At 52.6% G+C, this 70,680-nt stretch overlaps 1 protein-coding gene across 1 annotated transcript; it reads left to right on the top strand.

Annotated features, from left to right (window-relative positions):
- The first annotated feature begins 21,815 nt into the window (after nt 1-21,815).
- On the top strand, nt 21,816-42,539 carry Foxo6 (forkhead box O6). The gene is made up of 2 exons (XM_036178165.1): nt 21,816-22,879; nt 40,393-42,539. The coding sequence occupies exons 1-2, from the start codon at nt 22,466-22,468 to the stop codon at nt 41,656-41,658; spliced, it is 1,680 nt and encodes a 559-aa protein (XP_036034058.1). The 5' UTR covers nt 21,816-22,465; the 3' UTR covers nt 41,659-42,539.
- The last annotated feature ends 28,141 nt before the right edge of the window (nt 42,540-70,680 follow it).

Genomic DNA, 70,680 nt, shown 5'->3' with positions numbered 1-70,680 from the left:
GCTCATTAACACTTTTTTAGAAATATTTTTCTCCTTCTATTTAATTTCGGATAGTTTACATTGCTACGCCCCTCTTTGGGGGTGGGGTGTTTCTAGAGAGGGTTTCTCTGCATAGGCCTGGCTGACCTGGAACTTGCTCTGTAGACCAGGTTTGCCTTGCACATAGAAATATGTCTGCTTCTGCTTCCTGAGTGTTGGGATTAAAGGTGTGCACCACCATTGCCTGGTGTGACACCTTTATTTATTTTGAACTTGTTTATTATCAGCGGGAACTGTATGCAGAGGTCAGAGGACAGCTTTGTGGAGTCAATTCTCTTCTTCTAACTTTATGTGGGTTCTGGGGACCATACTCAAGTGGCCAGGCTTACATGGCAAGCACCTTTTTCCCTGCTGAGCATCTCTCTTCACTGGCTTGTCTATTGGGACATTGAAATATACTAATCCTTTCTTCCATGTTGCCGGTCTCATCCTGCATACTCTTTCTATTCCAAACACTGGCTCCCCACCCCCATCCAGAGGTTCAATTGGTTTTGTGTTGTTGTTGTTTGTTTTTCCTTTCTTACTATTTAGCATGATCGATCGTTGCCCTAGCTTTCAGAATCTGTGGGCCATAGTTAGTAAAATTGTTTAATGTCTTCTACGCTATTTGGGGGTTCATGTTTGGCAGGTCGTTGCATCTGCACTGAGGTTGTGTCTTTGCAGGCCTGGTGGTTGCTGGTTGGGTGGGGGACATTGTGAATTTCACCTTGGTATGAGCTGATCGGTTGTTGTTGTTTTTTTTTTTTTTAGTATTCTGATAAATATTCTTGAGCTTTGTTCCGGGATGCACCTAAGTCACTTGAAAAGAGCATTCTTCTGAAGCCTGCTTTGCCCCCTTCTCAGGCAGAGCTACCCTCTCCTCTCCAGTACAGAAGCAATACCCTTCTAAGAAAACTACTTAATGTGCTGGGAGTTGAGAGGGTTTGCACTCGGGCTGCTGGGCACGGAAAAGGTACCAGGCCTGTGTGAACTCTGGAAATGATTTCCTTGGCTCCTTTGGGATGGTTCTTCCTTGCACTTGGGCATTCTCCTCACGTACTAGTGTTGCCAATGTTGAGGCCTGCGGGGAGCCCTGTGGGTCTTTGAAGCGCCCCCTCCTCTCCAGGCTCTCTTCTCTCCAGGTCTCTGCTCTGTAACTCCAGCTGTGTTGGCTGTCAGGCTCCAGGGTCTGTCTCCTGAACTCGGAGAGGAAGCTGTGATCCCCTTGCCTTGAGCAGGGTCTGAAACTCTCCCTGGTGGAAGCTGGCGATCCTAGGACTCACCTCATTAGTTCCTTCTCTCTCAGGGACTGCTGTTTTGTGCTGCCTGGTGTTCAATGTCTGGAAACTTTTCAGTGGTTGTAGGACAGAGAGTAAATTGGCATCCTAGTTTATATTCCCAGAAGCCCTGTAACTACATATTCACAATGAATTATCCCAATAATCCCGTATGTTAGGTAGGGCAGTTTATTTTACAGGTAAGGAAAACTGCAATTTAGAGAATCAATCGTAGTAAAGTAGAATTGAGACTGTACTAGATAAGAAGATGGACTGTGGGTTCAACAGTCTAGATTTGACTCTCAGATTCCCCATTTACCAGCTGTAATCTTAACCTCTTTCTCCTTGGTTTTCTCACCTGTAACAGTTGGGATGGTGGTAACCAGAAATGAGCTAAAAGGAATGGTGGAGGAAACGGCAGAGGTACCACATCAGTGGCACAAAAGAGCTATGTACTAACTGCTCTTATCAGAGCAGACTAGCTCAACATCTAGGCTTAGTGATGGGCAGCCCACTTGAATCCTTGCTCCATCATTAACTCCGTGTGGAGCTGTGGCCCTGTGTCAGTCAAGGTCGGATTAGAGAAGCAGAGATTCCCACCTGAGACATACAGGAAAGGGACTCTGGGAAATGTGGTTCAGCCAGCCTTAGCTAACAGATCCTGGAGTCCTCCTGGGCTACCTGACTGTCCTGAGTCCATGTCCTTTTCTCTGGGGCTGGATAGAAATGCTTCTCCTTGCATCCACTGGGTGAATGGTGGTCATGCAAAGTGCATTAAACATTGAGACACAGCCTGGCCCAGGATAGGGTTCATCACTGGCTTTTTACCATAGATGCTCAAGATCCCAGAGATGAAAGTTGCTAAGGGGTGATCTGAATCCTTGGCTACTGTCCCCAGAGTCTGTCTCCTCCCACTGCACCGTCTGCCTCCCTGTGCTGGACTGAAGTGACAAGGTATGGTGGTTTGGATGAAAATGCCCCCATAGGCCCATAGGGAGTGGCACTGTTAGGAGGTGTGGCCTTGTTGTACAGTAGTAGGTGTGGCCTTGTTGTACAGTAGTAGGTGTGGCCTTGTTGTACAGTAGTAGTAGTAGTAGTAGTAGTAGTTGGAGGAAGTGTGTCCCTGGGGGTGGACTTTGAGGTTTCAAATGCTTAAGCCACACTCAGTGTCACACTCTCTTCCTGCTGCCTTCAGCTCCAGACATAGAACTCTCAGCTCCTTCTCCAGCACCATGTCTGCTTACATGCCACCATGCTTCCTGCCATGATGAAAATGAACTAAACCTCTGAACTTTCAGCCAGCCCCCAGTTATATGTCTTCCTTTATCAGAGTTGCCATGGTCATGGTGTCTCTTCACAGCAATAGAAACCCTAACAAAGACATAAAGTAAGGTCATCCCTGACCCCAAGCCCTCAGTGTAGTGTTGGGTGAGCCAGGGGCACAAGTGTGATATGGTCCCCCTCACTGTACAGGGAAAAGCGGGGAGGTAATTTGCTGTAGGCAGGTTCTGTGCAGGGCCCCCTGTGGTGGCAGCTCACATGGTTGGTGACCTCAGTTAGTCCAGGACAGTATTGTCATCTGCGCAACTAAATAAGGGACTCTGAGATCAGAGAGATAAAGCCACATGCACTAGTTCACAGAGTCACCAGATGACAGGTGGGTCCTAGGACATGGCTAGAAGAGCAGTAGAAATCGCAGGTTGGGGACTTGTCCTGGGGTTGCTTTTGAAGATGGGGACACCCCTGAGCTCAGAGATGAGTTAGGAGCCCTCCCAGGTCTGCCCTTTCATCTGCACCTGCACACAGGCACCAGGCAGAGTGTTGGTAGCTGCAGTGGCTCAGTGACGGTGGTGGTGGTGGTGGTAATGGAGGTACCGTCAGTGGTGGTAATCTTGGTGGTGGCAGAGGGGTGAGTGCTGGTGGTTAGGGTAGTGACAAGGGTGGCACAGTGTTGCTGTCATTGTCAGTGACACGGTAAGAGAAGCAGGGAGGGTGGCCTGGGTTGTATTGATAGTGGTGGTGGTGGCGGTGGTGGTAATGGTGAGGGCGTGGGTGGTGGTGGTGGTGGTGTTAATGTGGGTGGTGGTGATGGTGGTGGTGGTGGTGATGGTGGTGGTGATAGTGGTGGTGGTAGTGGTGGTGGTGGTGGTAATGGTGGTGGTGGTGGTGGTGATGTGGGTGGTGGTGGTGGTGGTGGTGGTGGTGGTGGTGGTGGTGGTGTTGATGTGGGTGGTGGTGATGGTGGTGGTGGTGGTGGTGATAGTGGTGGTGGTAGTGGTGGTGGTGGTGGTGATGGTGGTGGTGGGTGGTAGTGGTGGTGGTGGTGGTAATGGTGAGGGTGATGGGGTAGTGGTGGTGGCGTTGGTGGTGGCAGCAGCAGTGGCAGCAGGGAACAGTCACACCTCGCTGTTTTGTAAACTGTTTCTCACAGCTTGTTTGTTCCGGGTTAGGGCTGGAGCGGCACCGTATGGAAGTGTGACTCATTGTTTAATGTGGCAGCTCATTAGCAGAGCTTGTTGCTGCCTCTGATTTCTCTGCTCTTGCTAATTGGAGAGCCCAGTGGGGCCCTGGCTTCCCGGGAAGAACCAGTCTAGATCCCCCAGGACTCCAGCTGGCCCTTACCCTTCTGACTCCCATAGGAGAACCCACACACACACCAGCGGGCACTGGTGTCTGCTAGAGAGAGTTCAAATCCCGGTTTGTCTAGACTGTGTAGCTTTGAACAGGGCACCCCTCTGGGCCTCAGTTTCCTTATCTATCTCCCCAGGGTGGGTGAGGCTCATTGTTAGCATGTTAGTCCTGGCTTGTAGTATATACTCAATAAGTGGCTTTGCAGTATTGCTATCATTAGGCAGACACCTCAGAGTCCCTCTGTCCTGAACTCCCAGGCCAGCCACCCAGCCCATGGGTGGCCCATGTGGTTAAAGAATGAAGTCTGTTCCACTGAGGTAACTGGACATTTCCGTTCCTCAAGTCCAGGCCAATCCACCCAGAAATCCCAGGCTTTGCTTGTTTCTGCAACCTGACTAGGCAGCTGGGCCTGTCTGCAGACAGCCCCAGCCTTCCGGAGAGTGGAAGCCTGCTCCCTCTGAGCCCCAGCTCCCCTCTCTCAGCCTCTCAGAGTGCCTGATGCCACTGTCCTGTGACAGCTCTTTGCTATTTTAAGGTACTTTCTCTCCAAGTGGGTCATGTCCAGTTTCTTCAACTGTCCCTTATATGACATGGTGCCTGAGGTCACCCAGTCACACATCCTTGCTCTGAGGGCCTGCAGTTGGACTTGCCCTCTCTGGACAGGTGACTCTGCCAGGATGCCTCCTGACATGTGCAGTCCTGTATCCCACCGAGTCTCCTGTACAGCCCACCCTACAAAGGCCGGCACTATTCAGTAGTGATATCAGGGGAGTCACTCAAGTCATTTCTAGTAGCCAACTTAGTAAAAGTGAAAGCCAATAGGGAACAGCCACTTAAAAAGATCTTTATTGGGGCTGGAGAGATGGCTCAGAGGTTAAGAGCACTGGCTGCTCTTCCAGAGGTCCTGAGTTCGATTCCCAGCAACCACATGGTGACTCACAACCATCTGTAATGAGATCTGGCTCCCTCTTCTGGCCTGCAGGGATACATGCAAACAGAATACTGTATACATAATAAATAAATAACTCTTTTAAAAATATATATATTTATTGGGGCTGGAGAGATGGCTTAGAGGTTAAAAGCACCGACTGCTCTTCCGGTGGTCCTGAGCTCGATTCCCAGCACCCACATGGTGGCTCACAACCATCTGTAATGAAAACTGGTGCCCTCTTCTGTATATATAATAAATAAATAAATAAATCTTTTAAAAATATCTTTATTTAACCTAATTTATTTGAAAGAGTGCCATTTTGGCATGGGTCAACATCAGAACTCCTTACTGAGATCTCGAAAGCATTTTTATTCATGTAAAAATTCCAAATCTTGGAGCTGGAAAGATCGCTCAGGGTCAAATGCCTGCTTGCTATGCAAGACTGAGGACTGGAGTTCAAATCCCTGTAGCCCATCTAAATGCCATATGAATGTGGCAACCCACTCGTAATCCAAGCACTCTGGAGACAGAGACAGGAGATCCTGGAACAAGCTAGCCAGCTACACTAGCTAAATTAATGAGTTCTGGGTTCAAGTGAGAGACCCTGCCTCAATATATATAAGGAAGACACCCGATGTCAATCTTTGGCCTTCACATGCACACATGCATGCATGCATATGCACTATCCATTATGCATGCACACACATGTATGAATACACATACATGTGTACCCCAAAATTCAAATAATGTCTTACATACACACTTACAATACACCCCACTGTGGACCAGCCATGCTTCCTGCCCTCACAGCCACTCACTATAGCAGCCATGGGGATGGGTGCCCAGCTCTCCATGGTACCTCTGAAAGTGGCTTGAGCTGGCTAATACAGGACAGACATAGGAGAGATGAACTGTCATGGCTCTGAGGGATATGGCCCTGGCTGTGAGACGTTCCGGGTCTCAGCCTGGCTTCTGTTATTAGTTCACCACACACGTTAGTTGGTTTTCTTGTCACTGTGACCAAACACTAGACAGAAAAAAAAAAAAAAAAAAACCTGATTTATTTGGGCTTGTGGCTTCAGAGTGGTCAACCCTTTGAGGCAAGGAGGGCACAGTTGGAGCATTATGGAAGCCGTGGAAGAGAAAGAAAGTGAGGGCCAGGGACAAAATATCCCACGGATTTACCCCAGTGACTTACTTTTATCTGCTGGATCCCAACTAATGATGCTCCCAGCTCCCCTCCCCCAACCAGCACTGCCAGCTGTGGACCAAGGCTCCAGCCCCGGAGCCTTTTGGGAAGGATGTGTCTTACACAAATGGAAATACTACATAGGTGGAAATTCCCTTCCTCCTTCTGGGCCCATTTCCACATGTGGCAGATGAGGTGGCAGAGTCCCCTCTGTGCTGGGGACCCATTGCTGTCATGTGTGTTCTTGCATGTTTCTCAGGAAAGCCCATCTTACATGTCTTCTTACCTTGTTTCAGCCTTGACATTAACACACACTCCAGGGATGTAGATTCACACAGCTGGTGAGTTGGTAGCTTCTACCTCTTTGGCCACTGTGGATACTAACATGTAATCCAGTTCCATCCCTTCCTTCCCATGGCTTCTTCCATGATGAATGAGCAAGGCACAGGTGGTGGCATGTCCTGAGGTGACTTTGCAGGTGGTCCCTCCGGAGCTGGCCCACCAGCTGGCCCACCAGCTGGCTAGCTTTGAGACCAGGTCTTGGTTCCTGCCTCTACCTGTTCCTGCTCAAATGGGACACAGACACAGCACTTCCCTTGGCTTCCTGCCCTCTCCTGTGTCCTCCCCATTTCCTCAAACCCAGCTGACTTCCTGTTTGTGATCACAGACTTCCTTCTAATCCTAGATAGAGCCACCTGTGAACAGCACATGATCCTTGACACAATCTGTTTCCACATGAAACACAGGGAACAATTCTACCTCCTCTGATGCTGGCACAGTGGCCATCGACAGGGTAGGGTAGATGGCTGTACCTTACTCCATGCTCTGAGTATGTGATCATGAGATGTGGCTGCATCTTCAGAAGTCTCTCTTAGGACAAACTTGGCCTTGCTTGGCTGCACTCAGCCCTTGCTGGGCTTTTAGTACGTCGCAAATACCAAATCTCTAGACAGAGAACTCAGCTGCAGGTAGCCACTTGGCTCCAGGAATAGCCAGGGAACAGAGCCAGAGGAGAGGTTGGTAGCCTTGCCTTGGTGTACCCATGACCAAGGCTAGTGGTCTTTTAAAACGACAGACATGATTTTTTACTGGGAATATTTTGCCCTCCTGGGAGTTTCCAAAATGAGAATAGTTGACCTGATGATGCTTCTGGAAGATTCGGGGCCACTGTTGAGTATACATTTCCACGCTATGATGAAGAGTGGGGAGCACTGGTGTTTGCTCAGGGCCCTCTCTGTCCTGGGTGACTTGTCAGATGAGGTCACCCAGGTCTCAGACAACCCTGACCAAAGTCTGAATGATATTTTCACAAATGAGGAAACTGAGGCTTGGAGATGTTTACAGACCTACCACAGTCTTATGAAGAAGAGCTCCCTCTCCTGTAGTAGTATTTGCTCTGCCCTTGACCTTGGGCTATGTGATCCAAAGTGGGCGGTGATCATGTCGTTGTACATGACGTCTTATAAGGAATTGGAGAAGGGTCATATGCCACTTCTCCCTGCTCCTGCCTGCGAGGTGGATTCGCTCCCGTCAGAGGACGACTTCTGCTATCTATTCCATTCTGTAATTGTGAGTGTATTTCCTCAATCTATATCTTACTAAATCCCTCTTACCAATTAAATAGACTCATGTGGATTGATCTTAATACTCTCCCCTTCTCCTCGTAGCTTCTTGGGAGTATACAAAAGCCCCTGGTTGACAGGAGTCTTTATGTGTATCCCTAGAATGTTCTGGTTTCTTGCAGGGTCTCCCCTCAGCCCTGCTCTGTTTCCATCTTGCTCCACAATCACCCTCAGGGATTAGCTGCCCTACAGTTTTGCCATTTTGTACCAAGGACCCATAATCCACATCTCCCATCTAGACTTCTTCCCTGAACTCCATAACATAAGTCAACAGCCTGCCCAACTGGATGCCTCCCTTGGCTATCCCAACACCCCACCTCACCATGCCACTGCCTTAGGCCAAACCTAGCATCTTTCTTTAGTGTTTTGCCAGTTCTGGGACTGGAGTCTCCCCATATATCTCTCCCTGACGCCCCATGGCTCAGCAGTGAAGTCTCCACACTCAGTGATCCATGACCCTCACTTGGTCCCTAAGCAACCTTAGGCCTTGCTGTCATCCCTGCTTCACAGATGAAGGCATGCTGGAGGTTCCTGGTGCACAGTAGACAACTGACTAGGACTGGTCCTTTCTGTGCCTGTGGGTATCTCTGTTGTCTAAAGTCACAAATTAGATCTGCTCTAATCAATCCAAGCCTGGGTACACAGCTAGCTCTTCCCAACAGGGACAACTCTAGGTGTCCAGCTGACTTTGAGACTCCACTTGGCAAACTGATCTCTCAGGCTGGTTCCTTGGTTTTGTGGAAGCCTGACCATGACATAAGCCCTGGGCCTGCCTCCTCCCTCACTGTACTTCTTCAAGTAACAGCCTAGGGACAGGCAAGGGCAGAACTGGAGGTGTGAGAACAGGTGGTAGTGAGCTAGCGAGAATATTCCCATCTGCCAGGTGTGTGTGGCCTGTCACCGCAGCGCTGTTACATCACAGCGGTTGGAGGAATGCCAGGTCTGGACCCCTTGTGAAGTAAGTATCCCAAGTGCTACCTTGCAGCTAAAAATGAATAAAGAAATAAAAAAATCGTGTCTCTGAGCGACCAAGCAATCCACCCAAGGCTGTAGCTCAAGCCTGGCTAAAGGAGGGCTGCTAGCCTCATCAGTTGACGTGCTACTTCCAAATGAAATGTGAAGATGGCTGGTTTAGGAGAAGTAAACAATTTCTAAAATGGCCAGTCGAGGGCCAGAGAGGTGGGCCAGTCAGTAAAGCACTCGCTGCACAAGCATGGAGACCTGAGTTCGAATCTCCAACACCCATGTAAAAAGCAAGTGTGCACCTGTCATCCAAGTGCTGGAGAGGTAGAGATTGGAGGACCCCTGGGGCTTGCTGGACAGCTAGTCTAGCCAATGGGTGAGTTCTAAATTCAGTGAAAGACCCAGTCTTTAAAATTTAAAATAAACTGGACAAGTGATTGAGGAAGACATGACATCAGCCTTACACACACACACACACACACACACACACACACACACATGAGCATACAAAAATGACTTGTAAAATGTAGGTATCAACAAAAAATAATAATAATAAGATTCAGAAAACACCAGCCACAGCCAATGTCACTCACAGCTCCACATTCCGCAGACACCTGGCAAGACTCGCTCACAGGTCTTCTCTCAGTTGCTTCCTCAAAGGGGATTTTCCCAGATCCCAGACATGGAAAGGAAGAGGCAGCCAGAAGCAGCAATGTGCTCAGAGTCCCACAGGTGACAGGTGGTGCCTGAGGATGGACAGTCAAGTCTTTGAGACTCCAAGCCTAGTCCTCCATGGGACTGAACAGAAAGGGTGACGAGGAGGCAGATTAGGTTGTGGACTAAAATAGACTGCAGCCCTTGCCATAGCACGCTGAGTCGGGACCCAGGCCTTGAAGAAGAGCACTTTATGTAAGGCACTGCTCCAAGCCACAGGATGCCCTTCATTTTCACAGCTACTATAAAATAGTTACTATCTTAATTATTTCACGGCAAGTATGTTGTTAGTAACAGCAAAAGGCCAAATAACTTGCCTACAATCACACTACTAGTAGGCGTGTGGACTGAAGGGGAACTAGGAAATCACAATGTCAGGTGTCTGAGAGGGTGTTCTAAGTGGCTTTTCTGTCGCTGGAAGAAACATCTCATCCTTAAGCAACTTGGAGGATGAAAGGGTTTGTTCGGCTGGCACTGGCAGGGCTTGCCCAGCCCACCACGGAGGGAAATCAGAGCAAGGACTTGACTAGAACCTTCAATCAGAAACCATGGAGGAATGCTGCTTACAGGCTTGTTCCTGCTCACACTTAACTAAATTTCTTATACAAGCCAGGGAGGGAATGGTGCTGCCCATAGTGGGCTTGGTCCTCCTACATCAATGAACAACCAAGACAATCCCCTACAGACACACCCACAGCCTAATTTGATATAGGCAGTCTTTCGACTGAGACTCCCTTCTCAGTAACTCTAGGTTGTATTGGGTTGACAACTAATGTACTAGGACAGGGACCTCTAAGATCAGGGCCTGAACGGTGGTCACAGGGCACAAATGAATGGAGATGGCCCTGGGTGCTGTGATGTCTGAAGTTTACTATTTTCTGAAAGACATATCCTTTTAGTGGTGGCAGCGGTAGTGGGTACTGAGGCTTAGAGAACCCGTAAGGTACTTGAAGTCACAAAGCCAGAGAGGAGTAATGTAGTGTTCACCTAGAATCTGCCTGCCTAAGATCTCTGCCCTCTGCACCATTCCACACTGTGGCTGCTAAAGGCACTGTCTTAGTTAGGCTTTCTATTGCTGTGAAGAGACACCATGACCATAGCAACTTTTTTTTTAAAGATTTATTATGTATACAGTGTTCTGCCTACATGCCAGAAGAGGGCACCAGATCAAATTATGGATGGTTGTGAGCCACTATGTGGTTGCTGAGAATTGAACTCAGGACCTCTGGAAGGGCAGCCAGTACTCTTAACCTCTGAGCCATCTCTCCAGCCCATAAACTGACTGCAAATAGAAATTCTTTTTTTTTCCCCAAAGAATTTTCTATGTCTAGTAAATCCTATCCATTCTAATACTGTGAACTGTCCCAGGCATACTGATACCAGAGTCTTTCTGCTTCTTTGTTTTGTATTTCAGCTGTGCTGAGTGAGGATCAGACCACCAGGGCTCTGTGCATGCTAGGCAAGTGCTCTACCACTGAGCCACACCCCAAGCCTGACCACGGCAACTCTTACAAAGGGAAACATTAATTGGGGCTAGCTTACACTTTCAAAGGTTTAGGTCATTATTTTCATGGCAGTGTGCAGGCAGACACAGTGCTGGAGAAGGAGTGGGGAGTTCTACATCTTGATCTAAAGGCAACAAGAAGTAAACTGCCACACTCGGTGAGCATGGCTTGTGTATATATGAGATCTAAAAGTCTGCCCTCACAGTGACATACTTCCTCCAACAAGGCCACACCCCCTAATAGTGTCATTTCCTATGGGGCAGACATTCACACACATGAGCCTCTGGGGCCATACCTATTCAAATCACCACAGGTCACACTCCTTCTGCTTAGTCTTTTCTATAAACTGTAGCTTGAGTCCGTTGGGATACCCACGTCTCCCTCTCTTCATCTACATCTTCTCTGTTCTCATTGGTCTTGTGCTGGCTTGAAAGAGAAATGAGGAAGACAATGTCCCTGTTCAGCAGGAGGCCACAGATGAGTAGGTGGGTGTGGGAGTAGAGATTTACAGCAGAAAACCTGGAAACAACAACAAAAATGTGCCCAATGAACAAAGGAAGAGTTGCTGATGTGTTGTAGTGCTTAACTTTGTGTGGACTTGACTAGGCCCAGGAGTGCACAGATTAAAATATTGTTTCTGGTATCTGGGAAGATGTCTCCAGAAGGGATCAGCCTTTGAATTAGTGAACTTGAGGAAGGAGAGTGGACTCTGTAATGTGTGGGGGCACTATCCAAGCTGAACTGACTGCCTGCTGGAAATGGGCCATTGACCATCTTCCTGCCATTGGACTAGGGTTTTCATTCCTGGCCCTCCTGGTTCTTAGGTCTCCAGGCTTTAGCTAGAACTACACCACTGGTACTCTCTATCTCCAGCTTGAAAAGGGCAGATTGTGAGGTTTCTTAATCTCCATAGTTGTACGAGGCAATTGTTCATTATGTGCTATCTGTCTGTCTGTTTGTCTAGCTATCCTCTATCTACTATCTATCTATTTATCTACTATCTATCTATCTACTAACTATCAGTTTATCATCTATCTATCTATCTATCTATCTATCTATCTATCAATCATCTATCTATCTATCTATTTACCTACCTAGTCTGTAGCTTGAAAAGGGGGCTTATAGGACTTCTTAGCCTCCATAATTATGAGTAAATTTCTATGTGTTATCTATCTATCTATCTATCTATCTATCTATCTATCATCCATCTATCATCTATCTGTCCATCCATCTATGTCTATCTGTCTTCTATCATAACTGTTTACCTTATAATCTTTAATCTATATCCATCTATCTTCTTTCTACATATATTTATCTTCTATTTATATCTATTTTGGGGGGATTTAGCCAGAAATAATGCTAGAGATTGGACCTAGGGTTTCACACATGCTAGTCAAGTGCTCTACCACTGAACTACATACCCAGGTTTTCAATATATATCTTTAATTTATGCCTACCTATCTTTCATCTATTTCTATCAATCATCTGTTGTCTGTCTCTTATCTATCCTCTCTCCAGATCTTTATCTTTTGTCTGTCTCTATCATCTGGTGTCTGTTTCTTATTGCTTCTGTTTTGCTGATGAACTCTCATGAATGAAATGTCCAAAGGGACCAGTCCCAGGCAAGCTTCCTAGAGGAGGTGATGGGAAGCACTTGCCAGGCACGAAAGAGACGCCTTCCAGTGTCTTCCCACCACGTGTGACTTGCTTCCTGCGTCTGGGTTTCTTTCCCTCATCCATCATTCTTGCCACATTTACTTCCTAAAAAGGATTTGGGGTAGACTCTAATTTTTATAAAATGGCACATACAACAACAATAGGCCCATTCAGTGGGGGAAGGAGTTCGGGCTTTATAACAAAATGGGAAGAGGGAATGAGCCATAAGCTTAAACGGGGGATAGTTACTGCAGTCAAAAACAAGATTTAGCTCCACACTTCCCAGCAGGCAGCAAGGTAACATTGTTGTACCTACTGTGCTGTGGCGACAAAGAGCCAGAATCGCCAGCACACCCCATGGTCACGTGTTTCTGACACTCATATATTTATCTGATGCTGTCATCTGGACCTTGAGGACCACATGATGGTGGTTTGGTCTCCAGCTTGAGGTTCTATGTGCATGTATATATGCAGAACCCTTAAGAGGTTAGATCATTTGGGGGGTCATGCTCTTTGTGTGTGTGTGCGCGCATGCGCGCGCACACATGTCTGTGTTCATGTGTGAAGTGGCACATGTGTAAGGGGTGAAAACATTTATGTTTAGGTCAGAGGATAACTTTGGGTGTCATCTTCAGGAATGGTGTCCATTTCCTTTGAGATAGGGCCTCTCATTGGCCTGGAGCTTACCAATTATGCTAGACTGACTGGCCAGCGGTGCCAGGGCCCCTTCTATACCTCCTCAGCACTAGAATTTTAAGTACATGCCACCATGCTTGGCATTTTTACCTGGGTGCTGGAAGTCAAACTCAGGTCCCTGTGCCTGTTAAGGCAAGCACCTTCTTGACAAGCTATCCCCTAGTCCCAGGTTCTTAGAGACTGTAGGACTGTGGTCTTCATTTCCTTTCTTCACTTTCCAGCTACACTAAGAAGCCTCCTCTGACACATCCTTCCTTCCATGTTGTCCTCCTGCCTTGCCATGAGTCCATCCATGGGCAATACACCAGGTGAACATGGATAGAGGCCTCTGGAACCAATTTCTTCCTCAGATGTTGACAAGCTCAGGTATATTGTTATAGTAAGGGAAAGCTGACTAACAGTCGGTGTGCAGAAGTACTTCTGTATCACATGTACCTTATTCATATGATGAAGCTAGAAGAAAGGGTTTGGAAGTTGAGAGCTTTGGAGTCCCTACTGTGTGCCACTCCTTCACAACTACCCCCCTCTGTGACATGCACAGGGGATAAACAGGGGCTGAGGAATGCAGCCAAACAGTATCCGGTTATCCCAGAGTCCTGTATCCACTGGCCCCAGCACAACCTACTTAACCAGGAAAGAGAGCTGAGGGTGAGATTTCCCAGAGCAAATAACCAGGCTAGATGATCAGCTTGCCAAATGGTGTCTCAGAGCCAGCTAAACACCTCCAGGTGTCCCAGGTGAAGGCTACCTGCTGTCAACCCTCCAGAAATGTCACTGCTATATTATATTTTCTCTCACTGTCCTCACCACAGCCCCATGAAGAAGGTATTGTCAGTGCTGCCTCCTTGCTAGGGAAGATGGCTCAGGAAGGTGACATGCCTAACGGCATTAAATTGAAGCCAAGATTATAACTAAGGGTCATTGGGCACAATTCCTGTGCTCTCTCCACGTTATGAGATAGAGGCGGTTGGGAGAAAAAAAAAAAAATGATGGCTGAAGACAAGCAAGCAGAAGGCAGCCAGGCTTGTGGTAAATGTGTATGGCCTAAGGGGAGGTGCCTTTGAGTGGTAGTTGAAGAGAAAACCAGGATGCACATGTGGCCCAGGGCCTGCAGGTAAGGTTGCATTCCTTGTGGATAAGCAGGTGCAAGCTTCAGTTAGTCCGTACAAGAGGAGCAGTGTAAAAGAAGCTGCCAGGCAGAGATTAGCCCCCTAAGGGGCTGCCACTTGACACTTGGATTCATCAGAGCCTTGAAAGAGTAGGCCGGAAGCACTGGTGTGGGCCATGTTCATGGCTTGGCCTCACTGAGTCTAACCCAAGTATCGCACTGCAATGTTTAAAAGATGAAGTTAAATAAGCATGTGGTTTCAGATACCATTCAGGGTAGAAAGTGGCAAGCCCTGTGTCAGACATGCTTGGTATGGGCAGGCTGTACCAACCATGCTTGGCATCACCCACCTGTAGAGGCAGCAGCCAGGTTTAAAAGAATCGACTGCAGTGGAGAAACCCTGGCTTAGAGCCTGGCTCTGTGGCCCAAGGAACATGATTCTGTCTCCGAGCTTCTGCTGTCCCTTCTAAAATACTGTCAAACGCTCAAGTTCAATTAAGGCGCAAGGGGGAACTGTGGAGTTGCCCAGCAGAGCACCTGCAGTACTCAGTAAATGTTAGTACCTTCGTCACTGTTATCATCCATGAGGACAAATGCAGCAAAAATAGAAACCAGGCAGGTTACAAAGAGTACTGGTAACTAGTCTAAGATCAAGGCACTGGCAAGTCTGTGTCTGGCGAGGTTTTCATCCCCCTGGGTTAGTCACCTCCCACATGACCACGTGGTGAGGGTTTCAATGTAAGAGTTTGGAAGGGGACTGAGATGCTCAGTTCCTCGGATGATGCCTCCAGTGTTCCCATCTACAGGATGGGAATAGTGGCCACTGGTGCAGATCATGACTTTCAGGACCCACAGCACATGCCTGCCACAGAGGAGGCCTTCTCCCAACTCCTTGTAGCCACCTCCATTAGGCTGCTTGCTCTAACTACCAAGTTCACCAGAGGCCTTGACTTCTGTGCTGAGATGCCTCTTACCATAGGGTCCTGAGGTTCACAGTTAGCCCAGGAGGTAGTGAGGCTTTCCATGCACCTTGAAGGACACATGGCAGGCAAGGCCAAGCTATTGGCCAAAACATTTACAGTTGCTCAAAATTCACACAGCTCCTTTTCAGCTACCTTTTTGCACTCAATTTGGAGATAGCTGTCTGAGCTCTACCTTGAAAATGGAAAGATGGAGGTGAGTGGCCAGTCTTGGGTCACACAGGAGATGCCTGATAAGGCTGATCTTTTCTGTCTCTTTCCATAGCTGCCTAGTATCTAGAGATGATGCAACAGCCAGCTTGGGTATTGGGGGCTGCTTGGGAGACAGGCTCATGGGCTTGGGAAAGTCTGGTAGGACTTGGAGAGCCTAGGGCCCTGGCCAGGGGGACAAAGGAGGAAGAGGAAGCCCTCTAGAAATCTCGTACCCTTCTCATGGTTCCTCTTGAGGGTTACGGCTGGCTCTCGAGAGTTCCAAATGACATCATAGTTTGCAAAGTGGCCTCAGGGCTTTGCACCCATCTACCTCTGAGATGACCAGCTTCAGAGACAAGTAACTCTGCCAAGAACGTTTGTTTCCAAAGCTTAAATAGTACTGTTGAATCAGAGAGATGGTAACAGACTTGGGGCCAGAGGAGAGGTCATAAGGAAGGGCAATGAGGCTCTGGAATACACCAGTCCTTACTCTACACCATGTTTCCCTTGCCACCACCACGGGAGCTCAGTCAGACAACTTGGTGAGGCAGGCAGAACTGAAACGCAGACCTGCCTGCCTCCACAGTCCACACAGTTCCTGGGACACCTCAGCTTCTGCGTTCTCTAGCACTCCTTAAAATGGAAGCCCTTCCCGGAACCTTACCATGTGATACTCACTTGGAAATAAACTCTTAACTAATGTAATTAATTAAGGAGAGGACATGCTGGAATAGCAGGAGCCCCATATCCTTTATAGAAAGATGAAAAAATAGAGACAGACAGCCGGAGATGGCCTTGGGAAGACAGACAGGAAGGAACACTATGTTAGTGAAGAGGGAGGAAGAGACTAAAGCACCGTGCTTCAAGATAAGGTCTCAGAGCTCTGCCCCGGTCACCAGAGCCTTCAGACGCTGCACAGCCCTGCCACCACCTTAACTCAGGACTTCCAACCTCCAGTGCTACGAGGCAACAAACCCCTGTTGTTTCAAGTCACTCAGTTTGAGGTGCTTTGTTATGGTGGCCCTAGAATGAGTGTGCCTCCTCCTCCGAGGAGTGACTCACAGGGCTGGGGCTTTGGGATAAACTCAGGACAAAGGAGAAAGGTGAGAAGTAAGTACGTCTGTTTGACATTTATTCCATGGTGGGCTCTGGGCTTGGCTTTTATTTTATTTTTGAGATAGTGCCTCATATATTCCAAGCTGGCCTCAAATTCCCTGTGTAGGTGGGATGGTCTTGAACCTCTGATCCTCCTGCTGCTACATCTCTAGTGCTGAAATGACAGGTGTGCCCCCCCCCCCCCCCACGCACACACTGTTTATGCAAGGCTACAGACCAAGCCTGGGGCTCTGTACCTTCTAGTCAAGCAGTTTACCAACTGTGCTACATTTCTACCCTCTGGCTTGGCATCTTGATCATACTGCAGTCAAGTACAGCCATTCTCGTTGCACAATAAGGAAACAGAAGCTCAGAGAAAGGAAAGGGATTTCCCTGCTCTAGCTCATTTCCCATATCAGACGCATACTCTAGGCACCCCAAGAAGCTAACCTGGGAGATGGCTCAGTGACTAAAATGCTTGCCACACAAGTGTGAGGACCTGAGATCGAATCCCCAAAACCCACATAAAATCAGACACAGTAGCATGTGTCTGTAACGCCAATGCTCCAAGGCAAGATGAGAAGAAGAGATGGGAGAACCCCTGGGAACTCCCAAGCCAGCTAGTCTGGCATACTCATCAGTGAACAACCAAAAAAAGACTAAGCCCTGCTGGAGAGATGGCTCAGAGGTTAAGAGCACTGACTGTTCTTCCAGAGGTCCTGAGTTCAATTCCCGGCAACCACATGGTGGCTCACAACCATCTGTAATGAGCTCTGGCACCCTCTTCTGTATACATAATAAATAAATAAATCTTAAAAAAAAAAAAAAAAGATTTATTGCCAGTCAGAGGGTGGCACACGCCTTTAATCCCAGCACTCGAGAGGCAGAGGCAGGCGGATCTTTGTGAGTTCGAGGCCAACCTGGTCTACAGAGCGAGATCCAGGATGGGCACCAAAACTACATAGAGAAACCCTGTCTTGAAAAACAAAAACCAAAAAACCAAAAAACCAAAAACCAAACCAAAACAAAACAAAAAGACTAAGTGTCAAGATGGAAGGCAAGCCCTGACACTAGAAGTCGCCTTCAGACTTCTATACACATGCATGCCACAGCCCTTACATGCCCTGTTTACACACACACACACACACACACACACACACACACACACACACACACACACACACAGCAGGCCCTGACCACAGTTTGCTCTCAAGGAGGCAGGAGGCTCACTCTCCTTCTCTGAGCCTCTTTTCCATCATTCAGAAAGGAGAAGTGAGCAGACCTGTCTCTCAGGTGCTTGTAAGCACAGTGTGAGCCCATGCTTCCATTCCTTGGTGCCAGCCTCTCCTCCAGGCCCTGAGGACAGAGCTGTGAACAGGATGGGCCAAGTTCTTGCCCCCAAGGAGTCAGATTCTCAGGCAGCAGCTCCACAGAGGCTGGCCCTCAGTAAGTGCTCCATGGAGCTGAGGGCTGGAAAGGGGTGAGAAGGACTCACTCTGATATCGATTCTCTGGTGGACAGTTCTCTGGCCAAAGAGAACACCACATGCCTTGAGCCCAGTCCCCATGTTCTCAGGAACTCCTCCGTGACTCCATGAGCTGCTTCTTTAAGGCAGTGAACCCTGGGCCCCAAGAATAGTTTGTGGAGGCAACCGAGGGGGCCTTGGTTCTTCTCAAGGGACCTTCCTTGCTGCTCTGTCCCTTGGGCTCTGAGTCTTCAGCTCTGCCCCACCCGCTTGCTTCCGGGCACTGTCCCAGCCTGAGCCAGGCATGAGCCTGCCCTGGAGGTACTCCCAACTGTCCTGATGTCCCCTCTGCCTTCTACAGACACTCCCCCTTCCAACCTGGAGGCCTCCTCTGAACCAGCCCTCCCCCCACTTTCCAGAGGTGTCCCCAGACATCACCCCCCCGCGTGCTATTCTTTTTCCCTGCCACTGTGGCATCAAATGTCAACCAGGCTATGCTGGGCTTCAGAAGGGTAGTTGTTGTTGTTTTTTCTTTTTTTCATTTGTTTGTTTGTTTTGTTTGATAACTGCGGTTTAGGGAAGGGTCTTCTTGAGTGGCCTAGGAGGGCCAGATCGGTTTTTTGTTTGTTTGTTTTTTATCATGGTCTAGCTATGACTAAGGAAAACCTTTTCCTCTCTGAGCCTATGGAGGGGAGGTGGCCTCTCTGCTTTCATGGGGCGAGAAGGATGATGGTCAGGAGACCCTGGCAGGGTGGTACAGGTGGCAGCAGCCAACCCCAAAGACTGACGGCCTTTCAGGTGGGCTCTGAAAGAGGGGTCCCAGAGTATGGAGCAGCTCTACACATCAGACCTCAGAGAAGCCTCCCTCTTGTCCTCACTTGCCCCTGAGTGAGCCAGGAAAGCTGGCACAGAGCAGTAGGATGCAGGCTCAGGCGGGCCCTGACAGCTCAGCGTGGTGGCAGCAGTGGTGACAGGGGCTATTCTGAGGGCTGGGGAGGGCCTAGACAGGAGAGGAAACAGTTCATGAGGGCCAGGATGAGGGCTGTTCACTCAGGTGGGTGCCCAGGGACAGTTGTGTGGTATATGTGTGGCCTGGGGAGGGGTGGACCAGCTCAGGTACTGAGGAGGCTGCTGGCATTGTTTGGGTACATATGCACAAGTGTTAGTTATAGAGTTGTATGGGCAAGCACACGGCCTAAGTATACAAGTGAACAAGTGCGCGTGCATCGTTCCTGGCGAGGAAGGTGTGAAAGCAAGTGTGCCTGTGTGTGGAAGAAGAAGAAGCAGACATAGAAAGGTAAGCAAGTAGGAGCTTGTCGAGAGTAGAATGGATGTAGGAGTGAGTGGCAGTGAAAGAATGCAGAGCTGGAGAGCTTGCACGGGGGTGGGGGGGCAATGGTCAAGAAAACTATGGGAAGAGAAGGGTTGTGTAATTCGATTTTGAGTGTATAGCATGCAGCAAGTGTGTACATGAGTGAGCCAGTGAATGTGAGTTGAGGTGTGTGTTCATCATAAGAGCAGTGGAGAAGAGTATATGAATTGGGGAAAAACAGGATGGGAAAACACGCATGAGCAATAATAATTAGACAGCATTTCTGGACTGTTCTAAGCCTATTGTTCAGAATCTTATTTCATACTTCAGACGTCCTATGACTGCAGTACCATGGTGATACCTGCTGACAGGGTGGGAGATGGGACTTGGAGAAGCTAAATGCCTTTTAACCGTTGTGAGACTGCCTCCTGATGAGTGTGTGAGCAGGGGCCAGCCTGTGAATGAAAAAGAAAGTGTGCCCTAGTGGGTGTGTTAGAGCACTGACTGTGACAGATATGGGCCCCAGAGAGGTCAGGCAGCAGCTGTGGCCACTAGGCAGGCAGGGGCAGAGTAGAGCCCATTCAGCCTCTGGGCATTTCTGCCAACCTGGGTTCCCAGCTCTGCAGTGGCAGCTTGTGCCAGAGTCCTCAGTTAAGTTTCTTCCAGGCCTAGTATGGTCCCCATCAAGCTCCCATGGTACACTCAGAGGCAGGCCTGACCTCAAGGATGGCAGGAAGCTTGCCTAGTCTCTGGGGAACCCAAGAAGCAGGCCCAGTGTCCACTCCCTAGGCAAGAAGGGGGTCTGTGAACTGTGAGAGTTCAGCCCTGCAGGGCTCTAAACAGAACCACCTGGAGCGTGTGTGTATATGTAAGGGGGTAGCCCACAGTTCCCATGCCCACCCTTGCCTTTGGCAAGTGACTCAGGCTGATGCCATGCCAGTCATCTGCATAGATGGGCCTGCTCCAACCCTGCTGGGGAGGGGGGAGGCTGCGACTCCAGCCTTGCAATCCAAGCTTTGCTTTCACCCTTGGCAGTCAGCCTCTCCCTGGTTTTTAATCTGAGGGAAGGAAGTTTTTAGAGAGGAGACTGTCTCCCTTAGTGAGAACAATTTTTCCACTGAGAACTCTACCTCGCTGGTTCCTCCAGGAACCAGGTACTGGCCAGGAAAGGGGTTAAAACTTGGAATTCTAGTTCTAGCCATGCTAATTTTGGTAGGTTGCTACCCCTCTCTGGGCCTCAGTGTCCTGATTGGCAAAACAGGATACTGTGCCAAAGGGACATAAAGGTTTGCTGGCAGGGCAGCGAGGGCTCTGAGCAAGCAGGGGATAGTCAGGCATGTGTAGGAGCTGTAGTTAGAAGAGGTGTCAGAATTAGGTTGATGTTTAAGCTGAGTTTTGGTGGGGGCCTTGTGGATGGGAATGGCTGAGTCTAGGCATATGGCATAGCCTGAGCAAAGGCTGGCAGATGGAGCGGTGACTAGAGACTTAGCCTCCTGTACCCTTTGGGATGAGGTAATGGGCTGCATAACCTCTCAGGAGCTGCTCCCTCTGAGGTCACGTGATGATGGGATTAACATCTGAGTCCTCCACTAGTCTATACAGCAGGGACCTCATTTGTCTCTGGTTGCTGTTCTTGCCCTGGAAGGAGACAGGAGCAACGAAGACGCTCAATAAATACCCATTACATGAGTGAATTTCCTCCCTCAAACATTCTGAACTTTGGGGATAGGCACTTGTCCCAACAGCCCGTATTTGGGAAGCTCCCACATACTTACTGGAAGACAGTGATTTGGGTACCTAGTGTCTGTGAGCTTGTAGAAATGTGAAGTCTCCGCCCCAACACAGACCCACCGCCAGAAACTCGAGGGTGGGGGTCCAGGGATCTTTTTTAATAGTATGCAGGATAAACCCCGCCACACGTTGAACTTTGAAAATCAAAGCTCTAAAATTGTGCTTGCAAGCGCCATAAAAACCTAGGAAGCCCATTTGCATACGGAACAGGTAGGGTTGTGGCAACGTCTGGCCTACAATCCAGGAATTATCAAACCATACCTTTTTCCTAGACCGGCCCAGGGCACAAAGAAGAGAGGAGAGTTAGATCAACGTTTGGTCTGGCGGTTGGAAGGAAGACTTGAAAACGTCAGGGGTCTAGACTCAGAGGGCGGGGCATTTCTGAGGGTGGTAGAAGGAGGGAGGGACCAGTGTTTTGGGCCCCGCCCCATTCCTGTTGCCCCGGGAAACCCCGGGTTGTAACAATAACCCGCTGACGCGCTCCTGGGAGGGATCCTATGGAGCTTGTGGGCGGGGCAGTCCCGCTGTGCACCAATGGGAGCACTCGGGGTCCGCCCCCACGTCGCCCTCCCCCCGCCCCGGGCCTGGCAAGGGGCGGGGCCGCGCCAGCCACTTCTCGCCTGCTCCCTAGGGGGCGCTGTGGCGTGCGGGGCTTTGGCGGGGTCGCCCTTAGCGGGAGCTCCGCGCCCCCCACAGTCTGCAGGCGGGGCACCCAGTAAGCAAGGATTCCGCGGCCCCGGGTGGGCACGCCCCGCCTCCTTCTGCGCCGGGCCCGCCCCGTCTCCGTCCCCCCCCCGCCCATCTCGAGGTGCAGCCGGCGCTGAGCGCGGCAGGCGCGGGAGCTGGCGCTGGAGCAGGAGCGGCGGCGGCGGCGGCGGCGGCGGCGGCGGCGGCATTCACCGGGAGGCGGCGGCGCGGGCTCTGGCACGGGCTCGGGCTCCGGCATGGTGCAAGCCACCCTCGTCCCGGGAGAGCGGGGCCCGCGCGCGGGACCAGCGCCCGCGGAGCGGCGGCAGCGGCAGTGGCGGTGGTGGCTGCAGGCGCAGACAGGCGGCAGGTGCTAGAAGCCGGGCTGGGCGAGGTGTGTGCCCGCTGGGCTCCCGGGCCGCCGCCCCCTCACTGCCTGGGTCTTTCCCTCCCTTCGTTCTCGCCAGTGCGTCCAACCCCCTGCCTCCGTGCCCCGGCCCATGGCGCCCCGCGGTTGAGCCGGCGCCGCCAGGGACCCCTCCCACGGGCCTCCCCGGGGCGCGCAGATCCAGGAGCCGCGCGCCCACCCTCCGCGGAGCCTCCCTCCCTGCCTCGCCCGAGCCGGGCGGGACCATGGCTGCGAAGCTGCGAGCGCATCAGGTGGACGTGGACCCGGACTTCGCGCCGCAGAGCCGGCCGCGCTCGTGTACCTGGCCCCTGCCGCAGCCGGACTTGCCGGGAGACGAGGACGGGGCGCTGGGAGCAAGGGTGGCCGAAGGCTCGGAAGACTGCGGGCCAGAACGCAGGGCGACGGCCCCAGCGATGGCCCCAGCGCCGCCGCTGGGCGCGGAGGTCGGACCGTTGCGGAAAGCAAAGAGCTCCCGACGGAACGCGTGGGGGAACCTTTCCTACGCCGACCTCATCACCAAAGCCATCGAGAGCGCCCCGGACAAGAGACTCACGCTCTCGCAGATCTACGACTGGATGGTCCGCTACGTGCCCTACTTCAAGGATAAAGGCGACAGCAACAGCTCGGCCGGCTGGAAGGTGGGGGCGTCCGGGCTCTGGGCAGGCCACGGGGAGGGGGGCTCTGGAACACCCCTAGGTGTCCTGGAGTGCGCGCCCAGGGCGTGGGGCAGGTCAGTTGACAGGCGGGGGCGTGCTGGCAGTAGCTGTGTTCATTCATGTCCCCTAGGAAGGATGCGCGGGATTTGAGGTCTGGTAGGGCAACAAGGGACTATCTTTTTGAGACATCCCAGAAGAATATCTCTAGCCTGTCCTTGAGGGCATAGCAGCATAACTCATGTCCAGGCCACAGACACTGGGGAGCCCCCTTCGCTTTGTGTGACTTGTTTTACCCTCTCCACCAGGGCACCAGCTTGAAAGAGCTGGAGTCGTGACCTGGGGCTCCTGGCTGCTTTCCCTCCCAAATCTCTTTTGCCCTTCCTGGAGCCGGCCCCATTGGTGAAGAGTGCTAACAGACCATGGGTCCAGAATTCTTTCTGGGGTGTCAAGAGTTCATCCTGGAGCACCAACTAGACGTGGTGAAAAGCACTGCAGGCCACCTGAGATGAGTTCTTCATGGGGCAGGTGTTGTCAGCCCCTTCCCTGGTTCAGCGTGGGGTGGGGGCTGCTTAGTGATCCCTGCTGGGACTTGGGGGAAGCACTGAGACCTGGGTGTCTATCTCTGCCCACTCTATGCAACTTCTCTCCCACCTCCCTGGCTTCCTGGGCCCAGATGTACTTAAGAAGTGGGGCACCCCAGGGAGTCCTCAGTGGCAGGCAGTGGAAAGGGGAGAGCCATCTTGGGAGATGACTTAGATGGGGGTCTTCCTGGGTTGTAGCTTCTAGATCCTGTCCTCCTCGGACCATCTTGTTGGGAAATGCGACTAGCTTATGCATTGTGGGGCAAGAAGGCTTGAGGGGGACCCCTTGTGGGAGAGGGGGGCCACTATGAGGAAGACATGCCTGTGTCTGGAGATAAGGCTGTGTGCAGGGTGTTGACTGGCAGCAGGGTCTGAGAAGAGGCAGGGGCTGTGGCCATGGGCATAAATGCATCTGGCTGTCCTGGGAACCCACAGCTCTTGGGATGGTGGTATGCTGGTATCTTCTCTGGCTCTCCTTGACATTATGGAGCAGGGGCACAGGACAGCGAAGTGGATCTGAGTCTCATCCCATCCATCCTCCAGTCCCCTGTAGCTCAGTTCCCACCAGACTACAACTTCCTCTCGTGTGTCCTGCCCTTGGGCTTGCCTCCCCTGTTTCCTGAGTCCACCTTCCACTCCTTCCTGGAGATGCAGTCACTATCCTTAGGGGTACAGAGTCCCGATGCCTCCTCCAGGAAGCCTTCCCCAGCCTGTGCTAGCCAGCTTGGGACTCCCCACTTTTTTCTGGCCCCAAGGCATGCATGGTGGGTGGATCAGTCAAGCGCCATGCTTCCCTCTCGATCCGTCCTTCATCTTTGAAAGTCGGTGTCAGCATCAGGGTTGTTCCGTACCCACGGCACCTTAGAGAGAACCTGGCCCCAGAAACCATCCGTATATGTGTAGTAAGAGATGAGTGGGTGGTTCAGAGGGTGTGGCTTGGGAAAGAATACCAGGATCAGAGCAGATCCAGAGGGCTTCCTGTAAGAGGCAGAGCTCCAGTTGGTTTGGATGGATGAAGGAGACTGGGGAACGATGGGAAGCAGGCACTTGAAGCTAGAAGCCAGGAGACAGCTGAAGTTCACTGAGCAAGCATGTTGGGGCCAAACCCTATGCCAGGCTCTTCTTGTCTCTTTAAAGTGCTCAGGCGTCCCTGAGCTGGGTTTTCCTATAACCATTTACAGGAGGAGGGCTCTGAGGCCCAGGGGACAAAAGCCAACTGCCTAAGGTCCCACAGCTAGAAAATGGGCAAGTTGGACTCCAACCCAGGTGTGTCACCTCTCCAGGTCCCATCAAGCCTCTGGAACAGTGTCTTGCTGGCCCTGATGGCTGTTGGGGCAGACATAAATCTTAGAATGTGATGGCAGTGTGCTTGGAGATAATTGAGCCCCATGAGTTCATTCTCAAACTGTGGGACAGAGGCTCTGGGATGTAATAGGACTCTCTCTCCTGAGGGTGTCAGGAAGCAGTGGGCCCTGGACAAGGGCCCAAGTCTCCTGTCTGCCCACTGAATGCAATCCCCACTGCACCACACTGCTGAGGACACACTGGCCCTCCCTATCCCTTGCTCCCAGTCCCAGACTGGGGCACTGGGTGAGCAGCCCCAAGCTTGGACTCCTGCTCTTGGTCCTGGGCAGACAGCACCCAGACTCTGGAGAGATTCTAATCCGTGCTGTTTCTTCAGTGGATGTCCCCACTTTACCCTTCTGCTCCCCCAGAGTCCCCCTTTCCATCTCCTTCCTGCAACTTCCTGCCCTTCTGGCACTCCCAGTCAATTCCTCCAGAGGCCTGGAGGGGGAGCTATCTCCAACTCTCACCTGATCTCAGCTTGACTAAGGCTGGGTACACCTCAGGTGCCAGGACCAGAGAGCAGTTATTCCTTCATCCCTTTCATTCCCCCATAAAAGTGTTGCCCTTGAAACCCTGATGGGTACCAAACCTTGATTCCATGGGTTGGGGTGGTGCACTATGACTCCTTAAGGGGACCTCAGTTCTTGGCCCCATCTTCAGGATGCATTCATCGCCCTGAGCAGCTTCCGCATCCAGACCCTGTGTTTTGAGACAGGAAAGGCTGGTGGGTGGGGCAGGGGCTGGGGGAAAGTGGGTTCCATGTTCTAGGAAGTCTGATGTTCCCTCACAGAGGACGTGGCACTTATCTGGGCTGTCTTCTTGGTTAGGGGAAATTAGGGAGATAGTTTTGTGAGGGGTAAAGGGAGTGTATGTTCAGCGGCAGTGAGCAGGAACTGTGCCTGCTGGATTTGGGGGTGCTTTGCAGTTGCAGACTGGAAGCTAGCTAGGGTTCTCAGGCTGGCAGGAAAGTGGTTCTGGAAAGGTGGAGAGAGGGGAAGGGAAGGGAAGGGCTGATGAACTGGGCCTTTGCCCTGAAGTCCCATCTGTGATGAGGGGAGGGAGTCCACCCAAACCAGACAGAGGTGTGGAGAGTTAGGACTGCTGGGGGGTTCCATCGACAGGGCTGGTGCAGGTCCCCTGGGGACAGAGTGTCAAGCCTGGGCTCAGGGCTTGGCCAGGAGTGTAGTGACCTAAGAATTGTGCTCTCAGAGTAGAACCTCCCATTCCCTCTCAGCTGCTCCATAAACTCCACGTTCCCTTGGCCTTGGCCTCTTACGGGAAGCCTTCCTGGCTGCACTGTTCTGCTGTTCCTTCCACTGATCGCCTCTGGAGTTGTTCAACTCCTTTTGTGTTTCCTGGCTGCCAGTCCTTGGGGAGCTCCCAGGCCAGGCCTGGGCGCCTCCCATTTCTGTCCCTAGGCCCAGAGGGGAGGAGCCCAGTGGATGGGGACTTCCCCTCTCCCTCAGGGGCTGGAGCAGCCTTGCTGAGAGGTGGGATCAGAAGGCGGGTGCTAGCCCCATCTGGCCCAGGCCTGGCCCTGTAAGTTCCAGGTGGGGCGGGGGCTTGAATGAAGGGCTGATCCCAAAGGCCAGCAGCAGGGTCCTGCTCCTGGACCTGAGCGGTGGTTTGGAGAGTAGTGCCCCTCCCCCAACACGCTCCACCAGGGTGCCTTCCCCTCCTTTGTCCTCGGGGATCCCCAGCCCCAAGGGCTTGTGGGGGTGCGGGAGGAGGCGGTGTGAGCCCCGATTGGGGAGGGGGGTGTCCTCACCCCCCTCACTGCACGAGCGAGGGGCTGGCAGCTGCCCGCCTCCTGGGCACGAGCCCGTGCCAGCCGCTCCTGGCACAGTTGCTGGCACGCCCGGCAGACTCCCACGGCCACCTGCTCACACCCACCCACGAGCGCTGGCGCGCTGCGGGCCCTTCCGGCTTCCCGGGCCTCCCGGCGCCCCTCCCCCGACGCCGTGCTCAGAGCCCCCTCCCCAATTCTTGGCTCCCCTAGGCCGGCCCTATGCGACCCCAGGCCCCCACCCCGCGCAAGTTGGGGAGCTCTCGGGGCAGGGCCTCCGGGATTGCCGCGCCGCGGGGGGAGGGGGGGCCGGGAGGCAGCAGACAGACCGACAGACAGGGTGAGGGCCCCGCCTGCCACCTGGCGCCGCTCCAGCGGGACGATGGCGGGCAGCGGCGTGCCAGGCGGTAATTGCAGACAGACTAATTTAAAGAGATGAGACGGTTATTTTTAACTCGCGTTAAGGTAATGAACGGCGCGGGGGGTTTGTGGGTTCGAAAGTTCAGCGCCCTCCAGCCCCCACTTAATGCGGATGGGGGGCTCTCTGCAGACCTTGAGGGCTCTAGCCTCCGGACTTACTCGGGTGCAGCGTTGAGGGGAACTGAGGAACTGAGGAGCAGGGAGGCCCTGCCAGAGTACAGGACGAATGAGAGACCCTTGCACCAAGCACATGTCTCACAGATTCTCACCACTACCCTCTTTCCAGATGTGGAAGCGACTGGCCTTGAGGTCGCATACCTAGCAAGTACCAGTCCTAAGTGTTAGAACCCAGTCCCAACCTCGGACTCCAGCATTTTCTGTGCGTTGGGTAGGACTGGGGGTTCCCTAGCTGTTGTTGAGAAGGGTTTGGGTTGAGAAGGCTTGGAGCTCACCTTCTCTTGTTTTTGAGTGACAGCTGGGGATGGCCAGCACCTGAGGTTTAAGGGTAGTCAGGAACTGCGAGTGGAAGTGAGCCTCTGGGGTAGAGGTGCTTCTCTGACCTCTTAGCAAACTTACTAACTCCTCCCTACACCTGCCATGGGCCTGCCTCTCACTTTGGGGCTGAGTGCCTGGGAACAGAGGAGGATGGGGCTGCCGCCTCCCGGTTAGCATCCCATCTACCTCCAGGTCCAACTTCGGGTCACTGAAGAAGTCAAAGAGTGTAAGGCTGGATGCTAGCCATTCTTACCCTCTCTAACACATTCCCCTCTGGGACTGCCATTCAGTGGCAAGACACACCTTTTTTTAGCCTGGAAAGACTCTTTTCTTCTCCCCAGCAGTGCCCTGAAGCATCACTCACCGTGTCCACGTGTAATCCTTTGTGATCACTCAGAGTCGGGGCTATGTAAGGGTGGACAGAGCCCCTATGGGGAACCTACCATTCAATATGTGTGAGCTGCAGTGATTCCTCGGTATTCTCCTCTAAGTCCAGAGGACCTTAACACAGACTCTGGGCCCTTCAGTACTGTGACTTACAAACCTTTCGGTGCCAAGAGCCCAGAGGATCATGTACTGAAAGGACTTCTTACTGGTGAACACCTGGGAGTATGGGCGCGGATAGCCTCGAACCTGAGCCTCCTACAGAAAAGGCGCCTGCCCAACCCATGGCAGCACCCAGGTGGCAACCCTTCTGCTAGCACAAGGGAGTGTTCATGACAGCCCCAGCTGGCCCCAGAGCAGGCAGATGGGGGGCTCAGGGTGTTGGGTGGGCATCAGCTTGGGCTCTAGGGCCTGAGGAGGGTGCTCAAGGGGACAGCTGGATCTGGAGCACCCTCCTTCTCCTGGCACCCCGGTTACCATGGAAACCCACTCCTGTTTGGGAGGGTTTGGCTGTTTGCTGCCTTTCCCCACCCCCCAACCCATATGTGGAGGTGGGAGGGGGCCAGGTGGTGTGTGGGGGTGGGGCCTCCCACACCCTACCCCCAGGGCCTCCCTCTTTCCGAAGAGAAACCTTCCTGGTCTCTAAGGGGGCTGTCTCTTGTGGGAAGGGGAATGAGAAGAGAGAGTCTGGATGCTAGGCAGTCGGTCCTATTCATGTGCACATGTTCTCGAATTCCCTTTTTAATCCTGCGGGGCTATGCATTTGTTGTCCCATTTTGCAGCTGAGGCAATCAAGGCCTGTCTGGGAGAGCCTAGATTTAGATGGGACCTGTCTGTTTCTCCCATCTCCCGCTGCCAGCGCTGTCTCACTCCCACAATAGTAGCCAGCCTTCCTGCCGCAAGAGCTTCAAGATCTGCGTTAGAACTCTATAACGTTCCTCATCCCCCCCCCCCCCCCCCACCCAACCAAGCCAGAACTAGCCTGGGTCCCTGGGCCCTCTGCAGGCCCCACCTCCTGGCTGTGTTTCCTGCTGCCTCTATGCTCAGGCACCCTGGCACTGCCACCTTCACAGCTGACACTGAAGTTCTCAACCCACACCCACTGCCACTGTCACATGGCCACCAAGACAGCTCTCCTTGCTTGGTCCCTTGGGACGCCCTTCGGGGAAAATTGCCAGGGTGCTTGAGTGTTTTGATTGAAGCCACCATCATCCAGGTGGTTCTAGAAGCCAACATATCTGTCCTTGAGGATCTTTGCCTACATCCTTGGCTGTCCACAAGCCTGTCAACAGAGAGTCCCCAGAAGCTTTTCACCAACACACTTGTCCAATCCCCATCTCCATTCTTTGGGCATGAGCTCTGAAATCTATATTTTAACAGGTATGCTGGGTGCAGTCATTCAGAAGCCACCCCTTCGATGATGGCCTCCCAGCCCCCCAACCCCCGTTGTGTACTCACTGTGGGTCAGCTCCTTCTTTAACATGCACCTAGTTGAGCCTATGTGCCTTTTCCTCCCTCCTGCCCTAGAGACCTGGACCTCATGCCATCAGTTTCAGGAGATGGAGCTCCTGCCCAGCACCTAGGTCTATCCCATGTATCAGAGCCACCCTGAACAAGACGTGGTTGGAGAGAAGGGAGCCACAGCCAGAACGGGCACATGCTGCTTTTGCCAGCCTTTGATGCGGGACAGAGGGAGGTGTTGGAGGGTGCTGCTCATCTCTCCAGGCCTGGAGTGTGAAGAAAGTGACAGTCACCCTGCCCTGGCTAGTTCCTCACTGGTGGGAGAGAACATATGTAGAGCCCAGCACTACTTGCCCATCCCTGGAGGAGCCTGGTGTGATACTCCAGGCCCCAGTTCCCAACCTTGTCAACCTTTCCTGACCCCTTCAGTCCTCTGACACTTGCTTCAGCCACCTTAAACTTCTAGCTCAGGATTCCACCTGCCATGTGCCAACATATAATATATCCCCTCCTTGGGTCTTCACAGTCGCTCCATGATACTGTTATTGTGGCTGCCTCTCCCACTGGCAGATGAGGATATGAGAGTAAAAGAAATCAAGAGGCTTCAACTATGCCTGGCACTACTGGAATGCCCCGGGGATGCTTTCACCCTAGTCCAGCACTCTGGCCAGCCCATTCCAAGCTGGCTCTCTGCCCCTGCACCGGTCTTTGTGCTCTCCCCTGAAGTCTGACCCCGAGGCTTCTAGCATGGGGAATGGGTCCTGATTCCAGTCTGCCTTTCCCAGGCAGACCGTGTCTCGGAGCAGGGGCAGGTCAGTTTCCTGTTCCCCTGGCTTACAGACCCAGGGCCGAGGGCACTGTAATCCAAGGCCACACTGTTGGGCACCTACTGTGCAGTGCCATCAGGACTGGACCTGACCTTGAGGGGCTGGGAGATCAAGCTTGGGTGATGAAGACACAAAGAGTCTGGTTCTGGACACACACAGTCAGGACAGGGCAGGGCAGAGGGTCAGATCATCAGCTGTGGGTGTTTAGAGGTCAAACTCCTGGGACTCTCTGGGGATCCCAGCAAGAACAGAAGCTGGAAAAGCAAGTGTGGCTTGGAAGGGCCAGCCAGCTCAGACGTGGGAGCTGGCCCCCCAGTGGGAGTGGGAGATGGGATGGTACCAGCAGACATATCACTCAAGAGTTAGGTTCCAGACGTCAGGCTGAGTTCTCTGTAGCCATCCCACCATGCCTTAAGACCCTCGGTGAGACTGGCTGGGTTGTCTGTGTGGTAAGGAACTTGGGAAGCCAGTGGCACTGGCAGAGCCTAGCTGTGCTTGTCTCTGTGGAGCCCGGGCAGCTCCAGTCTTAGTTTCCTCCTCTACAAAATGGGACGACAAGCCTATGTCTAAGCTTTCTTAGAATTTCGGGAAAAATACCTATAAAGTCCCCAAGAAGTCTTATCAGATCACCACTGTTATTCATTGCTCTGTGAAAGGAGGTACCTGCCAGCATATAGAGCAGGACTCCCTGTGCATGCCCTTGAAGGGTACACATGTGCCTGTGTGTGTGTTAGAGGAGTCCCTCTCGATTCTGGTCCCTGAATACAATATGTGAGAATGTTGGCAGCCCAATCTTCTACCTGCCCTTAGTTTGATCTATTACTTTTGAGCCTCCAGAACTTTCCCTGCAGCCTTGGGAAGCATAAAGAGCAGATTTAAGACTGGACGTGTGTGTGTGTGTGTGTGTGTGTGTGTGTGTGTGTGTGTGTGTGCAGGTGCACTGTATATGTGGAGGCCAGGTGTTGCTCCCAGTCTTATTTTTTGACACAAGGTCTCTTAGTGAACCTGGAGATCTCTGCTCCAGACTGTCCGGCTGGTGAACACCAAGGATCTACTTGTCTTGGACCCCAAGCACTGCTGTTATGGCTGTGTGCGTCCACTCCTGGCTCTCACATGGATGCTGGGGATCTGAGCTCAGGTCCTACTGTTTGTGCAGTAAACACCTTCCCGTTGAGACGACCCCTCAGCCCCAAGGATTCTCATTTTCACAGATAAGAAAGCCACATGTCCCAGGCAATCCTCAAGCCTAGGGGCAGCCTGTTTCTGGCACATGAGGGTGTCTTTGCCCCACTGCCAGGCTGTGTGACCTTGGGCAAGACCCTTTCCTGTCTGCCTCCTGGTTCTCCTCCATCAACAATCTGGGAAACTCTGAGGCCTCCCTCCTGTCCCTCCTCTGTCCTCAGCTGGCCTTGCCACCACCTCCTCTTGTAACCTGAGCTGGGCCTTGAGGAGGAGGAGCTTGTCCTCTGCCAGAGGCACCTGCCAGCTAAGCAGATGTGGAGATGGAGGCCCCAGCAGGGAGACTTGAAGACTTAAAGCCAGCTAGGCCAGCACTGGGGCAATCACACTTAGCACACCCAGCCTGGCCTCTGGCCTCTGGTCCTGGACCTCACCCAAGCACTTGTTCATTTTTTCAGTGGACATTTGTGGTGCTCCAGTATGTCCTGAAGGACCTCTGAGACTTCAGGCGGAGACAGATGGCAAACGAGGTTGCTGCCCAGGTCTGAGTGGGCTGCCCTCGGCTCTTGGAGCTCCTTGTCGTGGAAATGGAGGGCCGAGGGCAGCCCCTGGGGGCAAGGCCAGTGTCTGTGCGGGTGGCTGTGCCCCTGGGAGAGCAGATGGCTCTCTTGGCACCATGCCTGATCCTCCTCTTTCTCCCTCAGGAGCCAGCCTGCAGGGCTTGGGCCCAGCTGCTAAGCCTTCCCCAGAGCTGGGCCCAGGGCAGGGCTGAGTGAGGTCACCGCAGCTGCTCCCTGGGCCTAGGCAAGGGAGCTGGGAGGAGCTGCCTGCAGATAAGAGAGGTGATCAGGCTAGAGGGGTGCCATGCCAAGTCTGAATGGCTTTGCAGTTAGGAGTTCTGGGGAGGGGCAGCTGAGCCAGTTGGTTCCAGGAGCTTCTGCCTGGCCTAGGCGTCTCCTTAGAGCTGTGGTTCTCAACCTTCCTAGTACTGTGACCTTTGTGCTATGGTGACCCCCAACCACAAAATTATTTCGTTGCTACTTCATCACTGTAATTTTGTTTCTGTTATGAATCATAGCGTAGACATCTGATATGCAAATCGGGGGTCACAACCCACAGGTTGAGAACCACTGCCTTAGAGGCATCTCAGAGCAAGAGGCTCTGGATTGGCACCTGTTAAATGAGGATACTAAGCTCAGAAGGTTGGCTCAAAGACTTGGTGATGTAGTCATAACATACTGGTAATGAAGTGATAATATTTAATATATGGTGATCTTAGCCAGGCCTGGTGATCCTAGTGCTGGGGAAGCTGAGGCAGGAAGACGGTGTACAACTGGGCTTTTTTTCAAGAAAAGCAAACAGTAGTCTTTCCCCCTAGTTATGCTGAATTCTCCTGAGGAGCCACGAGGCACTGAGAAAGGCAGAGGAGGCATGGTAGCAGGAGCCCCTGTGGAGACCGAAGCGGGGAGGCTCAAGAGGACCCGGGCAGCCCATGGCAGGGTCTTAGGAGTTGCTCAGTGGAACCTTCACTAATCCCAAGCATGAGCAGTCAGGCACTGCTGAGAGCCCCCTCCTTCCTCCCCACTTCCTGTGAGCCCCACCAACTTTAATGGAGGGGACAGACTCCGCTGGACTCAGTCTGTCGTTGGCACTGTGGTGGGCCAGACAGCTATCTCTAGGGCTTGTGGAAGGGGCTCGGAGCAGTCCTGGATGGGGGAACAGAGCCTGTGGGGCGAGGGGGAAGGACAGGAGCGTGGGAGCAAAGAACACAGAGGTACCGGAGGTGGACATTTATGGTGGTTGGAAGCCCAGACAGGTCTGCTGGCTTGGGGAAGGTGGCTGGATAGACGGACACTTAAAAAGGCTTGTGAGTGTCCAGTTCTCCCCAAGCCCAAGGCTGTGGGGCAGGGGTGAGCTTGGACTCTTGTTGTTTGCCTGGGCTGGTTATGTGAGCTCTTGTGTGTGGGGGGAAGGGAGGGAAAGGAGGGATAGGCTTGTGTATTCCGTGTATTCTGCCCCTTGACTCCATGCCTTGCTTCAGTATTGGGCTCCTCCTGGACTCTGGCTGCCCATACTGTTCCACAGATGACCCTCAGGCCACTCATCTGCTCGCCCTTTCACCCCTCCTCCATTGCAGACCTTAGTACCCAAGATTTGCACATGACCTCTAGATCCTGACATCATCTACCAGGAAGCCTCCCTGGAGTGAACACCCCAACTCCACCCCAGACAAGAGGGCAAGCGTCACTCCTCCCCTGACTCCCCACCCTTGCGTGCCAGACCGTGGGTCTGACTCAGATGTGTGTCCCTGGAAAGGCAGGGACTCTAGGAACAGACTGATGGGTAAGGGACAGGGTTGGGGCTGCTCCTGGGACTCTGAACCAGGAAGGATGAGCTGCTATATCTGTGGAACCTTCCCAGTGAGCGCTGGAGTTGTGTCAGGGAGGTCAGAGACCCACAGGTAGTGAGGCTGAAGCTGGGTCCTTGTTTACCATCATACAGATAAGGCTAGACTCCTAAGGGCCGGCCTAAGCTGAGATTTTTGCCTTCGATGGAACCTGTAGGGGCATCTATACCTGATGGTGTTGGGTGGGAGAATGGAAGACCCAGGACTGCACTCACCATCTTGGAATCCCCCCAGGGACCAGGGAGACCAGAAGACGGTGCTGGGTTAGTGGTAGGCAGTGAGTCCAGGGTTTGCATATCCCGCCTCTGATGAAAGCCGGGAAAGCCTGAGCTTGTGAGCCCAGACAGGGATAATTACTGGGATGGAGAGCATAACAGTGTCCCCTGCCACCGTGGGGGTGGGGAGGGAAGAACATAGGCTTTGGAGTCTAATAACCTGAGACCTGAACCTAGCTTCCTCACTTCCAGCTTTGGGGCTTCCACATGGAAGTCATTACACTCACCAGAGCCTCAATTTCCTCCTTTGTAAACTAGTGGTCCCTTCTTCTGCGATGCTTGTCAAGATAAGAGAACCCCGCCTACACCTGGCATGTAGCAGGTGGCGCCTTTCTCCTGCCTCAGTACTAGAAGCACATGCCAACAGCATGCTTGAGCTGAGCTGGCTCACGAGAGCAATTGTGCACACTTCTTTTTCAATTCTCTCCACTCTGTGACTTCACACTGGCAGCTTCACTGGGCTGTGATAGGAGGACCCATGCCACGAGGCAGCGGCAGCTACAAATCAGTCAGCTGGATGTCCCCCCTCCTGGAGAGCTGGTTGTTAAACATTTACCAGCTTACCACTGAATGTGCCCCCAGTGAGGGCAGCCTTCCTCATGCCCCCTTCCCAGGATCACAGGACCACAGCAGAGAACAGGGATGTCCACATCCCGGACTACACACTCTGCTGGCCCTCTATAGTCCTAGTGGGGACAGAGTGAGAGTTGAGACAGTGGTAGGGCTCTAGTGAGGCCAAGCACCTTAAAAGGCAAAGGCCATAGCCCCTTCTTGGCCTGAAAAAAAATGCATATAGTTGGAAGCATCATGCAGCCCCTTGCAGGCAGGAACACCAAATGAGGGGGTAGATCTCTCTTCTTTCCACTCATCATTCCCCATCCCTCCGCCAAAACCTGGCAGGTCCTGGCTGGAGAAGTAAGATTGGATGAGGTTGAGCTGTTGGGGAATGAAGCTGTGCTAGAAGGAGAAATGAGGTTGTACCAGAAGATAAACGAGGTGGTACTGTCAGGGAATGAGGTGGTACTAGGAGGCAAGGTAAGGTGCATTATTAGATAAATGAGGTTGTACTGTCAGGGGGATGGAGTGTACTTGTAGGAGAGATGACGTCCTGCTGGATCAGCTGGGTTGCACCATCAGAGAACACAGCCACACCACAGGAGGAAGGAGCGTGTCCGACCTGGAGGATAAATGAGGGTGTCCTGCTGGATAAATGAGGGGCCCCGTCAGGTGAATGGAGTGCTGTTAGCAAATGAGGTTGTACTTGCTGGATAAATGGGACTGGTGTGCTGGATAAATGGGGTTGTGCTGTCAGATGAATGCATTACTGCTCGTGGGCGAAGGGTGTCCTGGGAATAGATGAGGGTGTCCTGATGGATAGATGAGCTGTCACTATCAGATGGATCAGACCCTATCCATGCGGGAGGCTCCAAGGTCGAGGTCACTCTTGGAGTGTCTTCGGGCCTAGGGGAATGATATGGGTGGGAGGTCTGGGTGTGAGCCAGCCTGGGGCAATCTGGAAGCAGGTGGAGGGAGGCCTGGGAGAGCAGCAACTGCCTCTGAGCCCTTCTTTAACATGCTGGGAAGCCTATCCTTCCTCCACCATCATGGGCTTTACTTTTCCCACATTCCTGCTTGCTTCTCATCCTATCCTGGGTTTGCTTCCAAATGCAGTTTGGAAAAGTCCCTGTTGTATGCCAGCCAGGGATGGTTCACTCAGATGTGCCTATGACCCAGTGTCTGTACATGTGCCTGTCATTCTTTCACTGAACAAATTTTTACGTGCCTAGTATTTGCCAGACACATGAGTACAGTTAAAAACTGGGGTGGGGATGGAAATCACGACCCTCACAAAAGTTCTACCATAAGGCAATCAGACAGTAAGCAAAACATGATCAATACATTACTCAGAGGCTGAGTATCCCTTATCCAAAATGCTTGGCCACGTATCTGTTTCTGATTACAAAATTCCTTTGGATTTTGGGATGTTTGCATAGACATTGAGCATCCCTAAGCCACAAATCTGAAAGCTATAACTTAGGAGTTGGCAGATTTAGATTTCAGAGCTCTTCAGATAAAGGATTTTCACGTTTATGTTCATTTCAACTTGAATTCACCCAGAAGGTTACAGCTTTAGAACAAGTCAGGCTGGGGAAAGGGGACCAAGACATAGCAAGGAAGAGGGAGAAGTTTTAAGAGAATTGTTGGACTGGGCCCCAAGTGAAAGGTGCTTGGGGAACAGATGTGAAGGGAAATGAGAGCTCTGTGAGCATCTGGGGGGGGGGGGGGCACCTGGCCTGGCAGGTTGGAGGCAAAGGAAGAGGTGTGCAGGGTGACATCTGAGGGGTCATGGAGGGTGTGGGAGCTGTGACTAGGCCTTTGTTCATTGAGGCGTTGGGCAGGGAGGGACCTCAGGTGTTTAAGCATCTCTGTGTGAAGATGCTGCAGGGAAGCAAAGGTGGACGTCATAGCTATTGAAGGAACTGGAGCTTCAAAGTACCTTGCCCCAGGGTTGCGCTGTTTGTGTGTGTGTTGGAGCTGAAACTGACATCTGGATACAGTGCCAGAGCCCATGCACTTGGCCATATGCCATTCTTGTCAGGCTTCCCTCCCTAGTGGGTGGGCCCCAGGAGGGTATTCACCCAGGCCCCGGTTCTGAGGAAGAATGGGGTGGGCATGACTATAACCTGCTGTCCTTTCTTCTGCCCCTACATCATTTCCCTGGGGCTCCAAATCAGGGAGGTCCTATCTTTCCTAGGAGATTGTGCCAAACCTAGATGTACATGTGGGATGTGGGAGGCCCCAGAAGCTGAGCCCAGCCCTGAGCATCAAGGGAACTTGGGCATGCCTGGGCCGTAGCTGTGGTAGTGGGTTGCTAAGCGACCCAAGAAGAAGCCCTGGTTACTGCTGCCTGGCAGAGGCATCTCCCTCTTCTACCTCCCTCACCTCCTTCATGGCCTCTGGCCTCCCAGGAGGCCTTGTGGGCAAGCCAGAGTTGTCATCAATGCTTGACACTGGATCTTGGCTGGGAGCTCTGATTGGTACCAGGTGTCTAGGCCCTAAGGAGATATGCTGGGATCCAGGCTGTGGGCTTCTCTCAGGGGCACAGCCCTAGTGTGCATCTAGAATAGAGCCCAGCTTAGTCGTCAGAGGCCTAAGGCTCCCCCACCCCAGCTCCAGACCACCTCTCTGGGTAACCCTGAGCAAAGCCTGGCACCCTTCTGAGCTCAGCCTCCCCATCCATCTGGCTTGCAGAACCCTTCCACGGGGCTCATTCATGGAGAGTGAAGGTGCTGAGTGGGCAGGGCTTCCCTGTGCTGAGGACTTGAGTGTATAATGATTCAGATTCACATCGGATTTCACTTATGAAAAAGGGACCAAAGTTGCAGACTTCCAGATTAGACCATTTCAAAAACTGTTCAGTGTCAAACTGGGAAACTCCACAGAGTGCAACTGGCCCAGGTCATCAGCGTGGGTAACGAGACAGCCCTGGAGAGGAATATGGACTTCCCCGAGGCCAGACTTTGTGGAGTGGGTAGGTGGAGCAGCACACTGGGGGGCAGGAGGCCTGGGTGGCATATCCCATGACACCAGGTCCTGGGCCACCTTGGATAAGCTCTTTCTTTTCCGCTGGCCCGTGAGAGCCATGGCACGAGGCTGGGGCTTGAACTCCCAGCCTCCTGTCTGAGTCTTGTCTGAGTGGGGGTGAGGGTGGAAAGCTGCCAACCTTCATGGGCCCTTCTAAGGTTATGAAGAATGTGAGTGTGTTTGAAACACGTGCAAAGTTTTACAAAGGAAGCACAGAATTTGTAGGCCGTCTTGACCTTGTAGCTCACACTGGTCTTCCACATGCTCAGCTCATGGGCATGGTCTGCATGGGAAGTTTGAGGGACGTGTGAGTACTGGCTGAGAGTCTTGGCAAACTTTCTGACCTCCCCTGGCCTATGGCAGAATGGAATGTCCTCTACAAAGACCAACCTGAAATCATATTTGGCTCTATGCCAAACAAGCTTCGTGACCTTGGCAACTCACAGTCTATGAGCCACACCCTCCTCGTTTGGAGCTAAGGATCCCAATCCCGACCCTGTAGGGTTTGGCATAATGATTACAGGAGATCAGTACTCAGGGATTCCAGGGCCAAATGGACTGGTGCTATATCTAGGTGCAATTACCTGGCAGTGTCCGTCCCCCCCACCCCCACCCCAGCACTCTGAGCTATAAGGCTGTGCTACCTGATGGACTTCCATTCCAGTAGGACTGGGAAGGTGGGAGGTGGAGCTTCTGGCAATGCAGATAGTCCTGGGGGAAAGAGAGCTGAGGCCTCCTAGGAACTGAACACAGGTGTGGGGGAGGGGCAGGGAGCCAGGTGCATGGGCGGGCCAGGGTATCTACCTGAGGGAACGTCACTCCCTGGGGGTCCAGCTCCCCTCCTCACAGAGCCCCAGGAGAAGCCAGGCAGGACAAGGCTGCCAAGCTCCAGCTGTTACCTCCCAAGCCCATAAAGTGCCAGAGACAGCCAGCCTGGTGGACCTGGGATGATGGACAGACAGACAGCCTGGTGGAGCTGGGATGATGGAGATAATAATGGGCAGGAGAAAGGATCTCTGGAGATTGATGGGGACAGGAGGCAAGAGGGAGAATCCTCGAAGATTAGTGGTTAGGGTGTGTCTAGGTGGGTTAGCAAATTAAGAGCAAGTCCGGTGGCCTGGGCAGAGCTGGAATGGTGCATGGCATCACTGCCTAGCTGTGGGGCTATGGGCAAATTACATCATGCCTCTGGGCCTCTGTCATGTGGTGGATGAAATAGGGTAATTCTGGCCTCCCCAAGTAGTTGATGCCCAGCACAAATGCACTTAAGTCTTGGTGTCCAGGAGATGGTGACCAAGCAGGTCTGTTGAATCTAGGGGTAAGTTCTGACCAGACAGAGGCTTAAGAGCACCTGGATGGAGTGTTCACAAACACCGAACCACACCCATTAGCTCCTGTAATGATCTAACAGCCTTAGGTGAGGTGATGATGACAGTGTATGTTTCAGAGTAGCTCAGAGACTGATAGCCATGGTCACACAGCCAAGTGACCAAATAGCCCGCCGTCCTGCTTGGTCCTCAACTAACCAGGCCCATGATGTCTGCACAACAGTGTCTGATCAGGAAGGTCAAGGCTACCAAGAGAGGGGACCCAGCAGAAATTCTACACCAGGTTTTTGTGGAAGTCAGGCTGGTGGAGCTGTGGGCTCACCGCACCTTTCTCTGAACTCAGGACAGGGCTGTCCAAAGCAGGTAATGACCCCAAGGACACTCCCGATCGGCACAGTGGGAATTCAGATGAGGATATAGGCAGGGTGGCAGAGGTAAAGGCCAGGAGATACTGAGGGAAAGCAGACAGGCTCTATGGAGCCTTATTTAAGCAAGCTTCTTTGCTTGTTTGAAGCTGTCTCCCTAACTGTAAATTCGGAATGTGTGGGAAATTGTATAAAGGTCTCATGAGCAAGGGGCTTTGAGAACAGAGCAGGGCCAGGTGGGTCAGAGGGACAGGCAGCCTCTGAACATGGTCCATCAAGGGCCTCTGGAGTTTACAGGCCCTCAGAAGAATTGGGGGTCAATCTCCCAAAAATCTCAGGCTTATAGGCTTATACCTGTCCTGGGGCCCCCTGAGCCTGTTCCGCTTTCTCTGGCCAGGCTTTCCCACAAAGGGTTAACAGTCCTCTCTACCTGCAGTTGCATTTTAAAGACACGAAATTAAAGCAGGTAATTTATTCTCCCCACACACGAAAGAGCAATTAGTTCTAAACAGGGCTTAATCAGTCACCGCGAGATTGATTTCTGGAGCCCTGGGTTTTCGGGCTCCTGGCTCCATGCCAGGCTGGGGAGGGAGGGGGGCGGACAAATGAGCCGCGGCGGTGGCATGAGCCCTTACATAATCTGCTGGGGGGGGGGGCTCACAGTCTAGCCAGCCCCTCCAGAGGCTTGGCTGAGTTTGGGAGATGGGGTCCTGTTCCCCTGCTGAGGGGCGGCACAGGTTTAGAATAGAGCTCAAACTGGGCCATATTCCTTAAGCCCCAGCCCCTCTGGCAGTGTCTACATGGGAGGTGGGACAGGGCAGGGTGAGGGCATGTTTGGGGATGTAAACGATAGATGTTCTGGCTTTGTCCAAAGTGGTACTTACACCTGCACTCTCTCTTCTTCTACCCCCCTTTACCCATTGATCCTGTTTCCTTCCATCCTCCTTTGACCCCCACCCCATTTCCTCCCATCTTCCCATCACTTTCCCCCTTGATCCCTTTGACTTCCTGGCTTTCCTTTTCCCCGCCACCCATGCCCCTGTCTCCGGCCACAGAACTCCATCCGGCACAACCTGTCGCTGCACACCCGATTCATCCGCGTGCAGAACGAGGGCACTGGCAAAAGTTCGTGGTGGATGCTGAACCCTGAGGGCGGAAAGACTGGCAAGACCCCGCGGCGCCGGGCCGTGTCCATGGACAACGGGGCCAAGTTCCTGCGCATCAAGGGCAAAGCAAGCAAGAAGAAGCAGCTGCACCTGCCAGAGCGGAGCCCAGACGACAGCCCTCCGGGTGCACCGGTACCAGGGCCCCTGTCGGCCTCTGCCAAGTGGGCCGCCAGCCCGGCCTCACATGCCAGCGACGACTACGAGGCGTGGGCCGACTTCCGCGGCAGCGGGAGACCCCTGCTCGGGGAAGCGGCCGAGCTGGAGGACGACGAGGCCCTGGAGGCCCTGGCACCGTCCTCGCCACTCATGTACCCGAGTCCGGCAAGCGCGCTGTCACCCGCCCTGGGCGCTCGCTGCCCTGGCGAGATTCCACGTCTGGCCGAGCTGGGAGGCCCGCTGGGCCTGCACGGTGGCGGCGTCGCGGGGCTCCCGGACGCCCTGCTGGACGGCGCGCAGGACGCGTACGGGCCGCGGGCACGCGCCGGGACTCCCGCCTACTTCGGCGGCTGCAAGGCGGGCGCCTACGGTGGGGGCGGGGGCTTCGGGCCGCCGGCGTTGGGTGCTCTGCGCCGTCTGCCCATGCAGACCATCCAGGAGAACAAGCAGGCCAGCTTCGCGCCGGCCGCCGCGCCCTTCCGCCCCGGGGCGCTGCCCGCGCTGCTGCCACCGCCGCCTCCCGCACCGAGGCCCGGCCCGATGCTGGGCGCGCCCGGGGAGCTGGCGCTGGCTGGCTCGGCCGCCGCTTACCCCGGCAAGGGAGCGGCCCCGTACGCGCCGCCGGCGCCCTCGCGCAGTGCCTTAGCCCACCCCATCAGCCTTATGACGCTGCCCGGCGAGGCGGGCACCGCCGGTCTGGCCCCACCGGCCCACGCTGCAGCCTTCGGGGGTCCGCCCGGCGGCCTCCTACTGGACGCGCTGCCCGGGCCCTACGCGGCTGCTGCCGCCGGGCCGCTGGGGGCCGGGCCCGACCGCTTCCCGGCCGACCTGGACCTCGACATGTTCAGCGGAAGCCTCGAGTGTGACGTCGAGTCCATCATCCTCAACGACTTCATGGACAGCGACGAAATGGACTTCAACTTCGACTCAGCCCTGCCTCCGCCGCCCCCGGGCTTGGCCGGGGCGCCACCCCCTAACCAGAGCTGGGTGCCGGGCTGAGAGCCACCCTGCTCAGCCTGGGTGCCCCGGTCCCGTCTCCAAGGGGCCTCTGTCTTCCCATCCCGATCCCCGGGCCCTTACTCCCCCCGACCCAGCTCCACGGGAGGAACCAGGAGACAATCCCAGCCCAGCTGGAGACATCCCCTCAGAGCTGAGCGCAGAGGGAGGTGGGAGGGAGCGGCTGGGACACCTCGCTATTCCTGTTCGAACTCCTAAGACCTCCTGCTGGGGCTGGGAGCCTGGGAGAGGTAGTTGAGGTCCGGCTAGGTGGGAATGGGAAAGAACGAGGCGGATGGCCCTCTGTGGATGCTGATGCCAGAAGCCACCTAGGAAATGGGGCGGGGGCGTTTCTGAATCTTCATTTCCTATTGCTGGGCCGATTGCGGTAATGTGACGCCCAGCCCACCCAACGCCAATTTGATTCTTAAATGACACTTTCCCTCACTGGCCATAGAACCACCACACGAAGCCAGCAACCTTCTCGTTCACACCTATCTTGGTCATCCATTCTGCTCAGTCCTCCGGTCGGTCCTCAGCTACCCTCTGGTTCAGTGTCTCCCACCTCTGCCAGTCCTGGCATCTCCTCTCTCCTGTCAGTCAACCCCACACTCCTGCAGTACTGGTCACAGCCTCTCCAGCGGGCCTCAGTTCCGGATCCAACCCCCAATCCGACACCCCTTTCTCCGTGCCAGTCTTGGCCCCTCTCTCCCATATTTATAAGTGTCCGGTCGGGGCGGGCGGTGGGCGCGGCGTCCCCGGCGTATCGTAGGCAGTGTACTGTGGCCGTGCCGTCAGCGTGTGCGTGTGCGTGTGTGCCGTGTCGAGGCCGTGTAGAGTGCATTGTACAGCATATTTTCATGAATAAAATTGTTTTAAATATTTCCCGCGCCTTGGGTTAGGAGGAGGGGTGGTGGTGATGAAAGAGATTTTAGAGGGTGACTGTGAGCCAGGGTCCCTGTTGTTGTGGCTCTTGCAGCTTTTTGTCTGGGTACATGGCCGGAGAGCTACTCAGCTGCACATTGGTTAAGCACCTCCCGAGCTCCTCATGTTGGAAATAGTCTTTGTGGGGGCTCTGCACCTGTTTTTTTGTGAACACGTGCAGGCAGAAGATTTCCTGCTTAGGGAAATTCCAGAAGCAAGCCTTAGGGCTTGGGAGAGTGGCACAGGTGTTTGCTGAGACTCTGCAACTGCCAGCCTTGTGTTAGCTTGAGTTTTATTCCCATTACACAGATGAGAACACAAGGTCAGAGAGGGAAAATAATTTTTGAAAGGTAAGGGGTGTTTTTTTTAAAAAAAGCGTTGGAAGCACAGACGTCTGTAGGAATCCATCCAGTTCCCTTCCCGTAACAGCTGTGTCACCTAGGGCACTGTGTTAGTTACTTTTTTTCATTGCTGCAACAAAGTACCTGACAAAACTAACAGATGGGAGGAAGGAAGGAAGAGTTTATTTGGGCTCACACTTTGAAGGTGAAGTCCATCGTAGCGGGAAAGCATGGCGGAAGGAATAGGAGGCAGCTGGTCACATTGCATCTACAGTCAGGAAGCAGAGGAAGCAGGAGGGATGCTGGTGCCCACGTCAACATTTCCTTTTTTAGACGAGGACACACACACACACCCCAGTACACATGAGGAGGTCAGAGAACAAGTTTCTAGAGGTGGCTCTCCTTCCACCACTTAGGTCCTGGGGATCAAATTCCAGCCATCAGGTTTGGCGGCAAGCCCCTCTACCCACAGAGCTTCCTCCTTTTTATTCAGTCTGGGATCCCAGCTCATGAGGACAGTTGCTGCCCACATTCTGGGTGGATCTTCCCTTCTCAGTCCAACCCCTTTGGGAACAACCTCATAGACATGCCTCTGGGTGTGTCTCCTTGGTGATTTTAATTCCAATCAAGTTGACAGTGATTAACTGTCCCAAGCACGGCTCACCCTTGTTAGCCTTGTTTTCCTAGTCTGTACTGTAGCTTCCATCTCAGGTAAATGAGAGAAGATGTGAAATAACCAGATCCCGCCCTGGTTCATTTGTCTGGAAGGAAGATAGGGCGAATCCATTTAAAGCCAGCTCTTGTACCAAGAGTAGCACATTGTCTCTGCCTCGGGGACATTTGGAGGCTCCTGGATGTTGGGATGGATAAAATAACAATAGATGATCAAGGCTCTAATGAGTGGGGGAAGCGAGGCTGTGGGGGTACTTTCACCATTGGGCTTTGAAGGATGGTTGGCATTGGGAGAGGGGGAGGTTTAGACAGGAAACGGCATAGCTAGAGACAAGAAGCTCATGGATTACAGAGCCAAAAGCAGCTGAGTTGGGCTAAAACTCAGAAATGGAAAGGTTGCCAGTGGTGGCAAAGACTCCAACAGGCAGTCGAGGAAAAGAGACGGCAAGGGCACAGGTACTGGTTGTGACTACCAGGGTGGGGGTGGGTGAACTGAAAGGGTTAGGCATATTTTTGTGTATGATTCCTGTGTCTCGTGGAGTAAGGGGATGAGTCAATGATGTTGGGTGCCTGAGATGAGGAGCATTGGGCCAGGGGCACCCCTGGGGATTTGAGTAATACTGCCTGTGGGCATCAGGAGGGATGTTCAGGTGCGCTTCCATCATGTGACTGGCATTCTCAGGATTTGGGCATCATGGAGGGTTGCAGATGTCTCCCTGGGATAGGGGGAAGTCGGAGTTCAGGAAGACCTCTGAACTGGAGAGGGACTTCAGAGAATCAGAGGCAAAGAGTTGAGAAGGCTTGGGAGGGAGGGGGGCATGCAGAGTGGGATAAACACTGCCTTGTCCCTGGTGTCTGACTCTAGAACTCCTCTGGTGCCAGAGGAGAAGACCGACAGCTAAGCAATGGAGCTGGGAGAAGGAAGGCTGAGACACAGAGGTCCTTGCTGTTTGCAAAAGACTGGCAGGTCTCAGAAAGGATACCCAATTCCAGGAGCTCCCCACTATTTTGTCTGGAAGGCTAGGCAATAGTGCTTGTCTTGTAGGTTTGTTTGGGCAGCAAATCAGATTGGCGTCATTGAAGTGACACTACCAGCTAAGGAGAGGGCCAGGCTCTGCCCTGATTGCATGCCTCTAATGCCCAGGTTCCCCTGTGGTGCCTCTGCTGTAAGGACATGGCTGAGGCCAGGCGAGTGAAGGAGCCCCAAGCCAGCAGGACCCACACAGGCTCAGGCTCAGAGTTGGGGAGCTGAGACCTCACTGTTGTGCTGTGGTGACTTTGCCCACTGGAAAGCACATAGAGATTGGAAGGCCTCTACTGGGATAATGTCCCAGCTCCACCCGACAGTAAGACACAGACAGCCCAACTGAGTCTGGACTCCAGATGAGCTGCAAAGCTGCCCTCACCCTAGGCTGCTGGAGGGTGGGCTGCTGGTGTGCATGTGCAGGTCTGTGTGTGTCCATGGAGAGCTCCATATGCATCTGTCTGTGTGGGCCTCTCTCTCTCTCTCTCTCTCTCTCTCTCTCTCTCTCTCTCTCTCTCTCTCTCTGTGTGTGTGTGTGTGTGTGTGTGTGTGTGTGTTAGTGAACAAGTTGGAAGTAGTGAGAGGTCACTATTGAGTGCATATTGCTGAGTGTGTATATGTGCATGCAAGTGTGTGAATTACAGTGTATCCATTTCTGAGTGTGCCCACATGTGTGGATGCCATGCCTGTGTGAACTGCTCTCTCCGGCTCCACATGTGCACCGCGTGCTTTGCTCTCTGGGTGTGCCTGCCTGACTTGGCACATCCTTCTCTCTTGGGAGCACCAGGCTGATGTTCCCCTGCCAGAAACATCTTCTGGATTGTTCTGCTGTCTGTGGGAGCAGAGGGGCAGAGGGGCACTCCAGCCCTGGGATCCAGCCCAAATCATGAGCAGAGAGCCAGGAGACCACCTCGGAGTGATAACTGAGCTCTGCCCAGCTTGGGCTAGCTCAAGAGACAGTTCAGAGACAGCTCCTGTCCTTCTGGGCCCCATCAGGAGAGGGAGCAACACCCCTACAGCTGGGGGTCTGTCACTGGCCCTCCCCACCAGCCTTGGAGCCCAGCAGACGCGCCCCCCTCCATGCTCACTCCCTGGGAGGCGTCTGACACATGATTTATTCATAAAAAGCCATTATTTGTGCCAAAGAAGAACTGAGCTGCTCGCTTTTTAAGTGCCGATAATGCTCTCAGCCTCCCTCTTCTCCCTCCCCTCTCTCACCTCCTTCAGACTTCCTATCCTTCTCCTCCTCCCCTTTCTTCCTGATCCCCCTTTCTTCTCTATTCCTTCATTGTTCTCATCTCTGCTCTTGCCTCAGTCTTCCCTCTGGCCCTACTCAGCTCCAGGACACTGCCTCCTTTCTACAGTTCAGGGAGTAAGGCAGGACACCATCTCCCCATCAGAGCTTGTCTCTGCAGGGCCATGGGAAGGGCGGGAGGGGTGATGCCAGGTTGAGAAAGGTGAAGAAGGGTCACAGGAGGTTGTCATACCACCATGCGAGCTAAGGAGTGGGTCTTTAGTCCCCTAGTATTAGCATCGGTTTCTCAGAATCCCAAATAAATATTCTCCCTAGGTGAAAACCTTGTACTTGGAATGCAAATGAAGATCGAAAGCAGGCCCCCTAGGACTCCTTTCCTGGCCAAGAATGCCCCCAAGCTCCCTGCATAGACATTCTGGATGTGGTCATTCAGGTGGTGCCAAGAGAAGCTGGCATGGAGAGAGGCACCTGGGTCCTGCCACAGAGACAGGAGGCAGCAGAGCATGCTCCCAGATGGCAGCCTGGGCATGGCCACACACATGGTCCTTAGAAGCTGATATCCTAGATCCACATGTGTGTGCCCTCATGCTTGCACGTGTACACATACACATACACACACACACACACACAGGCCTGCACTCAGCCACTCCCTTCCTATGCAGATGGAGCACCCTTCCTTTCCCTCTCTGGAGCATTCCTTTCTGAGCACCTGCAGCAGCAGGGGCTGCAGTGCCTTCCCCGTCCAGACACCTGTTCATTTGTTCATGCATTCATTCATTCACTTCATAAACCTTGCTCCTGCAACCCCTGTGTCTGTGCCAGCCTTTTTGCTAGATGTTGGGTGACACAAACGAGCAGGATGGACACCAGGGAAGGGAGCTGGAACAGAAGGGCTCCTACTGGCCCTCCCCTGCAGCTTTGGGCTGGGGGCTGGGGGCCCAGCAGGCGAGGGGTTAAGTCATTTGGCATCCAGAGCTGGAGCCATTAGGCCTCCTAATTATGAAATTATCGAGGTCCTCAGGTGACTGCTAATTTCACACACACTGTTCCTCTCACGGCTAATGAACGCCCGCAGAACCCACGCCTTGTCTTTCCTGCTGAACGGTGACCTGCAGTTAATGAGCTCAGGAAGGCAGACAGGCCACCGGCTGAGTGGGTGGGGCAACAGGCCCGAGGAAGGGGCCACTAGCCCCTTGGGTCCCTTCTGCTCCCCTTGCTGGCTGCCAGCCCAAGTCAAGACCTCAGGGCCCAAGCCCAACACAAGGGTCCTTCAGGGCAGGCTGGGTCCGGCTGTTGGGAGCAGGGGAGGGGTCCTAATCGAAGGAGAGCTTGTGTCATGGGATGCCAGAACGAGTCTGGTGAGGCGAGGGGACAGAAGTGAAGGATACAGATCACCAGTTCTGCTTTGTTTTAGAGCCATGCTGAAGACATTTAGGGGAACGGGTATACCAATAAGTTTAAAGGCTAGGGGTTGGTGGGAATGGGTACAGTTACCCCTGATGCTGGGGCAGGTGAAGACTTTGAAGTTTGTGGTGTTAATGATGGGAATGCCAACTGACAGGGCTGAAGTGCTATTGTAGATGGGCGGGAGTTTTCAAGTCATAATTTTCAAATTTAAAATGTATTTTTTAAGAAGGTACTCTGCAAAATATAAACAAAAACAAAACTAAAACAAAACAACACACACACACACACACACACACACACACACACACAAAACAGGGACATGTGTTGGCTACAATCTCAGGCAGTGTGGCAAGGATCTAGGGACCATTCTTTCATCTGGTAGCACAATAGATCACCTGACTGATCACTAGATGGATATAAAGACCCTGTGACCTGCCCAAGGGTAGAATCCCATCTTTCTCGTGACCCACCTGCCAGGCCCAGCCAATTAAGGGGCAGTGTGGCAAACAAGGAGAACGTAGGATAGGAATTATATTCTAGGGTACAAGGACCTGTGCCCTTAGCATTTTTCCCTGTCTCTGCCCTTTCTGGGCACATTTCTTTGTGAGTATATGATGGGCTGAGAGCAGAGCTGTTTGCGTGTGTTTCTAGAAGAGAACAGGGCTGGGCTCCTAGACAGGTTGCCCTCACAGTCCAAGGCATGCACCCCAGGCCAAGGCTCAATGAAGAGCCCCTTGTTCTAGGCTTACAGGTCTGTGTGTGGGGTGTGTGACAGTATGCATGCTTTGACTCCCTCCAGAATCAGAGGCTCAGCCTTTGACAACAAACCTTGCTCTCTCTAGTCCCCAACTACCTCTGTACCTCAGTTTCCCGTGTGCAATAGCTAGGTAATAGAAGCGTAAGCTCACTTTAAAAGTGACTAAGATCTCAGAGGTGCCAACTATGGCTCCAGGCCTGGCCAGCCTTCACCACCACTCTTCGAGTTCTCTCCCCAAGTGTCCAGGCAGCTCCTTTGGCTGCATAGCAAGCCCCCAGGAAGGTATCTGCCCAAGGGAGGAGAAACAAACCCAAGCGGAGAGCCTGCCCCCAAAGATACAGGCACATCTTTGTTGTTGTTGTTTAGAGACAGGGTTTCTTTGTAACGAGATGTCCTGGAACTTGCTTTTAGACCAGGCTGGCCTCGAACTCACAAGAGATCCTCCTGCCTCTGCCTCCTGAGTGCTGGTATTAAAGGCATAGACCAACATAGCCCAGCACACAGGTACTTCTTATGTCCTGTTTCTCACACAGTGATCAGCTTTCCCCATTTAGTTTGCATGTCAGGATGGGGTAAAAACTTCTATTATCCATTTTCCAAATGAGAAAGCCAAAGACTAAGGTTGTGCAAATAACCAAAGTCGTGGAGCTAGCAAATGGCAGAGCAAAGCCTTAAATCCAAAGCCTAGGGTCTAGCCTGGTCTCCATCTGCCTCTCCATGCCATTCACAGAGACTACATACACAGTCACCTAGGCACACAGAGGCATTGGGACACACAGGGGACCAGACTTGCTCATCACCCTGCCTGCATGCCCTCCATGACATCTACACCTTCCCCTGTGCTTAAGGGACATAAGCCTGCCCACCCACAGGTGTAGCTGGACGCGAACTACCTCATTAGTAGATTTGCAAGTATTCTCATGGACATACCCATGGGCAAACACCCCCCAAATATGTACATGCATGAACACACTTACACTGCTGCATGTACACACAGATCCTCCTGCCCAGGAAAGACTATGCATATGCTAATTCACATCCCCATGCACACTCACACTGACATACAAACACAGAGGTACACAAGAGCTACCCTCTAAGGAGCATTTGTGCATATGTGCACAGGGGTGTGCCCAGACAGAGACAGACAGTTGACAGGAAAGAAGACAACTGTGTGTCCTCACGTGGCACATAGACACACACCCACACTTATGTGCGTGCGTGCACCACAGCACACAGGCTGGAAACCCTGGTGCAGCCAGGTGAACTTCGTCGTGTTGGGGCTGTGATAGATGGACCAACGTCCTAAGTGACTATCAAAGTGTCGTGGCGTGTGAGGCACAAACACCAATTAGTGGGGCCTTTGAAAGCATCGGGCTCGTTAGAGAGGAAGCCGAAGAGGCTGAAATTGGCATAAAACACATAGCTATTTAACTCTCGCGGGGCCAGTGAGGGGGGTGTACACAGTGGAAAGGCCTTTGGGCAGAATTCCCCCCTCCGTTCCGCACTTGTTCCTGGAGAAGGACCCTCACAAGGGGCCTTGGCAGGCGGCTTTGATGCTCCTTGAAAGTGGGGGTGGGGATAGCCTCCTGCCAGCGAGAGGCTGGCACTGAGTGAGCGGGGGCCGCGCCAACTGGCGATCAATTTCATGCACATCGTAAACCTAAGTGCTTTCTGGAGAGTCTGGCAGATTGCACATAAAGTCCCCCTTCTGTCCCGAGCACACGGGTGGGCGTGTGAGGCTAGAGCTCACCCTGCCTTCAGAAGGCCCAGGTAACCTGATCCCCCAGTAGGAGGTATCCTTGGGGGCCTGGGGGATTCTCTCATCAGAATTGGCACTTCTGGGAACAGCTGGAGCTGTGAGCAGTGCATGAACCTGGACTCTGCCAGACTCGGCTGTTCATTGGTGGAGTGAACTTGGGCAGTCAGCTTCTCAGACCCTTAGCCTCCTCATTTGTGAAGGAGGATGATATGCGGTGAATTGAGTTCTGTCTTTGGAATGAGGTGTCACAGAGCTGAGGAACCTCAGCGCCCACATAGCCTTGGATTCTCCTCATCAGGAACACACATTGCTAGCAGGCTCCTGGCAGTGCCAGGTGAGTATCCCATGGCAGTATACCTGTTTCTCCACCATTTTCTCGCCTATTTCTCCAAAGGCCTGATTATACACTGCTATCCCTGAGCATGCTTTTGAAAGCCAACCCCCCACTCCACCACCACATCTGTCTTTCCTACCCATGTCAGAAGGGATGGCCTCTGGCTTAGTTCTTATGCCATTTGGGTGCCAGAACAGTCTAGGGCCTGCATTGGGGGCAAAGGTTGTAACAGAAGATGGAGGGAGGCTGTGTCCATGCTTGGACTTCGTACCTGCTCCCCGCTCCCCCACCCCGCAAAGAGCTGTGTGTGTATCATCTCCCAAGACACAGTCAGAAAACCAGTTCCCTCAGCTTCTGCCCTTACGTTAGCCCTGAAAGCCCAAATCCAGCCAGGTTCTGGCCTGGGAAAGAACCCCACACAACTCTTGTCCCAGGAACCCATGTTATGGGGATGAAGCCAAATCCTAGCTTCAAGTCATGACTTTGCTGTTCATAATGACTTCCGTACCTCTGCCCTGCCTCAACACCCTTGTCTGCAGTATGTGAGTGAGTAGCCTCATAGGCTACTGCTGAGAGAAACAAACGGCTATCTAGGGAATGTCGGAGCAGTGCTCGACACACACACATGAACGTCTCTGATGATATTAACACTAGGATATTACAGCCATGGGTCCGTTTCTCCTGTGCCCTTTCCAGAGCCCCGATGCTTCCTTCTCTAGGGACCAAAGTCGTAACGTTTATAATCGGGCAGGATAGGGTTACCACAATTCACAGTTCCAGGAAAGTGACTCCCATTCCAGACTTTGCCAGTGCCCAGGACCCCAGCCGCTGAATATAGTTGTCTTTTTCTCTCTGACACACTGACCCCTGCAGTGTCGGAAGATCTCACAATGAGTCTGGCACTCAGTAGGCACTCACAGAGTTTGAGACTTTCAAACCCACCCCATGAGGAGCTGAGGGCCATCCCCTAGCTACCTCCAGGGAAAGCAGTAGCAGGCATGACTTTGTTAGTCAGCACAGGAAAGACAAGGCTGAGGTAACAAACAGCCCTCCCCCGCCCTCTTACCATAGGAATATAGGTTTGTTGTTTGTTCAGACAAAGCCTGCAGCAGAACAGGCCTCTCTTTTCAGGTCTGCTGTCCTTTGGGGAGTAACTTGGTGTTCTCTGATGCCATGGTCTTGAAGACTTATCACAGCAAGAAGGCCAGATACCTGCTCCTCTAGGTTAGCCAGATGGGAATCATTTACCCCTGTTCACAGTTCATTGGTTAGGGGTAGTCACATGGCCTACTTGCCGGCTAGTAGCCTGGGAGATCACATGGAGTCTGAACATGGAGGAGAGTGGAGGTGTCTTCTGAATGTCCAGCTTGGGTGGGAGTCAGTCATGCCAGCTGGGACCGAAATCGGGGGCTTCCTGGGGAAGGGTTGGAGATCAGCTTTGGAGAAAGGAGGAAGGATGTCAATGTATGGATTTGGACAAGCAGGAAAGAAGATGTCATTCCATGGGGGGGAGGGTAGGGGGTGAAAGGGTGATAAACACTCAAAAGTAGACACCTTATGATGCCTCAGGGCACCATGGGAACTCTGAGGCCTGAGCAGACAGAAAGAGCAGTCTCAGAGACAGCTCAACAGTCTGTGTGGAAAGGTGGGAGAAGGAGGCTCTGTCTGGGGAGGCTGAGAAGTGATAGTCCGTTCAGTCATCAAGTTGAAGGAGCCAGGAGCAAAGGTCAGAAGGAAGGTTTGATGAGGGTTAAGAAAACTTGACAATGCTGTGAAATATTGGTGGATGGTCAGATCCCTAGTTCATGAGACAGCCCTGTGCTGGAACTGGGGATCACAGACCATGAGCATATAGAAAGTTTCTGAAGCCTTGGGCTGGAAGTATATGACCAGGGTCCTGTGAGAGATGAGCAGGGAGAAGGCCTGGGCTGGAGCCCTGTGAGGCAAGGGCAGAGGAGGCATTAGAAATGCCCCTGCAGAGGATGGGGTGGGGGCAACGAGAACCAACAGGAAAGGCAAGGGCAGCAGTGCCCACCGATATCTTGGCATGCAGTAGAGGCATGGCCAGGGATAGAGTGATGGAAGTTGCCAGTGACCTTGGCAAGGATGATTCCACTGGAATGGGCTGAGGAGCACGGGAGAGGCAGCAAAAGTATAAACATCTAGTGTAGACAGCTTTCTAGAAGCTTCTCTATGGAGTGAAGAAGAGGACAGAAGTTGGGCTATTAAGAGGAAGTAGTTTTAAAAGGTATTTTAAAGGCTGGGGAGATGGCTCAGTGGATAAGAGTGCTTGCTGCTCAAGTGTGAGGACCTGAGTTCAAATCCCCAGCACCTGTGTAAAGACCTAGGCATGACTATATATACTTGTAACCCTAGTAGGTGGGTAGGGGGAGGAGGGTTGCTGGGCCTTGCTGGCTGTCATCTTGGCTGGTAAAACAGTGAGTTCCTGCTTCAGCGAGATTCTGTCTCAAAGGAATAAAGCAGAGAGTGATGCAGAAGGGTACCCAGTGTCTTCCTCTTGTTTCTGCACGTGTGCATTCGGGCACACACGCCCCCACCCCCCACTCCTGCAAGTGTGTGCATACTTATACACCGCACTTACAAAAGAACCAAAAATAAATTATTTTATTATTATAGTTTATTAAAAGGGGGAGAGTAAATGTGTTGACAGCCTGCTGGTAGGAGCAGAGCAAGAGGGAAATAGCCAGAGAGGTTGATGAGAGAGGTGGGGCCAACTAGGGGGCTTTGGAGAGGCATCCAGGAGGATGGGCCCTCAGAGCAAAGTCAGCCCCAGAAGTTGAAATGGCAAATTAGAGTCAAGCGGCTTAAGCTACAGGAGGCTGAACACAGAGGAAGGGTCAAGGAAAGAGGTTTGAGGGTGAAGGAAGGCAGTGGGAACGGGTAAAAAACAGCACAAAATGATCAAAGCTACGAAGAAACACTGGAGAGGCAGAGAGGCAAGAGGGAGGGCTAGAAGGTTGGACTTTAGCTCGGCAGACAGACCCTCTGGGAGCAGACATGGGCAGGGCCAGGGAGTGTCTGGGAAAGGAATGTGGGGTTTTCTCAGGGGACCCTGACCCAGTGTAGTGCTCAGCTCCTCCAAAACGTAGTTCTTGCATTCTGTGCCTTGGGTGGGGACAGGAGGGGGAGTCCTCCGCTGCAGGAGCACCAAGCAATCTTCAAAGTAGGATTCTGGGCAGCTGACACTGGGCAGTTCAGACTTCTGGTCCCCCAGCAGGAGTGGACCACTAAGCCTGGGCAAGCCCCATGGGTGGCCGAGATTCTAACTTGGCCTCTTATCCCCATCCTTCACAGCCCAGCTCCAGATTCTGGTTGCCCCGGTGGAGCCCAGGCCACCCTGACATTCACCTAATTGTCTTCAAGCTTTGATGAGTGACTTTGTAGAGGCGCCTCTGTGGATCAAATTAAATGTGAGCCAGGCAGGCAGTCGGGGTGATGAGAGGGAAATACCACATTTACATAGCTCAGGCAGGGTGTGGGAGACCCAGGCCCAGAGCTGCAGAGACCTGGGATCCAGGGAGACAGGGGAAGAGATACTGAGATGGTGTGGGGGGAAGAAAGAGATGGGTGATGGGGAGGCATCCCTGTCCCTGCCAAAGAAGGCCAACCAGCAGGTAAATTAATACAGGTAGAGGGTCTTGTCATCCCCAGTCAGGTGACTTCCTCTGCTGATCCCACACAGCTGGCCCCAGAAGTACCATAGTGGAGGTACAGTGGCTGAAAGTAACTGACCCAATCCAGACCCACACCTGGCTTGCACAGCCCTGGTGGATGGGACTCAAGTTTCCCCTCATTTCACTTGGGCACAGCAGCTGCCTGACTGCTTCTTGGTGGGTACAGGAGGGAGCTGGCCCAGGAAGAATGTGTGTGTGTGTGTGTGTGTGTGTGTGTGTGTGTGTGTGTGTGTGTGTGTGATCACAGGAATCACTTGTATGAGGCCTGTGTGCAAGTGTGTGAATGGTCCCTGGGTGGCAGCCTGCCTTGCCTACAACTCCCTATTGAAGTGGAATCAGGCCTGAAGGTGCTGAGATGGCCAGGCACTCCTGCCTGCAGACTCTAAGTTAGGATCAGGATATGTGTGCGGGGTGGGAGTGGGGCTGGTGTCCATGTCAAAGGGGTCGGGGTAATAATTCTTACTCTCAAAAGCATGTCACCAGGTGCAAAGCATGGTCAAAGAACCGTGCTGCAAAACGATTCCAGAAAGCTGACCCTGCTACTTCCCACCCCACAGAGAAGAAAGCTGAGTGTCAGTGAGGGAAGTACAAGTGGTCCAAATGGTGTGAAAGGGAGCAGCCCAGACCCAAACCTGAGCCTGTCCTATGTCCAGGTCCTCCGGCTGTCTGTCCATCTCTGTAGGAGGGGGTGCCTGATGAAGCTTGGGTCTGGTGGGCCTGGGCACAGCTGGATGGATAAATGCTTGCTCGTCCTTCCCTTCAGCTTCCTAAAGCTGTCCCTCAGAGACACCCCTTTCCTAGGTCTCCAGTCCTCAAAACACCTCAGTTGGTAGCTTTACTACGACAGCAGTGCATTAGTGAACACAGGCCATGTAGGAGCCACACCCAAGGCACTGGAGGACATTAGCCAAGCCAGACAAACCTTTTCTTCCTTTCAAAGTGACACACAACAGGCTCCTGTGGGTAAGCGAGGCTCTGCACCTTTTCCTGAGTTCTCTCTGCCACAGAAACAGACCGACCATCCAGGGGCAGAGAGGTATGGGAGGAGAGTGCATGTGTGAATGAGCATACCAGTGTGTGAGCCTGGGCCTCAGGACGCCTGCCTTGTCTGAGGAACTCTCTATCCCCATGGATTCCTCGAGACTCCACACCCTGGGAACCTTTGGAATGAGGGTCAAAAATGAGAACAGGTAGCAAATGATTTCAAAGCTGATGCTAGGACCCGGGTCTCCCAGTTGCCAGTTCTTTCTAGAAGCCCAAGGCTCATGAGGCAAAGGCAGGTCCTTTCTTTCTCTGCTTCCCTGAGGTGCTGAGGGCTGGACTGGGCCACCTCACTTTGGCTCCACCAATTCCAACCTGGGCCCTTGGCCCCCAGCTCGAAGGATGCCAGGCCCCAGAGCACTTGTGAGCTCCTGGGAGAAGCCCTTGCCCCTCACCCACAGGTCCAGGGTGGCTTTTACTGGGAAAATAATTAGAAATCTAATTCTTATTTCTCCCACTCCACTAATTGTCTGTGGACAATTTGATTGTAACCGTCGTCACTGGAGCAGAAAAACCACCTTATTTCTGCCAGATATCCTTTCTGCAATTAACACCAGCAACAGCCTGGCTTTCCCCTCACCTTCAGAGCCCTGGGGCCTGGAGGTACCCTCACCCCTACCTCTTCAACTCTGTAGTAAGGACATATCTGGGCCTGGCAGGGGGGAGTGGGGTGGGCAGAGGTATATGCTGGGGGGGGGGAGGGAGAGAGAGAGAGAGAGAGAGAGAGAGAGAGAGAGAGAGAGGATATCTGAATATTTGAGCATTTGGGAAGGAGGGAGAGATGGAGGCAGAGGCTGGGGAGAGACAGAGGGCCTCAGCCAAGCAAGCCCAGGGCAAGCACAGAGAGGTGGGCGGACAGGAAAGAAAGGGGAAAGAAAGTGCCTTGTGCGCCCAGACTGAGGAGGGAGGAGCTGGGGCCCCAGCCCAAGAGTCCCAGTGCCAAGGCAGGGGACACATTTCTGAGACAAAACCAGACAGTATGTTTGGTAGCCAGCTGCTGTGGACTCCCCAGAGAGTAATGGCCTCCTGTGGGAAGTGGCTGGCTAAGGAGAAAGGCAGGGGGAGGAATGGGTGATGCCTAAAGGGAGTTGGGGGATGGGGAAGATGACAGAATGGGGGGAGGGGGCGGCTAGGAATCTGATTTCAAAGGTCCTAGGGATAAAATAATAAGAGCCCCAGGAATTGAACCGAGACTGTAGATCAGAGCTGGGGAACTTCACTTCCTGAATACCACAGATACAGGGGTCCCCTCCTTGTTACCCTAGTCTCCACATGTCTTCAGAGCCCCATTCTAGACCTTTCCCCTCCCTCCCCTGCCTTACCCCTTCCTGACAGAACTCTGGCAGTGGTAAGGACTTGAGAAATTTGGTTCCAGATGAACCTAGCCCTTCGTGTTGGGCAGGGGTGGCAGGGGCATGCAGTGGTTCCATTGGTGTGACTGATGCTGGAGGGTAGCAGTCAGAGAGAAGGCTTCCCACTTAGATAAGCTGGCTGCTCGAAGGTAGACTTCTCAGGGTGTGCGTGGTTTGCTCTGGGTCCTTAAGCAGATTCCTCTGACTTCACCCCAGTCTGGTGAAGGCTTCACTTCAGCTCTCTTGCATTGGGCGAGGAGCCTAGAAAGAAAAGTGGAGGCCATGGGGTACACAGACAGCTGCTGGACAGCGAAGAGTGGGAACCTAGGGTAGGAGTGGGGGCAGCCCCTCCTCTGCTGCTTCTTCTTCCCTGGCTAGCTCTCAGCCTCCCTTTCCTCCTAGCTTGTCAGGGGAGGACTGGGCCAGGGGCTCCTGTCAGTCTGGAGCTGGAGAGCTCCCAGGGCTTCATTAACATGCAAATGAGTAAGTTCTGACTGGCTGTGGCAGCAATGGGCAGCCTCCCCTCCCTCTCAACCCAGGAGTATGTGAGTATGTGAGTGAGTGTGTGTGTGTGTGTGTGTGTGTGTGTGTGTGTGTGTGTGTGTGTGTGTGTACACGCTGCAGCAGGGCTGGAAGAGGCGGGGGACGGCTCACTGCCCTGCTTCTCTCTCTCTCTCTCTCTCTCTCTCTCTCTCTCTCTCTCTCTCACACACACACACACACACACACACACACACTCAGGCAACTTACCTGCAAGAACATTCTCACACACACAATACACACACAGCCATTGAACACCCAACGGACAGGCTTAGGGACACCCACAGACATAGACACTGGACTTCACTCAGTGCTCACTCTCTCCACTGACTCAAACAGGGTAGTGAGCCCTGATAAGCCCTCCATTCTTCCAAATATGCCCTCACACGGCACACCCTCACATCCAGTGTTACCCAAGTACAAATTTACCAACATGTGGTCTCTGTGCAGAGGAGCAGCTCCACTGACCACGCCACCACTGAGATGCCCCTCCAGGCTTATCCTCTCCCAGGACCCCTTCACCAGAACTGACCAAGAACAGCCTAGGTGACATGTGTTTTCGCATCTCCTCCCCCCACTCACAAATACTTGTACTGCCTAGTCCCCTCTACCTGCCACCTTTTAATTAAGCATTTATTGATTTAGTGTGTGTGCATATGTATATGTGCATGTACACAAGCGTATATGAAGACACTGCCCTGTGGATTCCAGGGGTGGAACATGGGTCTTTGGTCTTGGCAGCAAGCGCTTTTACCTGCTGAGCCATCTTGCTGGCCCAGCCCTGTTTGTTTTTCACCCACACAGCTTGCATTGTCCGACAGACTTCACCTCCACCAGAGGCCCTGCCCCAGCCCTCTGTGGGGTTGGCATCTCTTCTGCCTGTGCAGTATGTTCCCTACCCTACCCCCAACCCCCAGCCTGGACTTCCCTGGGGAGTGTCCCTGGTCACGCTGCATTGCAATTGCCTGTTGATGTGTCTGCCTCCACCAGGATGGGAGCAAGGAGGACAGACGGCGTCAATCAGTCTTGTTTACAGCTCTGTCCCAGCACTCAGCTCTCTCCTGCAGAGGTCCATGCCATTTCCGCAACAGGATGGAGTGGGAGCCAGCCGCGTTAATAACGTGAATGGCTAATGCTTGCATGGCATTTGTTATGTGATGGGCCACACACAAAGCAACCTTGTTGAGGTGGCTGCACTTATCAGTCTCCTTGTTAAGGGTGAGGAAACTGAGGCACATAGGGGTTAGGGAATCTGGGCATGATCACCCAGCCAGAATGGAGTCTGAACCCTGGCTGCCTGCCCTAGATATCTGTGTGAATGCTCTTCTCCAGACAGTAGGCAGGGCCTTGGAGGGTGGGGGTAGCCCTGGACAAGGAAGAAGAGCAAGAGGAATCCCCTAGTCCTGAATAAGAGAAGAAGGCTCCAGACCTTTGAGAGAAGGCTCTTTGCTCACTCACCATCTATTTTGGAGCTCTGGGCTCTGGAATCCGGGGGCATCAAGCTGGGGGATTAGCCCGGATGATTCACTTTAGAGAGGTCCCAGGTCAAGCTTGCTTCCCATATCAAGGTGTACTAGGCACACTGATTTGAGTTATCTCACTTAATCTTCAAGGTAGCTCAGTGAGGCTGGCATTATAATTAGCTCCATTTTACAGATCAGAAAAGTGAGGCTCAGTATATCTCCATTTCACCAAAGTTAGTGTGATAGGTATCAATGGCTCTGTCTTCAAGAACCATCCCTACATCCTATATTAACCCTACCATTTGGCAACCTAACTGGTGAATGGCCGACTCTAGAAGCTCACTGCCTGTCTGTGACAGTGAACCATGGGTGGGTGGATAACCAAAACGTCTCTGAGACCCTGGCTGGAACACAGTACTCACTCCTGCCCCACCTCCATGTAGAGTGAGGATTGTCTTGGAGCACACTGGGCTCCCTGACTCTGGACACCACTGGAGTGTGTGGGCGGGGCTTGGCAGATGGAGCTCCCTATTACTCTGTTTTCAATTGTCTTTCTTGCTATTTCCTGCTTTTGGGGTCTTCTCTCTAGTCTAAGGTTGGGGCATAGGAATGGTAGGTTTTTCAATGCAAGTTGCATACAGCTTTTAAAAATGTATATATGTATATATATATATATTCTGTAATGTGTATGCGTGTGCGTGTGTGTGTGTGTGTGTGTGTGTGTGTGTGTGTGTGTGTGTGTATGTGTATTCCTATGGAAGACAGAGGTTACCTTCTGATATTTTACTCTATTGCTCTCCACCTTCTTTTTAAAGGGTCTCTCATTGAACTTGGAGCTCACAGACTGGTTGCCAGCAAGCCTCAGAGATCCTCCTGTCTCTACTTCCACAGTGCTGGGATTACAGGTACATGCCACCATGCCTGGCTTTTTATGTAGATACTGGAGATCCAAACTCAGGCCCAGATGCTTGCATAACAAGCCTTTTACTGATTAAGCCAACTCTCCAGCTCCTTATCTTAACTTAGATAAGTCTTTCTGTATGTAGAAGGCTGAATATGAACATATATATATATATATATATATATATATATATATATATATATGCCTTTGTTTCTCTCATCTGATACAAGAATGACCTCAGTGGCCCTGCCTATGGTGGAACAAACTGTGAATGGTACCTCTTGAGTCATATAACGCAGCTAGTTCAAGGCTAAAGACAACCCAAGGCTTGGGAAACTTCCTGGGCCCAAAGTAATGACATTGGTGTGAATGGACTATTAGTTAATAATTCAAAATGCCATCAAGCAATGTGTCAGCATTGAACAGGTGCTTGAACCCAGGGCTCCTGACAATTCAGGACTTCTAGAATCTTCTTCTCGCCATCCTGAATTACTCAGATAGATTGTTTAGCTTTGGGCATCTGCTTTCAGAGTGGTGGGGAGGGGAAATGGTGTTCAGGGCTTCTTCTGCAAAGTGGTTTGATACCTCCTGCCCTATCCCCTAGGCCCATAAGCTTTCCAGACCCAGGGTGGGTCTTAGAAGGGACTGTTTGACTGTGATTCACTCTCCTGGGCTAAGGACCACTGTTGTACCTACCCCTTCGGTTTATTTTCCTTTGCCAGGAGGGGGTCCCAGGTCCCTGGAGAGGAAGGAAAGAGCTAGGCCCTACCCTGTAGCAGCAGGTTCCTCTGAGTGTGCTAAGACTGACCCTAGATTCCGTTGAGGTGAAATTTGGTCCCCATGTTTTGGTACTTGCTTTCTAGCTTGGCAGCTGCCACCTACATCTGGCATAGACAGGAACATGGCATTCAATGCCCGGCCTCCCACCAGGGCTTGGGCTTGCAGCAACAAGCCCAAGAGCCTTCCTCATCCATCCCTGGAAGAAAAGGGTTACCAGGCTGGGGAGGTGGGAGCAGCCGTCATCTGGCTAAGGAGCCTTGTTAATTGATTCTTTCATTCCCATTTGTTCCTGCTAAAGAGAGACAGATGAGAGGGAGCCCGCCAGGCCCCGCTTGGCACCCGGCAGCTTGGCTGGGCACAGCTGTGCTCCTGGCTCTGGTGTCTGTGGGGGAGGGGCGGTGGCACTAGAGGTGAGGAGGTGGGGCAGTCCCCTGGCAGGGCCGGTGCCCTCTACTCACCCTCAGCCAGGCAGAGATGTCAGGAGAGCACTTCTGAGAGGCAGATCCTTTTATCCAGCCCTGTGGCACCTCTTTGATCTCTTGGCCCTGCCTGTCACCACTGGGGCTGGGAGCTCAGTGAGACACCAGAAGCAGCTCCCTCCCCGCCAGCTTCTGATGGGACCCTGCCAGCTGGAGGCCCAGACAGAGTTTTGGCCTTGAAAAGGGTCAGTGCTGGTCTGGCCAACAGGGTCCTGTGCCTCTGTGTGGCAGGCTGGAATCCTCAGCATAGAGCTGTTGTCTCTGCCAGGGCCATGGGCTCTGCTCCATCTCCTGACATCCCCCTGCCTCGAATTCAAGATTTCTGCTGCTGCTGCTGCTGCTGCTGCTGTTTGTTTCACTTGTGATGTATATACGTGTGCATGTGGGTGTGTGGGTGCACACCCGTGAGTGTGGAAACCGGTAGTGGATGTCAAGGGTCTTCCTCAGTTACTCTCTACTTGTTTTTTGAAACGAGGCTACTCACTGATTGGCCTCACGCACTGACTAGACTGACAGGACCGGCAAGCCCTAGGGTTGCCCGGTCTCCACCTTCTAGCATCGGGGTTACAGGTGCCTGTCATCAAGCCTGGCGTTTTATTTTATTCTTTTACGTGGGTGCTGGGGATCAGAACTCGGGTCCTCACGCTTCACAGCAAACGCTTTACTCACTAGCCATCTTCTCTGGCCTCTCTGACCTAACTCTGGGCCTTTCTCCTGCTACATCCTCACGTCAGCCGAGCTCACTGGTGCTTGTTATAATGGGTTGTTTGAGACTGTGTCGAACAGGACCCCATTGCTGTCCCCCCCGAGAGAAAATGGAGTTTGAGTGTCAAATGTAAGACTCTGGAGTTCAAAGCCTGGCTCTGTCACTCGCTCGCTATATAAATTGGGCAAGGCATTGTTACTTCTCTGAGTCTTGCTGGCTGGGTCTCAGTTCTCACATTCCACACCCCTATGGATTCAGCACATTTGGTTTCCTTAAGGCTCCCTCCCTTTGGAATCCACTGGAGCCTGTGGGTCGGGCTTGCCATATAAGATGGCAGTGGTAGTGAGACCTATCTGAGTGACTGCAAGTGGGTACAACTGTCCCCTGTGCTGAGAATGTCTTTTGTTTTGTTTTTCAAGACAGGGTTTTCCTGTTTAATCCTGGTTATCCTGGAACTTGCTTTGTAGACCAGGCTGGACTTGAACTCAGAGATCCGCCTGCCTCTGCCTCCAGAGTTCTGGGATTAAAGACATGTGCCACCACAGCCGGCTCTGTGCCGAACATGTCTCACTCACATCAACACAACTTTTTAGTTTCTCTGCTCTCCTTGGATTTAGGCTGGCCTTGTGACTTACTCCAGCCTGTGACAGAATGTGGTAGAAGAGGCATGGCCAGTTCTGAGCCCGAGTCTCAAGAGGTCTTGCATGCTCTCTATTGTCCTCTTGGCACCCTGCCCAGCTGTGGTGTGAACGAGCTGGGGCTGTCCTGCTGGATGAAGAGAGACACATGGCCAGATCCCGCCCATCACTCTGGCCATGACAGCTGGCTAACCCCCAGAAGCAGAGCCACTTAACTGACTAGCAGCTGACTGCTGATGCATGAGTGAGCGCAGCAGAGTAGCCCAGCTGCATTTCCAAGCCACACCATCACAAGCTTAACAAGCAAGCGGTGGTGGTGGTTTTCAGCCACAGACGTTGGGCTGACTTATTATCCAGCGAAAGCTAACTGCGACACATTCCCCTATCATTGCTGTGTGAGATAATGGGAGTAGATTACCTGGCAGAGTGCCTGACACAGAGCAGAAGGTCAGAAAGTAGGGCCTTCATCCCTTGCTCAGGGTGGAGTCCTGGACCGCAAATGAAAGCCTCCTGCATTCCAGAGTGTTCTCTCCTCAGAGCTCAAAAGTTCAGCATACTTTCCCTGCCCTTGACCCATCTGCACCCTCCTCTGTAGAGGCAATCAAAATGAAAGATGGGGGTTGGAGATTTAGCTCAGTGGTAGAGCGCTTGCCTAGCAAGCACAAGGCCCTGGGTTCAGTCCTCAACTCTGGCAAAAAAAAAAAAAAAAAAAAAAAAAAAAAAAAGAAAGAAAAAAGAAAAGAAAGATGACGTTCCTGGGTGCATCTTGTGATAGCTGCTGTGAGGCAGGTATTTTACATGCCCCCTCTCTGCATTTCACTCAGGCTTGTGACAGAAGGCACTCTCGCTTGGGTCTTATTTCTATCAGTAGGGCCACCATTTTGTTATTGTTTATTCTTTGGAGATCAGGCCTCCTTAGGTAGACCAGGCTGGCTTTAAGCTCAAGAACCTTCTGCCTCAACCTCCCAGGTGTGGGAATGAGAGGTATGTATTTGAAGTACCTGGGTCACGTCCACCATTTTCAATGCAAGCAAACTCAGGCTTGGAGATAAACAATCTAATATGTCCAACTTCACACAGCTAGTGAGTGTGAAGATTCACCAGCTTGCCTGGGTGTGGAGGCACAGGCCCCCTTTAAGCCTAGTATGAGGGAGGCAGGCAGATCCCTGTGAGTTCAGGGCCAGCCTGGGCTACACAGTGAGACACTGTGAGAAAAAGAAAAGATAGACTGTTCAGCTCCACCAAAAGTGACTGACTACCCTCCACACAGACTGCTTTTTCAGTTCAACCCAGGGATATAGACTTTATAGTCATTATTAGTGATGCCCGTCCACCCGAACCTGACCAATTCTCTTCTGCTTTCTCTAAGTTGGATCCTTCCTTCACCAGCACAAGGTTTGCAGTCCTCCTCCACTGGCTTTCCCTTCTACAACTCTTGAGTCCCAGCTGTAAAGTTTCCCCGTTTCTTTGTAGATTTTCCTTGTCTTCCCGGCTCTTTCACACCTCTCCGGTTAGGGATTTAGCTGACACTTATGTAAGGGACATTTGTCTGCTGGGTCCCCTTCCCTCCCGTTGGGAATGGCAGACAATCTCTGTATCCAGAGTGTGGGCTGCCATGTTCCTCTTGGACCCTGTCCATAGCTGATTGACCACAGGCAGCTCAGTTAACAATCTCTAAAGTTGAATAGGAATGTAGAAGCCCCTTTGCTACATCAAAGTCAAGAGGGTGCTACTATAATTTTTCCCCCAAATTTCCTTTTTTTTTTTTTTTTTTGGTTTCAAATTACTTTCACTGCTTTTGTGGGTAAATAGTTTTCAGAATAGTGACATTTGAAAGCATATATCCGTGTGCTTCACAGACGATTTCATGTCATATCTCCTCCAGTGTGTGTTTTCGTGTTTGTTTGGGTTTTTAAGCCAGGGTTTTACTATGTAGTCCAGGTTAGCTTCAGACCTGACATCTTCCCACCTCACCCTCCCAACCTCTGGGATTATAGTGCACCTGCCATCTTCTTCATTTCCACACTTTTAGACCCTAGGTGGCCAAGAAGTCCCACTGAAGAGGAAAAAAATAAAAAATGAAATTTGGTTCCAATTTTAAAAAGACTAGAGGACTCGGGACTTAGGAGAGCAAGTGTACCAAGGGTTACTTCTCCAGCCATTCCCGTGGGCTCTTCAAGGAAGCAGTCCTCTGCCCACCGTCCTGCCTGTCTGTGGATGATGCCCCAGTTGGTCTCACTCATTTACAAACCAGAGCTGTGATCCCATCATGCAGCTTTGCCAGGTCTATCATCTAGAGTAGGCTGGAAAGACCCTGGACCAGGGGAGGTTAAAGATAACTTAGACCCCCTCCCTGTCTCTCTATATGAACCACAGGCTATCCCTGACTTACTATATTGCTGAGGATGCCCTTTGAACTCCTGATCTTCCTACCTCTTCCAGGTGTTCCCCACTGTGCCCAACTCATGCAGTGCTGGGAATTGAGCCCAGGGCTCTGCACAAGCTGGGCAAGTGCTCTGCCTCTGAGCTACATTCTTCACCAGTATAGAAGGTGTGGTTGGGTTACTCTTTTGCCCGGTAGCCAAGGCTGACCTTGAGTTCAAGATTCTCTTGCCTTGGCTTCTGGGTGCTGAGATTACAGGTGTACACTGCCACTCCCAGCTTGAGTGCCATCTTTACAGAGGGTTCACAAATTATCAGGGTTTCCTGGTCTTAGAAATAGGCACCCCCAATACCTTAAGTCATACCCAAACCAGAGACCAGAGTGTCACTCACCCCCGACCCTACACATCTAGACCACGAATGAGCTCCTAGTGAATCTAGTGCCGCAAATGATCTTGAATCGGATTCCTTCTCTCCATCTCTTTTGTGTGCCCCCAGACTCACACCACACTCACCCTTGCCTTGCACCTGGCTTCTGCCCAGGCACCCCCCAGGCACAGTCTCTGGGTGCTGGCACTTGTGAACAGCATGCCAATGGAGGTCGGGCCACATTGCCTCTGTTCTTAGCTTCCTGTCATGCTGGTAACAAACCCAGCCAGCTCCACGTGGTGCTCCCAGCCCTAGCCACAGTGCTCCTCCCTGCCTCTTCCTGCCTCGGCACAGCTGTCTTCTACTCGGGAGCCTGGAGGCTGAGAGAACCCAGCTTCTCAATGATTTCAAGACTGAGATGCCTTGAGCCTCCTTCCTAAAAGCAGCCTCTGCCCAGGTATTCTACTACGCCTGGTCTTTTCCCCCTGTTGGTCCAGTGTCACCACAGTCTTGCTTTGCTCTGAGTCTGCCCTTCCCATTAGAATATCAGCTCAGAGAGGGGAGGAAACAGGCCAGCCTTGCTCACTGTGTCTCCAGTGCCTAACACAATGCTTGGTGTGAAAAATCAGCTTAGGTAATAACAAATTTTTTCTTTTGAAATAAGATCTTATTGTAACCCAGGCCTTCTAACTCACTACATAGTCAAGGATGACCCTGAACTCCTGATCTTCCTGCCCTCTATCTCAGGAATTCTGCAATTAGAATCATACCACCATGCCTGGCATATGCGGTACTGGGGATTGAACCTGATGCTTTGTGCATGCTTGGTCTGCACTCTACCCACTGAGCCACATCACCAGCCCGAGAACGTCTTATTACACGGATGAGTGGGACAGTCGAACCCAGTGGAGAAGGCAGCATTGTATCCCCATTCTGCAGAACAGAAAGTGAGGGCTGTCAGATGGCAGGAAGGAGTGGAAGCCAGGACAGAGCCTGGCTCCCACAATAGCCACATCTGTGTCATGTTTCAATCACAAAACTAGCCCGCGCTATTTTATTTCTTCTTTCCTACCTAGCCCATTCTTCAGTTTTACAAAGGGGGAAAAATGGGAGCTGGAAAGAACCCATGACAGGCCATGGGTGGAGCCGCTAGGGCCTCCCATGTTTCAGAGGACCCTAAACATGTCCTGGCTGGCAGGCATCCATGTGAGCCTCCCCTGTCTGGTCTGGATCCCTTTGCCCATAGGGGCACCACCTCCCTCCACCCCTGTGCAGGCCGCCTGCCAGTGTCTGTCACATCAAGTTCAAGTGATGCATGTGGCAGCGGCTCCTGGACTGCCTGTCGGCACGTCAGCCCCGTCCTGGTTACCATGACAACAGGATGCAAGGCACCAGGGCATCAGTGGGCTGTGGCTCTCAGAGGGGCAATGCCATGGGTGAGGGAGGGGCTCCCTTCTTGTTCCTGTGGGAAGCTTGGCAGGGGCTGCTGCCGCTGGGGGCTGAGTGGCCCCTCCCTGTCCCTGCCTTGGCATTTCCTTCCTGCCATCTGTGCTGGGAGCTGGGGGAGGGGCCGAACGCCATCCCCGGTGGGAGGGGTTTCGGAGCAGATGGGTGGAAGAACAGCCCTCCCAGCTCGCTAGGCTGTGCCCCACTCTTGGTTCCAAGGACCCTTTCAGAGCCCTGGGCACATCACAACCATCCTCTACTTGGCAAAAATGACAAGTTCAGGACCCTGTTAAGCCAGAAACTCTTACTGGGCTTGAATCAAGCCCAGGAGGAAGAGATTCTTCAAGGGAAGGGTCCTGAAGAGACCAGCCTGCTTTGTGCTGGCACCTGGCTAGAACTCCTCTCAGTGAATCTTCCTAGCCACATCATGGGTTGTGTTAGCATACCCATTGCAGAGAGAGAGAAACTGATTTTAGAAATGACAGCCAAAAAGATAGCATCAGAATTCGAATATAGGCCCGCCTAGTTCTTGGCCTCGCTCTTGCTGTTGTCTCTGAGGATGGGGGGTTTTCTTGGCTACCACTCTTGCATCAGGCTGGCCAGAGAGAACAATGCTGTGGGCTGAACTGTGACAAGAGTGTGATCTGTGAGGTGGCCAGCTGGGAGACTCTTGGTGTTACGCCTGCCTCTGGTCCCAGTGCCTTGTCAGAGGCCTTGGGCAGCTGCAAAGATGTCCTGTCATTGAATACATATGTGTCTTGTCCAATGGAGGAGGGTGTGGGCTGGGTGACAAGGCTGGTGGCCAGAGAATTCTGAACTGATGGAGGTTACTGTCACACAAGGGTGGGTACCCAAACCGGGCGTTGTTCCTTTGGAATTACCTCTTGTGCGGGAACCCTCACATGCCAAACAGGCAGACAGCTCTCCAGGCCTTGTGAGATGGCAACCCCAAGTTGGTTCTGTGACCCTTGTCACCTGTGCTGTGTTAAGAGAACACTAAGGGTGGAGCAGGGAGGTGAGTGGTAGCAAGAAACCCTCTGACAGGTGTGCTTTGTGTGGAGAGTGGGTGAAGGATTACTTCAGGGGCAATGCTCGGAAAAAGCAGACCCGGGTCCTAGAACCAGGCCCTGCTTAGAGGCGAGTCTAGAAGGGGCAGCGACTCAATGATGTCTGTGGTTGGAGTAGCCTCTGCCAGCACATTGCATGGAGCGGTACCTGATCCACAAGGGAAGCCTGGAAGCAGAAGCGGAGCCATGGCATCCGCAGACACCAGGGTCCCCATCAGGGAGATACCAGCTAAAGGGTCCCAGGGAGGAAGTCCCCAAAATCCCATCAGCAACATTCCCTGGAGGCCACTTCTGCTTTCTGTTCTTCCCACGAACCAAGCCTTACCTCCCTGCCTCGGGCGTCTCAGCCTGAGCCCACCAGGCTGCAGAGGGAAAGGCCCTGTTAAGATTGAGTGAGAAATTGGAGTTTCGATGCCAGATCAGATTGGAAATATTAACTGATAAAAAATGAGGCTGATAGTGACTGGGAGTGTTCAGAAAAATTATGTGATCGGCCTGAGATAAGGTCCAGGAGAGGGAACCGCAGAGCAAACTGTAACAAGGAATCTTTGCCACCACCAGCCCTCTGCATTTGGCTGGACCTCCTTTGATGGTCCGGGGTGGGGGTTAGCCCACTTCTTCCTGCCTCCTCCTCGGTACCGGACTAACACCTCTGCAGATTTCTCTCTGTTCCGTTGGTCCTCCAGTCCATCCCACAAAGCCTTTCTTTCTTAGTTCTGAATTCCCTCATCCTTCTTCTCACCTTCCTCTTCTGGAGCTGCCTGGGGCTTCCTGGGACTGGGCTTACTGTTTGAGCTGAAACAGAGTGTGCCTAGCAGCCTGTCATGGATGGACAGATGTATCCTCTGTGGGAGACAGGGGAATTGGAGCCGGAAAACAAGGCCACCCAGCAGTGCCTAGCAAAGCCAGCCTGGCAGCACCTAAGGCATTCCAGTCTTGGTTTCTTGGGAGAGGTAGTTGCATCAGGCATAGGCAGGACCTACCTGTCACCTCTCTCCCTGGCCTGCAGAAGCCTACTGGGAGGGATCATAGAGGACACAGGAAGGTAGGGAGATCTCACCAGGTATCACCGGATGCCTGGCTCAATTCAGATCAGCTGAGGTTGTCACCTGGCAGCTACTCAGTGCTCAACCAGCCCTGAGATGGAGACTTGGGGTGGGGGGAAGCTCTCAGAGTGGCATGTGCCAAAGCTCTCTGCAGTGTCTACTCCAGTAGACTCCAGCCAGGTAGGGCTGAAAGAGTTCAGGTTCTGGGGTAAGACCTGAGTTCAAGTTTTATCTCTGGTGGTAGCTATGCACCCTTGAGCAATCAACGATAATTCTCTGAGCCTCATTCTGTCCTATTTATAAAGAGAAAAAGCTGGGGATGCATTTTAAGGACTCAAGACATGTATCCCAGGGTCTGCCCCCCCCCCCCCCAGGCTGCTTCCAGACTCCACAGAGAGCTCTGGAATCCCTATTCGGAATATCCTATCTGGAACCATGCTGTCTAGGCCTATGGGTGGTAGTCTCGTCCATGCTCCCTCTGCAGCCTGCATGGAGCCCCAGGGTCACCCCATCTATTTTTAAACTTCTTTTCTCCCTTCCATCTTACCACTTCCACCGTCCCCCCTCCCCCCTTTTCAGAAATGACATAATTAGAGGGGTTTAATGTTCGGCTGCTGAAATCTTCATTTTCTTGGTAATTTCCACTATTTCATCAAAGAATAATTAATTGCATTGTCTTTAATCAATTGTTTTACAAATCCAGCAGCGGGAGGAATTCTCCCACCCTCTCTGCAGCTGCTCTCCCCTCCTGGGTGAGCCACCAACTCATGCCAACCCAAGAGCTCGCCTGCCAGAGCCAAGCTGGGCTGAGGAGTTCAGGATGGGACCCCCATGTTTCCCAGCCCCCTGAGAGAAGGAGCCCATGGACAGCTGGGAGTCCACCTGGTGGTGTTCAGGGAGTACCACCTGCTGCTGGTCCTGATCAGAGCTGGTGCTCCCTTAAGCTCTGGCCTCAACCTCCACAGCTGGCTAGGCTTGGTCCCTCTCAGCAGATGCAGATGTGGGCCCAGAGGTGGGGACCCTGGAGTCTCAGGGTCTAGTTAGTACTCACAGAAGGTAGAAAAGAACTGGACTGATATCTTGATGATGGGGATAATGGTGACCAGGAAGGGAGAAGGGGTGGGGCCTCCCAGGCAGAGTGACTGGAAAACCAGCAAATAGTTCTCTAGCCCTGACAAAGCTGGGATCTCAGAGCACTTAACTGTCTCAGTAACCTATTTACAGAGGAGAAAGCTAAGGTTCAGAGGGGCCAAGGGCCTTGTTCAAAGTCAGAGAGCTACTGATGGGCAGAAGTAGGCCTTGACTGCATACAATTGTCTATCCACAGGCAATGCTGCCTTCCAATGGCCATCCTGGGACAAGCGGTGAATCCTATCTCACCCCAGATGACATCCAACCCTAGCTGACCATGGTAGCACATGCCTGTGATCCTAGACCTCAAGAAGCCTGAGATAGGAAGAGTGTGAGTTCCAGGCTAGCCTGGGCTACATATCAAGACCCTGTCTCAAAAAACAAAGACGGGGGCCAATGAGATAGCTCACTGGGTAAAGGCACTTGCCATATAAGCCTGATGACCTGAGTTTAGTCCCTGGAACCTGTGTAAAGATGGAAAGAGAGCAGACTCCATGAAGTTGTTTTCTGACTTCCACTATGCACTATGACACACTCATACACCAAAAACAAACAGACAAATAAATAAATAAATAAATAATAAAAACAAATTTAAAAATGTAAAACAGAAGTTTAATGCTGTGAGACTAGTCATTTCCACATGACGGCTTCTTGCTCCTGGGTTACTTCTCCCACTCACTGGTCTCATGGCCTGCAACCTGCCTTAAGGTCTTTGTGCCTTCTTTTCATCCTCCCTAGGGGATTTCTCCCTGACCTCCATGGACTCTTCGCTTCAATGCTACCTTCCTAGATGGCTTACTCTACCACCTAAATAAATGCCACCCCTGCTCTTCCTTACACACCGTTTTTTCTCCCTGGGTCTTATCCATGGATCTGTCCATTGTAGGCATTGGTGCTTTCCATCAAATACACCCTGAGGTGCCACTACCTTGCCCTGCCCTTGGAGGGAGGTCGTGTGTGAGGCCATGAGACTTAGCGGGAGGTGGAGAGGAGCAGAAGAAGGACACGTGCTGCTTGTCATTTCCAGGGCTGCTGCCGGGAGATGTTGGTTCGATGTTGCCCACATGCCTTACTGTGGAAGTTGGACATGGAGTCCCTTTTAGCATAGGTCCCTAAGTGAGGGCAGCATGCAGCAGAGTTGGCCTCAGAAATTCCCCCCAAAGAAATGTAGTGTGAGAAATAATTCTTTGTGGTTTTACACATCCCCTAATCCATCATTTGTACTGTGCCTCCCTCCCTAGAACATGGCTCCTTTAGAATAGAACTGCATGCCCACTCTCCTGTCCCCATGCCTGGCACTTGGAGGTGATCGCAGAGTGTCACATTAATGGAGACCATGTTCCCCAGAGTGGGACTCTGGGAATTGTGTGCATAGTGGTACAACAGACACTTAGAAAGCTCTTTCCTAAGCAGTGTGTGGTGGCACGCCCTTGGGATTCCAGTGCTTGGAAAGCATAGGCAGGAGGATTAGGGATTCAAGATCATCCTTGGCCATATAGTGAATCTGAGCCAGCCT

The sequence above is a fragment of the Onychomys torridus genome, chromosome 2 (assembly GCF_903995425.1).
Source record: "Onychomys torridus chromosome 2, mOncTor1.1, whole genome shotgun sequence".
In the NCBI taxonomy this organism is placed as follows: Eukaryota; Metazoa; Chordata; class Mammalia; order Rodentia; family Cricetidae; genus Onychomys; species Onychomys torridus.
The sequence above is the reverse complement of the archived record's forward strand: the minus strand, read 5'-3'. Positions and strand labels throughout refer to the sequence as shown.

Bases quoted from the DNA above. Each gene is read 5' to 3' on its own strand.
- Foxo6 (XM_036178165.1), top strand. From the start codon at position 22,466: ATGGCTGCGAAGCTGCGAGCGCATCAGGTGGACGTGGACCCGGACTTC. The intron at 22,880-40,392 runs GTGGGGGCGTCC...CTCCGGCCACAG, and splicing joins ACAGCTCGGCCGGCTGGAAG to AACTCCATCCGGCACAACCT.